General features: G+C 38.0%; 1 protein-coding gene across 2 annotated transcripts; it reads right to left on the reverse strand.

The window, feature by feature from the left end:
- Positions 1–35,421: 35,421 nt before the first annotated feature.
- On the reverse strand, positions 35,422–60,661 carry DSC1 (desmocollin 1). 2 transcript variants are annotated; one of them, XM_038129710.1, is made up of 17 exons: positions 60,360–60,661; positions 57,822–57,906; positions 55,102–55,304; positions 54,508–54,627; positions 53,173–53,328; positions 52,147–52,291; positions 51,712–51,878; positions 49,328–49,462; positions 48,272–48,457; positions 46,733–46,992; positions 46,386–46,528; positions 45,007–45,222; positions 43,242–43,475; positions 40,597–40,718; positions 39,289–39,525; positions 38,633–38,678; positions 38,409–38,546 (listed from the first exon to the last, which is right to left on the reverse strand). In XM_038129710.1, exons 1-16 carry the CDS (start codon positions 60,396–60,398, stop codon positions 38,640–38,642), a joined length of 2,487 nt encoding a protein of 828 aa, XP_037985638.1. In that variant the 5' UTR covers positions 60,399–60,661; the 3' UTR covers positions 38,409–38,546; positions 38,633–38,639. The 2 variants fall into 2 exon arrangements, with proteins under 2 accessions (XP_037985637.1, XP_037985638.1); XM_038129709.1 differs by lacking the exon at positions 38,633–38,678 and having other exon boundaries at positions 35,422–38,546; positions 60,360–60,660.
- Positions 60,662–60,948: the final 287 nt, after the last annotated feature.

A 60,948-nucleotide genomic window follows, 5' to 3' on the forward strand; every position in this document is an offset into this window, starting at 1 on the left:
AATAAGAATTTTCTAACAATCTTGTACCCACCACATCTATGAATTTCTTACATAGCACAAAGAATATTGAAATACATGGCCTTCTGTGGGCTGAATGGTAAAAGAATCTGACAGCACAAATCATAAAACAAAGCTTTATTGAGGCAGTAGGAATGATGAGCATATAGCAGCTCACCCAACTGCTGATAGCAGATACAGGATCATGACTGATGCAACAGTTCTGGTGGACTGCCAAGGACACTTGGGGACAGGGGCATATGGCAGCAACAGCCAATCCTGCAAATGCCTTTTGAGTGCAGCCAAGAGTCGTGCCACTCCTTGGCTCCATCAAAGATGAAGTGATTTGGGAGAATCACATCAATAATCTGTGTGGCATTCTGTCTGCACTACTGATTCTGGCTGAAGACAGGGTGCCTGGATGCTGAGTGTCGCCTTCTATTTAGGAATAGACATTTATGTATATGTTTAATATTCACATGTAAAATTTCACTGAAAATATCAAAAGATTGTATACTGAACTTGGGTTCAGTATATGTAGTTAGAAATCTCTCTATTGCTGCTTTATGTGAAGAGAGTATTGTGTCTCTCTTAGAGAGAAAAAAACAAACAGTCAGCAATTATCATTCAATGAGAGCCTACCTCTAAGGCTTCAAAATACATTTTAAAACTTTTAAACTATGAACATATATTTTAAAATTGCACAAACACTTCTTTTCAGCTGGCTAGATGGAAAACTTGGATATTTGCCTTAGTGATATTTATGTTTTACTCACCATGCATGGGGATAATGTTAACAAAAATAAGTCATAATAGCTAATTTACCTTCTCTCTCTATTATAAATATGACTAGAAGAAAAATAATTTTTCATTTTTTTTTCTTTTATTCTCTTTACTTCTATCAGTTTCCTAAAATTATAAATGAACTGTTTCTAGAAAGTTGTTCCTGTTGTTCAACAAGTTGTTCAACAGAAACAGTTCAACAACTGTTTCTGTTTTTCTGTATCCTTCTTTATATGAGGCAAATCTGTTGATCTGTTGTCATTTAGAAGAGCAAAATTTAAGACAATCATCTAAAAACCTCTCTTCATTCTTCCAGCCCATCTATAATTACTGCCAATTGCATAATTTCAGAAATTGATGGAGCATTTTAAGAAAGGGAAGCAGAAATAGAAAATACCTTCACTGAAGCTCTTGGAACAGAAAGGTTATCTTTGCCTAAAGGGCATATGAGGAAGTGCAACCCTGAGAGCCTGCAGCATGGTCTATTACTTAGATGACATACTATCATTTCCTGAATTAGTCATATTATCATTGTTCTCTAAGGTGAGCAGATGTGTTCTATTACTTGAGTGTGGAGGTAAAAAATATATAATTTTTTTTGCTCAAGACCTGAACAGGCTAAGACTAAGACCTTAAGACTAACTTCATTGTATTAAAGGATTGAGGACATATGGGTGTTCAAGAACAAGTCTAAGATTTAAAGGATGACGCCAAATAAACTCCAAACTCAGACTCCAAATAATTTTTTATGTCACAACATAAATCCCTGCAATGAAGGTAAAGAAGGTAAAGCTATCCCTAAGTTTAGCTTGCCCACTTCTACCAGCTTTTCCAACTACTATACCTTCATCAAACTGCCCTTGATCCTTACTTGAGGAAATTTAGATCATCAGGTTCCCTGTATTTCCTGTAAGTATTTCATTAAACCAGCTACCAGGGAACTGTTGTTGGTGGCTCTAGAAAGCTGGTTTCCATTCCTTGGACTTCAGCTTTAAGACCTAGGCAGTGACACACTAAAGAGAAACACCAGCAACTGCTAACCCAATGAGATCTGGGAGCAGACCTTAGCGGATCAGCTGAAGAGCACTGAGTACAGGAGTAACAGGATCATTCTGACCAATTGCTCCTTTTTACAGCATATCCTATGTTAACTATTATGAAAAAAATAGTTTTAGAAGTGTATAAATTGGCTAGATTTCAAGAGTACGTGACTGTGCTTTTTGCACCTGTTGATGTAGAAAAATATGAGGTGTGGTAAATCGATGAAATATATTGTATTTCAACTAAGATTAAAAAAATAAAAATGTGTTCAGCTGCTTATTTATTGCTAAAGCACTGGGCTAAATTTAGATTAGAAGGCCCATGTTTGATATAAACCCTAATGAAAGGAACAGTTTTTTGGGGTAAGAATTTTTATTAAAACATGGAAAACAGATTTAGGTACGTATCCAGCCTCCAAGTTACAGTAGGAGGATTTGAACAAACAATAGCACTGCACATCTCCTGTATCCTATTATACTGTTCATAGCCTTTTTAACAAGCTGATTTTAATCAGGAGTAAGTAGTAGAAGCTATATTAAACAGAGATATCAATGCCGAGATGCAGAAGCTTTCATATTTTCAAAACAATACCTAAAGCCTTGTTTGTAGTAGTCCATTTCAAGAGAAAATACATATGCAAGTTTGTAGGCTAATTCATTCACAGTTGAATAACTATCTTCAGTAATCAATGCTTTTTCCTTTTTTGAAAATGCAAAATCAGCACATGTAAACCATGGAAACCTGAGAGCAGTCAGGATAATATGCACCCCAGCCTGGCACAGGCACATGCCCTCAGTGACAATGCACGTGAACAATATTAAAATGATTATTCTTCTTTTAGGCCTGAAAAAGCACACACAACCTGGCTTCTGTGGGAGAGTTAAGTAATGTGACATCTGTGTATTTTCAAAGCACTGCCTGTTTTCATTTCCCAGCCACCAGTACACCAGCCACAAAGGCTGTTAAATAGTACAGCAAGAATCTTCTCTTTCAAGAGTCTTGTTATTTAGCTAAAACAAAACAAAACAAAAATCCCTTCCAATTATAGAGATTAAACTCTTATTCTGCTTGTATAGAATTCCCTACTCCAAATCCTGCATAATTGAAATTATCTATCAACAACCTTAGGTCTCACTCAGAACAAAAGTAATTATGAAAGACAATGGAGAACAGGTTCTTCTTTTTGTTTGTCCTCTTTGGTTTTTTGCTGTTTTGGAGAGGAAAGGATGCAAACAGAAAGAACCTTTTCCTGCTTACTCTCTCAGTAGCTAGCAGCCCTGTGACTATAGACAGTATAGCCCTGAATTGGCCAATAATCTGTGATAAAAAGTCCAGTCTAGCGCCTGTGTGCCATATGTACGTGGCTATATGGCTTCTGGTAGACTCAGGGCACAAGTCTGCCAATAAGTGGCTGAGCAGACATATGTTAGATAGCATTACCTGGTAACATCTGCCATAATAATTAAATCCTGCTGAAGTCTGGCAGTGTCTCCTACAACAGATGTTCTTATTCTTTTCCTATAGGAAAGCATTCATGAAGAGTAAAACATTACCTGACTTCTTTTACAGGTTTGCAGGGGGAAGCAGGTTTCCTTAAGGGGAGTCAAGGTCTATAAAAGCTTTCTTTCATAACTCTGTGGCAGACCCTTGTTAGTTGTTGCCCAGAAGACTCCACAGAAGATAGTGAGCATCTGGATTATAAAGAGTTTGTTGCTGGTTAGGGCTGGATCCTGGTAGAGGAAGCTTTAATGAAGCAGAGCAGGGAAACCTCAAAAAAAAAAAATTTTGTGTCTTGCTCTGTGTGTAAAGCACAGCTGTAGCAAAAAGCAAGATTTTATGCCCTTACAGTTAAAAGGCATGTTTACTGGAGAGCAAGCCAAAGAAGGACTTACTTTAAGTGTTTGGAACTCTTAATTAGCAAGATACATGAAAGGAAATACAGTGAATTTTGTCCCTGCTTCTTGTTGTGAGGGGAGGGTCAGTATTCAGAGACAGAGGGAAATGAAGGCTTCTGGCAAAGTGAAAGCTATTGAACTTGATTTCCTAAGAGAAATTTGTAGAAGTATATTCTGCCTCAGCTTCCCAACGGGGCTCTTGGCTGTTCTATTTCTCTTAAGCAATAAACCCTTTAGAAAATGTGTTTTTAAAAATCTATGAACTAGGCCTGCATGCAGTTTTTTTACAAAGACCATTCTATTTATGAAAAAAACTGTATCCAGCTCTTCTAAATAACAGGCTTTTAGCCTTTTATCAAGTAGCACATATTCTTCAGTAGGACAGATACCCTGAATCAGTCTGTCAAGGCTCTTCCTGAGTGCCTCCATCAAGGGTGTTTCTATTACATCCATTCATTCTTCATTCATTCATTCATTCACTTATTTTTTATTTACTTATTGACCAGTTTTTTAAAAATCTTTGTTCAGAAGCTTTTACACGCTAACAAGTGGCAGGACAAATGGCTCAAGTTGTGCCACCAGAAGCTCCGATTGAATATTAAAAAAAATATCTAGTCACCAAAAGGGTTGCTGAGCATTGTAATTGGCTGCCCAGGGAAGTGGTAGAGTTGCCAGCCCTGGAGGGGCAGATAAAAGACATGGAGCTGTGGCACCTGGGGACATGGTTTAGCAGTGGAATTGGCAGTGTTGGGTTTATGGCTGGACTTGATGATCCTAAAGATTTTTCCAACCTAGATGAGTTTCCGACCTAGATGATTTTTGCTCTTTATATTGTTGTACACAATGGTGAGAGAGAAAAAAATCTGTGACTGGTTGATTAATGACTGAATGCTGCAGCAAATTAAAGAGCAATGGTGGTAACCCAGCTGAAGTCCTTCTTCCAGAAAATCCTCAAAGCAGGCACTAGATACTTGCATTTGCTCATATTACAGATCCTAGAACTTGATAGAGAGTAGTCAACAAATGCCTCTAGCTGCCTTTCTTTCTTTCTTTCTTTCTTTCTTTCTTTCTTTCTTTCTTTCTTTCTTTCTTTTTCTTTCTTTCTTTCTTTCCTTCCTTCCTTCCTTCCTTCCTTCCTTCCTTCCTTCCTTCCTTCCTTCCTTCCTTCCTTCCTTCCTTCCTTCCTTCCTTCTTTGGCAAATATAGGATTTTAGAAGCTGGTAGGAATGTTAATAAGCAGAACAGAAGACATTCAATACTAAAAAAAGCTTAATAATTGTTCTCCTTCACTGGTCTTTGAAAATAAGTGATGTGCACTTACTTTTTTTGTAAATTAAAAGGTTCTATACACTGGCCTTAGTTCACATTTTGCTTTATCCCCTGAAGTGATGCTTTCTGTATGATAATTTTCTTTCCCTGGGAATACATTATTTGCCCTGAGTTGCATACTTAATAAGGGACAGACAAGAGCAAAAAAAGAACAGAAATCTTCAGGCCCTTTGAAGGATAAAAGCAGAAGTTCACCTTTTGGAAGATGCCTACTGTGCTAGTTCTTGCTTATCAGTAGCCTGTAGATGTGTTGTCTTCATCATATCTGTGCACACATTTAATTACTTAGGAACAATTCAATGTTTGTTTATGAAAACACCTAACCTCATTTTTTAATACCTTCTGTTTAAATTATTTCTTTTCAATTAAGCCTGAGCCAGTGAGTGTTCCAGCATGTTGGCCTTTAACTGCCTGTTTGAGTGGTAATTAACACATTAGAGTTGCCAGTCAGAAGAAACCACCCCTGTAGGAGCAAGAGTACTGATGTAGGAGCAGCACTTTTCACCCTGAAACAAAAGAAGCAGGGCACTGTTTGTTTGGGTTTTTGTTTTTGGGTTTTTTTAATCAGAATAAGAGCAGAAATAACAGATCTATAATTATTCCCTGAGAGGTGCTAACGACTATATTTCCATGCCCTTTTCTTCATTTCCTTTGGTTAGCTGTTTACAAAGAAATGGTAGTGAAAAATGGCAGCATATGGTGGTGGGCAAGAGAGAAAAAAACAGAAGTAAAGGAATGTACCAAGGCAAAAATAAGTAAAAGTCAAATCTGTGCTGCTGGGTCATTTTCTCTCATCTTTCCTTGCAGTTAATTAACAGCAAAATATGCTTTACGCACATTAATGTGCCCACTGAGTCCCAGAGTAAGTGATTCTGTCTTCATCCATTAAATTACTGAAATAACTTGTGTTTCTTGGCCTTGAATTTTAACCAGAACTTGTGAAACAGGAAGAAAGCAAACAAATAGAATTTCAAATTGAGTGTCAATTTTGGGTCTTCAAACTATGTGACTTGGTGTACATGTGAGTCAACAGCATGATGTTGGAATACACTATTTTGACTGCAGCTGGAAAAGAGATGACTTGCACCCTGTCTTTTAAATTCTGTGAAAGCCCAGATACTTAATACTAAGTTATTCCTAAAAAGTTATTTCACTTGTCCAGCCTGAAAGGGCAATGTTGTAATTTCCCAAATCTGTCACTTCTGTTTGCGTCATCTGCTCTATTTTACTTCCTTTGCAAATAAATTCTCAGTCTTACTACAAGAAAAAATATAACATGTTCTTTTCTTAATTTAATTTAAGGGAGAAAGGAGGAGAACATGGCTTTTAGTCTTGGAGAGATGTCGTTTCTGCTGTTGACACACACGTCAGCAAAAGCAACAGTTTTGTTGCTGGTACAAGAGCTGCTGTGCTTTGACTAGCAGATTACAAACAGTCTTGGCAGAGTCAGTAAACTGTGACAGCAAGAGATTATAGCTACAGTAGAGTACAGTTAGGTAGGATGTAGTGCTAAATGCCTGAGGGATGAGAGAACACGCATTGAAGTTCCCCGCAGAGATTTTGGATCTAGCACATATCCTGTAGTAGGACTAGTGCTGAAAAGGAGCAGTCTCTTCAATGCAGTGCATAGAGTCTGCTCTCTTTTCTCTCTCTCCTCACTTCACCAAAAGGCAAATTTTGGATATTTTCTGCAAAAAGCAAACCTCATTCCATAAGTCTACCCATACTTTCTCTCTGTAAAATAGATTTTCACTTCAGGACTACTTCCTATTTGTGTTGAGCAGTTATGGTCATATTTGTCCAGTGACTCTAAATTTATGAAATGATCTGATATGTATTTGAAACAAAAATAGTACAAAGCAAAGTTTAGTCTATAATAACCTGTTAACCTCACTACTGTCTTACTTCTTTCTTTATTATGTAAACAGGCATATATGTCTGCTATTAGCTGGGCATTTGTTTTCTGTACTTCTGGTTACCTTTTTTTTTAATACTGAGTGTTCAGATAATAATAATAATGGCTTACTCATCAGCTGAAACTCCCATTAATTTTCTTCACATCCTTTACCTCAGCAGTAATTCTCATTTTGAGACTAAACATTAAACTGTGTAAAGCAACATATCTTATATTCAACCATAATTGATAACTGTTGAACTGGGCTGTTGTTTGCCAGTGTTTTGTGGCTGTGGTTTTAACTCCAGGTAACAGTACTTACTGACCTGATATATTCAGGTGTCCAAACCCATACTATTTTCTGAGATATTTTGTTTCTTAACAAGAAATAGAGCTGAATTCTAGTCTCTCAAATATTGAGAATCTCTTTTCTAAAATAGTGAAGGTTTTTGTTTAACAAAGGATCAAAGAGTAGAGGGCTTTCTACCATTCATCTAGTTCTTACATGAAGAAATGTTAAGGACTTACTCCTCAGCTAATGATGAAATAAAGCAGTCCAAAATGTTCTCAGGACAGCTTAGATATTTTCAGAAAGAAATTATTTGCCATCATTTTCTCTATGCACTTTCCACCTAAATGCCTGAAAATAGAAGAAATGGATAGAAAAAACTGGGTCTAATTTGGTGATGTGGAGCAGTGGTGAAGTCTCTGCTGTGCCACAGATTCCCTGTGTCAGCAGAAAGGTACAGCAGCAAAAAAAAAACATACCGTCTTTCAAAGAGATGAAATTGTTGTCATGAAGGAAAAGGGAAGAAAACCAGACAGCTTTAATTCCCATTCACAGATTGTGGACTATCTTATTTATCTTTTGGGCTGTTAATAATTCAGCTAACATATGATAGTCTTCAGCATGGTTGCTGCTGTGCTTTTGGAGCATAACCTATCACACACTGTGTTGGGGTCCTATGCTATCACTTGATTTAAGTACAATGAAAACCAAAAGCATATTTTGAGTTGGTCTGACTGATGTGTCTTCTAATGGTAAGATGGAGACTAAAGGTTAGTTTCACTCTGTGCATCTGACAATCTGACTGACATAGATTACACACAAATTTCCATGGGCACAGCTATTGTGATTAGGCCTATGTATAGGGGTAATACCCTCATTTCAGTCTGTAAGTCTCCATCCAGGCTGATTATGCCATTGTATTTCTTTATTTGTGACATCTAAGGTGTTGTCAAAGACAAACTGGTATGTAACAGCACTCCTTGCTTTCCCCAGGGAGTCCCCTAATAGTCCAAAGCTCTAGAAAGCCTCCTGAATGTTGCTTCATTTTGTGTGTTTTTTTCTTCTCTTTCATAACTGCTCGGTGTCACTAGTTGCTTGCCATGTGGTTTTAAAACTATTCCTGTATTAACTACCATCAAGGAATGTCTCCCTTGGGCTGCTGCATGACACCAGGTGGTCAGTGGACAATGGGACACAAATCCTGAATTACTCCTGGACAATTCAGCTGAGGTGTCACTGCTCCTCATACACACACGCTGCCTTGTAGACTGATGGGCTCAGATCTCTGCTAATTTGGATATCTCTACACTGTAACCCTCTGCAGAGTGCCCCATGTATTGATATAGCCGATAGCTGCCAGGCAGCTCTGAAGAACTGAGCTGCAGTTGCCTTTCTCTAATGAGAAGAGATCTCTGGCAACATTGTGTAAGTCCATAAAGCAAGAAAATAAAAACAAACACCTGACGGACTTCCTACTTTATTTGCTCTACCTTCATTACTGCTGGTGAACTTGAACTGGAATAAGCCTGATTCCTCTGCTGCCTACACCTTCTTACTTGTGTGAAACATATTTTTGCTGGCCTCAGAAAAAAAAAAAACAAAAAAACAAGTAAAACTCTGCTCTTTTAAACCACAACATCAGTACTGCTTTAAATAGTTCTGAATACCTCACTCACATGTTCCTTGTGCTTTTCAGCAGCAACAAAGTGAAAAACAACATACATGCATTGACCTTAGTATTGCTCTTTTGCCAATTTTTTTCTTATTTTCCTTTGAGTTTGGGTGCTACAATCAAATAAAATAATTTAGCCCAATTGGGCAATATTTCTCTATTTTCTGTCTTGTTCAGCAGATTGAATTTAGTGACACTAATCAGTTATGCCAATTATACATGTGAGGTGTGTGTCTTATTTTTGCTACCAGATTTGTTTAACAAGGACCAAAATGTCAGATTGGAAAAACAATTCCTCTTTAAAGGCATTGATGGTTTCAGGTTTTTTGGTGGTTCCTCCTTTCACCTTGCCACCCTAAAAACACCCCTTTTATTTTAAAGGTATGAGTAGGCATAACCAAACTTTAGAGAATTGACCTCTAAAGTAGAATAGGAAAGGCAGGAAAAGCTTCTTTACAGAAAAGACATCTAAGTTCTGTTTTATCTTCACAACAGGCTATATTTATTTTGCACTTTTGGGGGAGTGTCAGTAGAAATGCTTGTCTTTGCTGCAGAATTGTCTAAACCTCTGTAAATAATTTAATTGAGCTGTGAATATTCAGTGATTGAAAACTAATTACTTTGGCTTAATTTGAGTACTGCCTGACTGCTCTGGAGTTGCGGGTAATTTAACAATGTAGATAGTGTGTGAACATGGAATGTTAAACAGTGACTGGGACAGAGTTAAAAATTAAAAAATAACTTGTAGAGTTTACAAGTATGCCATGGGCTGGGCTGTTTGTACCATTCAAGGGCTTTTTGCAGACAGTTTTATGCGCAGTGCTTTCTGAAACATCTATTGGAATATTTTTGTACATCATTAAGTAATTGCTTTCCACTCCCCACAGAATTTTGCAATAATTTTGCTCATAAAGATTAATGATGTAGCACAATGAATCGTATTCACTCGTGAGCTTCAGCTTTCAATTTTAATCATTGGTTAGGTATCATGCAGATATTTTTCCTCTGAGTTTCTTTAAACATTTCCACCAAGAGTCTCATTGTTCCTGGAGGGAATGTGATGGCTGTGCTTTTCCTGAGGAGGCATTTCAGTCATGTTAAATTGCATGGTATGCAGTGCTTCTTCATTTTGTGTTTTTAATACCTGTAAAATGCAGATATCATTGAATATTCTTCCTACAGAGCTTTAAGTCTTGTTTTCTGAGGTCATGACAAATCAACACTCTTATTCTGTTATACGATTACATGCTTCGAGTTTTCAACTGACTTGTAATAGACTCCTAATATGGATGTCTACTGTTAAATTATATAGAGAATTAATATTTAGCTGCCCATAAATTAGTAAAGTTCTTAAGAATGCTGCATTTTAAACTGCATTCTTATTTTTTTAGAAGTGATTAGGCAAAGTTCAGGGAGTGTGTGGAGGCAGTTTTTTTTTTTTTAAATGTGTACTGTGTACTTTCCAGTGGAAAGCAAGGGAAATTAGACCACTAGAAAAATAGAAAAACATGAGTAAAGATGATATACTATGCTTGTACTGTTCATCTGTTATTCTGTGAGCCAGTCATCAATAGTGATGTGGCCAATAGTTTACTAGCATTTTACTAAAATGAGTAAATAAGAGTTCCTATTCATACATCAGTTTATTGTCTAACTTGCTGTTCTATGTTCACAGATCTCAAGGAAGATGTGTAAGAATTGTCAGGAGAATAGGTTTAAGAGTAATCTGTGTTTCATGACAATGAACTGAAAGAATTTCAAGTTTCTTGTCTATTGAGTGCTATGATTTTAGAAATATTTATTCATTTTGGTTTTCTTTTCCTAATTATTTTACATGAGTAAAATGAGAACTTTTAACAAGAAGTTCTCATCTTCAGTAGATTAACTAAGGCCACAAGGGGAACCAGACTGCAGTTCAAAGGCCTTCATAGGTAACATGCATCAACAATGCTAGATCAGTGCATAAAACTTGCAAAATAAAATCTGTGAACATAGTCTGAGCAATTCCTGAAGAGAGACTGAGTGTGCGCTGTTAAGAGGAGGATTCTCTTTATTGGGTATCAAATAACCTCTGAGATGGGTTTCCTGCAAAGCTGAACAGAATTTAGTGCTTCTCTTGGACTCCCTGTGACACTGCAGGGTCAGTTCTTGGGAATGACTATAACAATCCTTAAAAGCTGATGGGAAAATAGTCAGCTAAGCTACAGGTGCAGCAGGAGATATTTCACCTCTTAAAAAATAAAAATCTAAAATCCAAAGCAAACCCAAAGCAATTCCACACAAGAATATGATTGGCTGAGGTGTTATGGTATTTTTTGTTAAGAATCTAACCTGTGTGTATGGAGAGCTTGAAACCTGTCATACTGTCCACACTGGACACTAGAAAATACAATAGGTACAACAGGACAAGGGAAGAGGCAGGTATTCAAAAATTGTTCTTCATGGAGTGTCTCCAGCCTATGACTTCCAACCAAGCTTTTTAGACTAGGGCTAGTTTGTGTGTAGTGAAATAAGCTCAGAGCATTCAACTTACCCACAGGGCAGAGGAGAGATTAATTCACACTCTGAACAGTATCCTGAGGACTAGTGTGTGCCTCCCAAGGAATGGTGATACTTCACTAAGTTATTCAATGAACAGTATGCTAGCTGGATCAAGGATCTAGTACCTGATTTTGTGATATTCTTTTACTGCTCTTATTGTCCCTCTTTTGGCCAAGGAAAGGGTTAAATTTTTGAAGTAGCCTTGAGGGATTGGAGCCATGTGGGAGCAACCAAGATCCTGGTATTATTCAAGAACATCTTACATATTATTGGGGATGGGAGGAGGGGCATCTGTCTTTTCTGGGAAGAAGGGTGTTCCTTTCTGGAACTTGGAAAAATGTGGTGGCTGGAGGTGTCTGCCATTGTTTTCCATGGTCCCAATCTTGGTGAACACTGTGCAAAGTAAAATGTCCTCTCTTTGTACATCAAAAGTTATTACTGTTTTTTTTTTCATTTCATTGCTGTTTTCAGTAAATTGCTCTTATCTCAGGCTGTGATATTTGCCTTTTGTGCTTACAGCTGGAGGGAGAAGGGAAGCTAGTGCTGGCATGATTTCAGTGGGAACAATGCATTGGGGAATGCCATTCTTAAACCACCATAGTTATCTGCCTTTCCAGTATGTCACAATACATGGTACAAATAAAACCAGACCCCTCAAATTTTAAACATATTTACTGAAAAATTCTCTGCACTCCAGAGGATGTGAGCAGCATCTCTTTTTGATTCTTCCCTCTTTCCTTCACCCATGAAATTCTCTGTGATGGTGTTCATAAGGAAAGTCTCTGGCACAAGGTGATCTGAATCTTTTTAGGGAATGCTTGCAAAAGTTTTAATCACACAAAGTTTTCAACTTCGAAGTGAACCTGAGGAGCGCCTTTAAAACAATTTGTACATCTAGTTTTCCCTCCTGGGATTGTATTCAACCCTGAGATTTTTCAGAAGTTATATATATCCAGAGGGTGGGCCGTCCAAACTCTCTAAATGCCACAGACTGCAATTCCTTGACTCCTGAGCATAAAACAATCTAATGGTCCAGATGGTTTTTTTCCTAAAAACATTTGGCAGCCCTTGAGGTACAGAGCCAAGATTAAATACTTTTTTGTACTGTGAGAGTACATAGGAACACAATAACTTTCCTAAGTCTGTCAATATAAGGAGTATTTTCTGGGTTTGCTTTTTAAAATCTATAAATGCTCTTACAATGAAAGCCATTAAAGAAGTACTCCAGAAATTCTGGTTTTCTGGGAAGTTTTTCATCAAGTAACCCACAAATTTAATCCAGATGGGAAGCTGTCAGGCAGCTTTAAAATTCTATTGAAAAGTAGGACATGGACAAAGATTTTGTTCTCCTGTGTCTGAGAAGGTGGAAGGAAGAGGCTAGCCATAAAAAAAAATCTTATATTTCAAATTCTTTTTGAGGCAAGGCATTATTGTTTTCTAGGGCTGTTATTGCTGTTGTTTAACTTCACCAGCAGCAGTGGGAGAAGAGCTACAAAACAGAGATGCACAGAGAATTGTATGCATTCTGTATCAGATGGATAACTGATGGATGAATGTGTGATATGTCTCTTCAGTTATACAGCAGAACTCAGATGTTTTGAGTGACTGAACAGATTTTTATATTCCCAGTGAGCTAAAAGCTGAAAAATAGGATTATCCTTCACTGTGATTTACTTTGCTGTATGAAGAGCAACAAAATCAAATAAGGTCCTAGTAGTAAATGGGAGCACCACAGTGGGTTTGCAGCAGTTGAAACACTTGTCACCATCAGAACAAGTTCAATGATTCACCACAGCTTGAGTCCATATGCTGACTCTAGTCAGTAAACGAAGTGCAGGAGACTTCAGACTTCCTGAAGATTAAAGCTTGTTTCTACCCAGCACCTTGTTCTCTAATTAAGCCAATCTTCTTAAATGTAATGTTGGTAATGGTATATTTTCAAATGGAACAGATGGAGAGAAGTCTAGGCAGCCATTTGTTTAATAGGAGTGGAAACTGTGAAAGTGAGTGTAGCACAGGATTCAGCATTAATAGCATGTGATAAAAAGGAAGAAGTAGCCTGAATTGTGAAACTAACACTTTCATTGAAATCACAGAAAAATTAGGTTATAAGGGACCTTCAGTCAAAGCAGGGGCAGCTTTTAACTTACATCAGGCTACTCATTCCAAGCACAATTCAAAGTAAGTCTTGGCAAGACAGTGAAGAAGAGCCACATACAGATTTTTTTTTTGTTTTGTTTCTCCCATAGTCCTGAGGAATCAGTATATTTTATTCACAAGCTTCTTGAGGGTTTTGATCAACTGCTACTTTAAAATACAGGAGTAAAATTCAGGACATGGCCTCAAACTCATGCTGTGTTTCTGCTCTCATTCTTCCCTGGGTCTTCTTTCCTTGATGTGCTTCTGCATAGCACAGGGGGTAGGTCACAAGAAAAGGTAGCAGTACTCACAAGGGAAACTACAGGTATCTGAAGTTGACCCAAGCTCTTCTGTTCTCTGTGAAGAGAGAGGCTTTTGTAGAGCACCAGAGGTGAAATCCCACTCTGAGTTGTCCTCTGGAGCTCTCTGTCTCTATTGAGCAGAGGACTAATTTCCAAATCTAGGCCACTTTCAAAACTGTGAATGCCTCCCAGGGCACAAGCTGGTGTCAAATCAGAATCCCAAAAGTCCAGGTGACCTCACCATCCAGCAGGTCATATATTCATAGCCAGCTTTTGCATGTTGTCAGTGTCTGTTTGCTTGAGTCTCATCTGGAAGTGCAAAGATTATTCAGGTATTTGTAAGCAATCTGACCTAGTATTGTAAAGACTATACAGTCCCTTTACACATAGTGAGTATTTAATTCAAATCCTGTGAAAGGAGTTATTTTTCTCCTGCAAAATCATCCTTTCTTTATTGGGTTTTGTTGGGTTTTTAGGGTTTTTTGCTTTTTTGATGTTTCAAATTGTTAAAATGCTTCCCTGCTCTATTTACTTTTCAGCATCTGAGTAAGTGATCAGTGGAAAAATTCAATCAACAAATCATTCATATTTGTATTTTTCTTGCTTTAGGAAGGCACTCTCTTAGTCAATTTTGAAAAAGGTACTGCAGTTAGTTCTTGGTTCTTGTACAAACTTCTCCCTCATGTAAGAAGTGATGTCCAAATTTGATGTCCAAATTGGCTGCATAGTGAGAGCTTCACATCTATGGGAAACAGCAAATATTGCATTGGAAAGCCTGAGAAATTTTGTGACTTTCTCTGTGCTTTTGCCACCTCTCTGAAAGGAGGTTCCCAAAGTAATTGGTGTTTGATGGAATGATACAAGGAAACTTTGTTTACTTATACTCCCTCAACCCTTCCTACTCTTCATTTGCCTTGGATAGTTCCCCCTCCCCCCCCCCCATAATGAAAAAACAGTTGTCTTTTTTGACTTCAAGTCATATTTTCCTCATTACTCTTAGACATTTCTATGATGAATCATCTCTTCCCGGGACCTACATCGACTCACTGAGATTCACATGAACTCTTTCCTACTCATGTTGTTTTGTGGACTGTTGATTTGGGAAGCATGTAAAAAGCCTGTGTTTTTTTGTTCTCTACCTTCACAGGCATACAAATAGTCTTGTTTTCCACAATCATCTATGCAATGCGAATTTTTGTATAAGTTTAAATTCCTTTTTTTTCCCCTGCAGCATTACCTTCACACAGAGGGAGACTTTCAAGTTATCAGTAAATCTATTAAGAGTTTTGAATAAAGTTCTTTCAGTTTGAATAGCAAAATGATCACTTGTCAGAATTGATGATCATTTGCTTCAAGCAGAGACAGGCAATGGATAGAATGGGAAATACGCTCACTCTCTTACACATTTGATCTACTCTTCACACTCTTGCAGCAGTTCTAGAGTAGCACTTGAGTAACTACTTTGTTTCTTTCCAGTGAACGAATGAGGGTTCTGTTCACAGTTTCGAATGCAACACCTTTACTTTGCGCAGTTTACTTTTCCACTAAGATTAGAGAGTTGCAGTCACTAAATTTCAAAAAGAGAAAGTGCTTAAAAATCTTTTTCAACAAGTCAACTTCTTTGACTTGTATCTAATGGACTTGGGTGAGAGAAATGTTCCCAAAAGGTTCTTGAGACAGGCAAAAAAGAAAAGAAAATATATTCAGCTTGCTCTAGAGCTTGCTCATAGTGGGGAAACTGTAGGCTTTGAAGGGGACTCTCCCTAAAGGTTCAGTAATGTGGTTTCTGCTGACAGACGAAGTGAATCCAAACCACTTTATATCTCTGAGGGATACTTTCCCACTTAATGGCAAGAAATTATTCGTATTTATGAAAACTACACTCAAGTGTTATATCCTAGTACAAGGGACTGAGTTGGGGCAGAAATTTTCTTCTTAGAACATCAATTAATTTTTTATAGGGTGAGTATATTGTACTTTATACTCTCTGTGCAGTGTATTTCATCCAAGGCAACCCAAAGCTTTTGTTAATGCTTGAACATATTTTAGCAGGAAGAATGCAGATTTTTCTCTCCATTCTTTGAATCAATCAAATGATTGATTGGCCAGAGCCTGGTCAGTCTAGACTACTTTGCAAGTCCACTTATGCTGATGGAGCTTGGTTGGTCAAATTCTATCTCAAACAGTAATTCAAGGTTCAGATTATAGCACTGATTCAGTTTGCTATGATGACTGCCTAGTAATCATTCATAAACTTATGCCAAGGAATAATTTATTAGAAAACCTCATTTTCCTTATCACTGTTTTAGGATTAGAACTAATTTCAAAATCTGACATATGACTATTAGCAATAGATATTATAGAAAAATATCTGGCATATATAGTCACAATTATGCAACAATAAATGCAGTAATACTGCTTGATTAGTTCCAAGTATGTGAAGTAAGTGAAAAAAGCTTTTTTACCTTGGTTTAAGGTAAAATCATCTAAGGCTGTGAGAGTATAAACCTTTTTTCTTAATATTAAGTATTTTAATAGCATACAATGCTAAAACCTTGTTTCTGAACATAAGGCAAATTCAGGAAAAAAAGGATGTTATTTATAGTGTTCTTCAATACACTATTTTTGCTCTCAGTTATTTTTTTCATTTCTCATTTGCCAGTCTGCCATTAATCTGTAAAACTCTGCTCTATATAATTGTTTTCTCCCTTTCAAGACATAGATACAATCAATTGTTTAGGATCTTCTTATAACTCCAGGGGAAAGAAATGTGATACTTTATCCTTCTGAGTGCTATAAATAAATAGCATCAGATTGTGGAAAAGACAACACCAATACTTTCAGGCATAGAAAAAAAAAAAAGAAAAAGCACTTTCATTTTTACCGTATTCCCTAGTCTTTCCTTTTAACCTGATTATGCCTGGAATTGTTATAGGAAGCTAAACTGACTATGTTTGGTTCTCTTCATATGTCTCTCTAAAAGCTGCAAATACTAACAGTGCTATGAAGCATTGCAGCAATTCTGAAAAAGGGTTTTCTTTTTCTCTCTTCATACAGATACCAAAGAATTGTGCAAAGTCTCTTCACAAGCTGTTTTAGGAGATGCTTGCAAAGACCTTTGTCTCAGCTTTCCATAACAGTCCAACACAGCCAGTGAAGGAATGCTGTACACCATTAACAGTATAATTTTTACACTCACATAGTATATGACAACACTGGAGATTAACATTTTGGGGGTGCTTTTTGAGGTTTATTACAATATTTCTTACCACGCAGTATGGGAAGATCTCAAAAGCAGTTTTATTTAGATAAGATCTCTTTTGAAATTCAAAAGTACACTGGCCAGTTTCAAATCAATTATTTATCAACTGTGTTTGTGTGGTTTTATATGTTTTGTAAGTAGAAATACTTCCAGAATCACAGAATCATTAAGGCTGGAAAAGACCTCCAAGATCACTAAGTACAACCTCTCAACACCACTTTATCAACTAGATCATGGCTCTAGGTGCCACATCCAGTCATTTCCTGAACACCTTCTGAGAGGGTGATTCCATTACCTCCCTGGACAATCTGTTCAAATGCCTGACTACCCCTTCTATAAAGAAATTCTTTATGAAATTCTTTATGAATCAGGCTGGACATCAGTCCAGCCTGAACTTCCTCTGACAGACCTTGGGGCTGTGTCTTCTTGTCCCGCACTTACAGTACAGTGTACCCTTTAACAAGGTCTATACTGGAAATCCTTTTACAGAACCAGTATGACTGTGACAAGCTTATTCAAATAATGTTTGATAGCAATGTTTACATTTTGGAGGTATAACTGAAGACCTCAGATAGACTCCTATTATGAAGCCTGGTCACAAGAAAATTTAGAGTAAGATGGAGACACTTTTTTCCCTACAATGGTAATTATAAAAATATAGTATGACAGATTTTGAGAAGATTTTTCACCTTTTCTTCAGAGATGCCTAACAAATGTCATATTTTTGCTGTATCTGTAGGTGTTCCTTTAGTAAAAATAAGGTATCACAGAAAAGGTTATAAAGTTCAGGTATTTCTATACTTTTGAAACTTCTAGTCTACAGGGTTGTCAAATTAGCTTATTATTGACAAAGACAAATCTGCAGTATCAATATTATCAGTTCCACGTTGTTTGCATTAGATTGCTGGGGAATACATGTTTGTTTTAACAAATTTCATAATCACTGAATAATTAAGTAGGATAGGATCTCTGAAAGCCATCTGTTCCAAACCATGTTCAAAGCTGGTCAAATCAGGTCAAGTTGTTTAGAGTGATGTCCAGTTGCATCTTAGGCACCTCTAAGATTACCAGCCTCTCTGGTCATCCTTATGTTCAACCACATTCAAGAGCTGTTTTGTCGGTGGCAGGTTTTTTGGTATGTTTAAAAGAGCAATAATAATAATAAAATAATCAGAATTTCCTATTTTCTAATTTGTTCCCATTTCATCATGTTTTATCTCTGTGCACCTCCAATAAAAGTCTGGAAACCTCATCTATATGCTCTTATTATGTAATTATAATGTCTTTTCTTAGTGCTGCATGAAGGCTTTCATGAAAATTGTCGGTAACAATTATATGCACTGTTCATTGTTCATCAATTTTTTTAATTGACTATCCCTGAAAACAATTATGTGTAGGCAAAAATATATAGTCTGCATAAGTCCCAATTATTCCATTAGCTTATTTATTCACTCTGTTTTGTGAAAAATGAATTTTAAAAGAGTAAGAAATCAGCTAGAATTCATAAAGCTTGCAAAGCTTTATGAAATCTAAATTCATTAGATAATTCATTCCTCAGAAATAATTTAGCTACTTTGACTTATAATGGAGCTTGGAGCAGGGAAAACAGTACCCTCCTAACAAAACTCAGACAGATTGGTTCCTAATTACAATGTTATATGTTCCAGAGTCATGTAGTCTTTTGGGTTTTGTCTGTATTCTTCTCTGAGAAGAGACATCCATATAAAACAGCTGCAGCTCCAAAAGGACTTTAAGTGGTAAATTGATTTGATTGATTCAAATTTGATTACATACTGGAAACACATTTAGTTCAAGTTAAGCACATTAGCACACATCAGCTAGAATAAAATTCCAATTGCTTCTTTGTTATTCATTAATGGAACTTAATGACTTCAACAAAACATTAATGAAGAAAAAATATTGGCTTGCATAATTCATTTGGAAAAATTAATTAATTGTTGTATTAAGGGCAGTCTATTCCATGGAGTAATTACTGAAGCTTTGGTGGGGAATACTTCATGATATTTATTTTGCAAGCTGTTGTTTACTCCTTCCATTTCACTTTGATTTTGTTATGCAGATAGTATAGTTTTCCTGCAGAAGGAAATGAAACACACTTTGTAATGATGCTCCTAACTAAATATTTGTAATTGATAGGGTCACCATAGTTTAACACTCAGGCTGTTGACATGATGTTTACTGGAAAGATGAGAAAATTTGACAGGAGATAATATGCAAAGTCAAGAAAGACCTTTGATAGGGCCAATTCACCTGTTCCAGTGTATAACATAGATAGTCACTTCTGCTCAGCTGAAACTTTCTAACAACTAGCAAATAACTTCTGGGGCCATAATTTCTTCTTGCTGACATCCATTAAGATATACATGAGAATTTCCCATAATTCCTTAATAAAGACAATGAAGGTATTATCTAGAAACTTCTTTTTTTTCTTTTTTTGTTTTCTTTTGGACAATTAGGCAGATAAATAAGGCAGATAGAAGTCCACTGTAATTTCTGCTTTCAAAGGAGTCTTAGTTCTTTACTGAAGCTGATTTCCAATTGATAAAATTAATTTTAATTAAACCATGACATGAAAGTCATTTTAGAGGAAGTAGCAAGTAGCCTTGTTGACAGCAAAAACAAAGTTTACCTGGAGAGATATAGTTCACTGGAGCCAAGTGTCACTTACCTGATAATGGATAGCTGAGAAGAAAAAAAAAATTGTAAAATACCAACAGCTCCTTTAAATGATCTGCAAGGACAGTAGAATTTTTTAGATTTTGTTTTGCTTTTTTTCCTTCCATGAAAAACATATGTTCTTTTATCTGTGTTAGGTGAAAAGAAAATATGTAAGTGAAAATATTGCATGCTTCTAACCAGAATGCCAGAAGAGCCAGTTCACTGAGCACTTGGAAGGCTCTGCAGGCTCTAGATGTAAAGTGGAACCATATGTCATCATATTTATAAAACTGTACAAAATAAAGCAGGGTTTTGTTCTGAAGCTGGGTTCTTGTTGCTGCTTAGAAACTCAGTGGGTTTAATGAACAGTGTTTGGCTATTTAATTTTGGCTGTTTAGTCATTGCTTCAGCAGAGAGGCAAAAGCTGTTTGTTTATATGACTTTTGGCATTTTGATCACAGACTATGCTCCATGTATGATTGGGGTGTTCTCTTTTTCCTTTTTAGGAATTAATTTTAGCAACTTCTGCTGTCTAACCAGCAAAGAAACTGCCTGACCACCAGAGATATGATCCAAAGCTTACTGTAATTTATGTTATCTTCTCCATGCATTTAGTAGGATTTGCATTAAATTTTGCACTTAGCAATATGCATGGAACATGGTAGGATGCAAACAGATGGTGGAGATGTATTAATTCAGGTGGTCAGAGATGGAATTAATTACTAAAATCCTCTAGAAATTTCTTTTTAAGTGGCATTTTTTCAACAAATATTAAGTCCTTTAAATAATACTACTGAGGAATGAAACAAAATACTGCAAGCAATCCTCCTGGGGTTTGGGTAGGAAGAGAAATGGTCAAGAGGAAAACGTTTTCCAGTTACTTTTATGATAACAGAGAAAATAAAGACATAATTTTTCTTCATCATGGGTAAAAAATAAAAAATAAAAAAATAAAAAAAAAAAAAAAAAGAAGGTTTGGGGTAAAAGTCTTAAACCTTCTGTTCACCAGCTTCTGACTGGAGTAAGGCTTTCCAGTGAAGCTGAAAATGACTCACAATACAAAAAGCTCAGCAGCTTCTGTGCCTTTTACTGTTTGGGAAGACTTTACTGTGATGACAGGCTGGATTTTCTGATGGTTTTGTGAACAAAGGACAAAAACAGGAAATAATCAGAAGAAGAAAACTCTCGAGTGCTACGGGGGGTTCGAGTCTTCCATCTCTCTCCTGACAGTCAGTGCCAGGCCAGCAGCAAATGAAAGAGAGAAACAATGGAAAACATGCCTTTGTTTTTTCTATTAATTTTCAGTGCATGAACAGGTAACACGCCACACGATGGCAGCACAGGCTGCAAAATGCAGAGGAGTTGCTGTACACAAAAAAAAAGGGGACAAACAGAGACGATTTAAGGTTGAAGCTCCTGTCTTGCAAATACTTCTGAGAGGTAGGGTATCACTGAACATAACCGGCTGCAAAGTGAGGTTTTCTGTACACAAGTCACGTCTGTAGAGATCACTTTTCCAGCAAAGACTGTCTTTTTGAGATGGTATAGGTATTTCTTCTAGGAATTATAAGGACTTTATGGTCTCTAGTGACCTTTTACTTTCCCACTGCCCCAAATTTTCTGTGCTTTCTTTAAGCAGAAGTAATGCCTTCATCTCAGGAAGCACTGCTGCACTCTGTGACCTGCTCCACCTCCACAAGGTGAAGGTTACAGCCTAGCAGGACAGGGCATTCTTGAAGGTGGAGAGTGGTTCTAGCAGAAATCTTTGCTTTCCACATACATCTGTCTCTGGCACCATTTCAAAGATTTCATGTCTCAAAAGGAAAGGCAATATGAACCTCAGGAAGGAAAATACGCTGTAATTTTGAAAACTGATTGAAGGCAGGCTTGGAAGCTGTGATGAAGAAGGGCTGGGTTTGAAAGCGGAACAAAGAGCCCTTCTCGGCTGCCTTTTTAACTTCCCCTTTGGTTATTTTACTACCTTTCTGTCACAGAAATCCTGGACATCTGACTTTGTGCCCCTTTTTCATCTGTTGGTGATTAGGTGCTATCTAGCAGACAAAAACACACAAATGAAAATACAAAAATCTTAACACTTACAAACAAGAAATTGCCATCTAGAAACAAAACTGGAAACATCGCTTTGTCTTGATGGGGGATTATGACACCTTTTAATTCTATTTCACCCTAACATGATTTTGTGGTTTATTACTGCAGCCTTTAGTCTGCATATCACTTGTCCGCAGCAGCCCAGGATGCAGTTTGGGTTGGAACTGATTATTAGAAGCTCTTGCTTTTCTGCCATCGCATGCTGCCATCCTGAGGCCAGTTCCCGCAGTGCCTGGAGCCGCGCACGCTGCGGGCCAGCTGTGCCGGGATGCACAAGCACTGTGCATCCCTGCCTGCTGAGAGACCACCCCAGATCAAAGTTTGAGTCTATTCAGAATCATTGCAGCTTCAGAGGTAGTTCAGGATAATTTTCTATTTTCATTCCAAGGCGTTAAATTAAATTTAATTAAATGTTTAGTACTCAAGTTTGTTTTGTACTTTTAGTTCATATTTTTCAGTCTGAAACCATGCAATTGCTATTTTTACAACTGAAGGTTAAATTGATGTAATTCTTCACTTGACTAATATAATTATGCCAGGCACAATCATTTATTGCCTTTTCTGGATTCTAGATTATCTGTCTGTATTGTCTTGGCCACAATAACACCTTGCAGCGTTATAGGCTGCGGATGATGTGGCTGGACAGTGCCCAGGCAGAAAAGGAAGTGGATGTACTGGTCCACAATAGACTGAACCTGAGCCAGCAGTGTGCCCTGGTGGCCAAGAAGGCCAATGGCATCCTGGCCTGTATCAGGAATAGTGTGACCAGCAGGAGCAGGGAGGTCATTCTTCCCCTGTACTTGGCACTGGTGAGGCCACGCCTTGAGTGCTGTGTCCAGTTCTGGCCCCTCAGTTTAGGAAGGACATTGAGACGCTTGAGTGCATCCAAAGAAGAGCGACAAGGCTGGTGAGGGGCTTGGAACACAAGTCCTGTGAAGAATCACTGAGGGAGCTGGGGTTGTTTAGCCTGGAGAAAAGGACACTCAGAGGTGATCTTACTGCTCTCTACAACTTCCTGAAAGGTGATTGTAGTCAGGTGGGGGTTGGTCTCTTTCTCCAAGCAACAACTGTCAGAACAAGAGGACACAGTCTCAAGCTGGATCAGGGGAAATATAGATTGTATATTAGGAAGAAGTTTTTCACAGAAAGAGTGATAAAATATTGTAATGGCCTGCCTGTGGAGGTGATGGAGTCACCATCCCTGGGTAAGTTAAAAAAAAAGACTGGAGATGGCACTTGGTACCATGGTTTAGTTAAGGTGTTTAGGGCACAGGTTGGATGATCTTGAAGGTCTCTTCCAACCCAGTCATTCTGTGATTCTGTGATTCTGTGATTCTGTGTGCAAGTGGTGTATAACTCATCAATGGTTATCTTTGGGTCCTAAACACTGTCCTAGAATTTGGGAGGATGAATATGTCACCTTCACAGCTGCGCACTGTTTCTAGTGTATGTTTTGATCATAGGAAAAAGCCCTGAAATGAAACTGGATGTTGCCAAGCTTTGGGATAACAACATGAAGATGAGTGAGGCCAGCCAGGTAAATGGAAGTTGAGAGATGCAGCAGGAACTGGGAATTGTAACCATTAGGATAACAAATGTCATGATGCCAGCTATGTGGGTCGGCGTGGAGAAGGAGGCAGGAGACAAAGACTCAGAAGCAAGAGTGAGCCTGTTGCAAGACTGGCACATGGAGAGACTGTGAGGGCATAAAAGCCCAGGGGTTCCTTGGCTGGGGATCCTCCTCAGAGGCACCAGCTCTGGCTGTTTCTGTGTTACTGCACCATAAATAAATGGCTTTATGGAACAAGACATCTGAGACTTTGCCATGGGAAACCTGGGGTCAAACTGGTGAGGACACCTGATCTGACTGTGAGTGGGATGTGTGATGAGTCAGGTGGGGACCCATTGGGTCATTGGAGCCTCCTGCTGTGAAGGGGCTTCAGTCCCAGCCCTGAAAATCTCTGTCATCAGGAGTGCAAATGCCGGAGAGGCTTGTGAATGGTCAGACTTGAAAATTTCCTTAACAAATAAGCCCCACAAGTTTCTATTACAGTTCACAATGACAGAATGGGTAAAAAAGATTGGGTTCAAAGTGGCATTTACTTCTCTGTTCTACTGTGGGTTCCTCTGTGTCAGGGAAATCATCTGCTTTGGCCCCAGTAGGAAGGATGAGTGTCAAAATGTAAACTGAGTCCTGCTAGAGACTGAACTAGTAGTTAATGTAGTCCTGTATTGTGTTTCTAAAATCAATTGCAGACATTTTAAATGACAAACCATAAAACTAGTTAGTTATTAGTAATAAAATTGTTTGTTTTAAACTAAGGTTGATCTTCTAAAATGAAACTCAGTTCCTTTAACTGTTGTCTCTAAAATCCTCCCCAATGTAGCTGCAGTGTTTCCTTCTTTGTGTAAAACATTAATTCTTTTGAACTATTTGCATAAGATATAGCCTGTCTCCATGTGGCTCACTACAATATTTAATTTTAAATATTTTCCTATTTAGGATCAGTGGATTTTTTTCAGGGTGGAGCTTTACTGACAAGAACAGGATAGAGCTTCTGTAGGAGGATCCAAGTTTCCCAGGTTCTCTTTCAATCAATAACTGCCATCAGGATCTTCAAAAAACATTGAAAAAAAACTCAGATAAGCTTCTTTCCTGACATCTGGCCGCAGAAGAAATGGAAATGTAGCAGTAGAAAGTTGTAGGACAAAAGAAAGAGAACTTCCAAGTTCTCAGTTTCTCAACTTACTGTTTTGGAGTACATTAAGCTGTAAAACTGATTCAGGATCTTTTTCCTGTGATCCTAAGTTAAACCAAGAATACATACAGCCTGTAGCTAAATGCCCTTTCTAAAACTTCTGCAAACAAAAATACATTAAATATGGAATTATAATGTTCTTTTCTGCAGGGGTTTCTTTCAGAAAACTTGAAGTCCTAGATCTAGTGGAAGTCAGTTCTGGAGCTACTAAATCCCCTTTAAGCATGAATTGGTACAAGTATTTCTTATCTTTGTAAGTACATGTGGCTAGATTTGCATTAATTTTCATTGTTTGGTTTTTTTTTCTTTAAAGCAAACTTGTGATATAATTTAATTCTTGCATATAGAAGATTTCTTAGGTAATAAATTGAGAATTGAGCTTGGAGAAAATCAGCTCGTAACACATTAGTGAGAATATTATAATTAAAATATTCATGGCTTGTTGAAACTTGGATAATTATGAAAATCAATGCAGTAGAGACACTCAGTTGTCATATATGAATATTAGGATAAGAGGAGAAGCCCATCTCACCTCAACTGAAATAGAGAGCAAATCTTTTCCTTTGTAGTAACGCGAAATAGAGAAACATGAAGTGTGTGAATAAGTGTTTTACATAAACTATAATTATCATATCAGGAAAAAAAAGTCATGTTTCCCATTGTAAGATGAATGAAAATATTTATACTCCTATGAGTACATGAGAAGAACAGTGTAAAAAGCAGCACCGTATGATAAAATCAAGATGGAATACTGAGGTGCTGCTACATCTGTTGACTGGAGAAGCACCCAACTCTGTTAGGCAGTGTTGTACATCTGATAATGCTGTCCTTTAACTTTCAATCAAAGTTCTTTGATTCACTTCTGTCATGGTTTAACCTCGAGAGGCAGCTAACACAGCTGCTTGCTCACTCCCCTGCAGAAGGGTAGGGGAGAAAATAAGAAGAGCAAAAGTGTGAAAACCCATGGGTTGAGATAAGGGCAGTTTGAGAGGGAAAGCAAAGGCTGTGCACACAGCAAAGCAAAGCAAAATGAGGAATTAAATCACCACTTCCTATTGGCAGGCAGGTGCTCTGCCATCTTCAGGAAAACTGGGCTCTATCACACTGGCCTCTATAAGAGTTACTTGGGAAGACAGATTCTATAACTCCTTATGTCTCTCCTTCTGCCTTCTTCCCCCACTTCTGGTCAGCTGGGGTCAACTGTCGTAACTGTACCCCCTCCCAACTCCTTGTGCTCTCCTACCCTCCCCACTGGTTTGGTGGGGTGAGGAGCAGAAAAGACCTTGATTCAGTGTAAGTGCTGCTCAACAATAACAAAAACACCCCAAAGTTATCAATGCTTATTTCATCCCAAACCCTTACCACAGCACCATTCAAGCTACTATACTCCAGCCAAAACCAATGCAACTTATGTAGAGTGCATACAACTTATTTAGAGTGTACCCACTCTGAAGTGTAGGCTCTTCCTGTTAGTTTTCAGCTTGTACAGGGTAAGCACAGTATACCTCTGACCTATGAGTCTTGCTATTAGCTGGAGTAACTTCAGACACTGCAGTCTTTGGCTACAAAGCTGTTACCAGCCCTCTCACAGGAAGGAAGGATTGAGGCAAAGAAAATTTGCTGCAACACAAAAAGCATAAATACTGTTTCTCCAGCATGTCACACCATTATACATTTTACTCTCAGCCTTCAATTCAGTGGTGTAAGTTCACTTCTCTGTGTTTTTCAAGCAACTGGAAGAGTTTATGCCAATACCTTGGCAACAGAGTTTGTCTTAGCCACTGCTCTTCTAACTGGTTCATGTTCACTGGGAATTGCCCCAAGAGAAGAATGCCACAAATCTGAAAGAGCACAAAACTTAGAGAACTGCCATTTGCATCTTAGATAGTAGTGAAGTTCATGCACTCCATCCTGGTTCTCTTCTCCCATGAAGCCCAGGAGTTACTAGTTAGCACTAAGAGGGATTTTTGCCATAATTTCTTTTGCTTCTCGTCTTCATTTCCTCTGATAGCTACTACACCACAATATTATTTTTATATGAACATCATAGAGGATTTGGGAATGCACTTGTTAGGAACAGGGGAAAAAAAGTGATATAGCAGTTCTGGCTACACCGCACAATACAGATGAATAGGAACAGATCTGCACAGCAAATTGCCTGTTGCTGAGGGGCAATGTCCACACTATAAGACAGAGGAATCCACAATCAGCTACAGCTATTCTCATCCCACAGGCTGTGTGCCCCTGTGTGTTTCACTGCCCAAGGTGAAGGCCAAAAATCAGGACAATGAAAAAGAAAATACAATGGAGAAACAAAGAACTTTGACAAGCAAGAAACAGAGATTATGTTGATGACGTGTACCTAAGCAAGCTAAACTAAAGATCCACCCTTCAGCTTCTGAACTCTTGCTTCCAGGCACTCACCAATCACGTTTGTGGTTTGGTGTTCTGCAACAGGTTATTCACTTTGAAGAGCTTAATCTTACTTAGAGTTTAATCTTCCTTTCATATATGATTTTCTGATGATTGTGTTGGCCCGGTTGCCTCACAGGACATTGTATTGTAATGTTCCTTTCCAGAAGAGTAAATTCAAGACGTCTTTTGGCAAAATTAGCTTTACTGGGTGTCTCATGTGGCAAGAGTCAGATTTAGTTGCTCAATATTTCTCTTCTTCTATTGCATTTATGTTTGATCTTGTTCACAATTGAGTCACTGTTGACGGAAATTTTGCAATCATTGTTCTTTGAGAATTTTTATTATCATAGCAATTTTGTTGGGAGCCAATCAAATCACGTTGGTAAGACATGTTTGGACAGTAAAAGGGAACTGCCTTGTAGCAGCAGAACACTACTCAGTAAGAGTGTTGAATCACATCAAGCAGCAAACCTCACGAAAAAATATATGAATTTCAGCTTGTTTTTTAAAGCAGGTTGCATGACCAAAATATAGGCTAGGAAGCAAGTCAATATAAACTAGATATTTTTACATCTGCCAATGGATACAATGCTTTTAAATGTATTTGGCTTTTCTTTCTTATTGCTCCTCTCACTTTTCCCTTCTCTCCTCATTTCTTTTCTTATTTTAAATCAATTTTATTCATTGAGCAAGTAATAATTTTAGCATTTTGAAAGGTTGCTGGAGTATATGTTTTCCGTGCTCATTTCATCTTATAGCATTTATTTCCTGTGTGTACCTGGAGGGTAAAGGAGTATTTTATATAAATCACAAAGACAAATACAGAGGAAATACCATTTTGAGAAATAGAAAATGTTGATTTCAGAATATGAGCAGATAGTATTATTCCAGTAAATATGAATAATTTCTTTCTCAGTGCATTAAAATGCTAATGATTTTTTATAAGCTTAAAGATGTAGCTGATGCAATACTTCAACTTTTTTTTTAACTTGGGTTGAAAATTGTTTTGAACAACTCATATTCACACAGCCGTTATCTACACTTAATCTAACTAGTTTTGATATGTGCCTTCTGCCTTGATCTTAACTACTTTTAATATTCTCTTCGTTCTTAGTATGATGCTATCAGTTGTCCCAGATTCTGCACCTACTATGTCATCAAAAGTTTTCTGTGCTTCACTAGCAAGATGTTCACCAGTTTCTGCACAGCTACAGACTTACAAGTTGATCCAGCCAAACAAATCCTGTTTTCCTTGTGCGTTTGAGTTTCACAGCCTGAGGTGAACATGACCTTAACTTAAATTATATCAACAAATTTGTCTCTTGATGATTTTAAAATATTTAACCTGTCTCCTTTCTGCTTTTATTGCAATGAACTTGTCTTTCCATGTGGAGTGACCCAGATAAATGTGGTAGCTGTTGCTGAAGGCAACCAGAAAAATATTATATCCTCATGTATCTCTAAATTTAGTGAAATATGATAAGAAGTCCTTGATGAAAGTCATGCAATATGAATTTAGGGACGATTTCTTACAGTGCCAGACAGAAGAGAGGTTTATAGCAGATGCCGGGTCTCACATGCTTTTGATAAACTGCTGGCTTGTACATACTTTGCATTGGGCAAGAGTGCCCCAGTCATCAGAGTAGTTTCTACACTGACATTTCTCCCTAGAGTACTTTGACATAAATGTCCAAGTCACCCCCCCTTACTGCATGCTGGTGCAGTTCTCAGACCAGTTCTGGTAGCAACAAACTGAATTTGTTTAGGAGGAAACTCAACCAAAATCTCTGCCCTGTGTGTACATTAAATACACTCATCACTCCTAATGACAATACAAAGCTTCAACCGGTGAACAGCCCTCACAGGGCCTTTAATCACAGGAAGGGAATGTTCCTGTCAGGGAAACAGGTTAAATCTTGGCTGAGGTCATCTGAAATTGCCCTAATCATCCTACATGTGTAAGTAGAAGCCTTGGCACCAAGCACTTTAACCTACTGATCCAGTGTTGGTGTGACAGATCATTCGGTAATGTGAAATTAATCTGGAATTCCTACAGCCCCTGTAGGATCAGCCTCTGGGGTTCTGGTCATTCAGTCATAGAGTGTGCAGCATGATTCTGGAAAACTCACCTCATGCCATCAGTTTTGAGCACCATCACACAATGGTCCAGCTGTTGGAATTTAAACAATATTTTAAAAGGAAGTGATTGCTCCTTTTAAATCAAGCAGCTCTATGCAAAGGACAAATCATTTACAAATTTTATTTTTACTCCATTTCAGTCCTGTCTTGCAATTATTAAATTATGCAAAAATGCTTCAGTTTTCTTTCAGTAAAAGGTTTGAGCAAGGTTTCAAATTTAGGTCTGTTTTCATTCTAAGATACATTGTACATAGATGCTTATTAGGTCACAGATGTTGAAATTTTTTGCCTGTATTTAGTTGCAATGGTCCATAGAGAGGAAATCTATGCTCTGCATATCCTGTGATGGATGTGATGTGTCTGTTATTGTAATGTCAAAAATGTCAATTAATTATTTGCATTTTTTATCTGAATTCACATACATCATTGTGCATTTATACTCTATCATATATACTCTATCATTTATACTCTACCAATAGCTGAATAATATTCTGTTTCCTGTCTTTTGCAGTTCCTGTTTCTACCATACTCTTGTTCCCATCCTTAATGGAAACAACTTTCAGTCATAACTGTGGTCCTTGTTAACACTAACAGCACAGCATGAAGAGCTTCATGCACAGATGTCAGGAAAGGCAGTTTTCTGTCAGTCAGGTCTGTCAGACTCTGTACTCACAGATTTTTATGTACATAAATTTATGTGGAACTGATGGCAAATGTCCCACACCTGGTTACAAGTCCACAATTGAAAACGTCACTGCAGCTTCTAGGATCAGCTGATTGCACAGGTTATCTCCTGCTTAAATCAAACCTGGTGTTTCAGCTGCAATAACAACAAATCAGAAGTTTATTTTATTCCAATTAACTGCCCAGCAGCTTTCCAGGTTTGTCCTCTCTGTTAAAATGACATCAAAGACACTCTTCACCCCATCTTCGTATTTTCCTTTTTTTTTTTTTTGTATAGATTATTGTGTGCATGTATATGTCCCCAGAAAAATATAGAAAGCATTTAATGGGCTAGAAAATGAGTTCCAAACTTTGTATTTATCAGCAGTAAACTGTCATAGGTGACACTAGCCTCAAATGGTATTAGGAGTTCCAGCTTTTCCATAACTGTATTGGGTTTGAGAAAATATATAGTGCTGCATTCTTGGCAGGTGTGTATTACATTGCTGGCTGCACTCTGCTCTTCCCTGCAAACCCATTTTCAGAAATATTATACAGAGCAGAGCTGGCCTGGTCTCCCAGTCTTGGCACCTCCTTTGATGCCTGCCCATGGCTCAGCAGCAAGGGTTTCTTAGCTGGGCCACAGGCTGGGAAGGGTGTAGAGATGTGCACCCTCACTACAGGGAAAGATGAACAAATTGAGGCAGATATTGCTGCCAGGAACGCTCATTCCTGCCAACAAATCATCCTTCAGTACGCATTTCAGTTGACCTGCCCTCTCACACATTCTTAATTGAAGGGGTGAATACTGCAAAAGTGCTGAGAGCAGATGATGCGGATTTTTTAAACACTCTGTAGGGTACTTAGAAAGAAATGCATACTCCTCCAAAAATGATGGCTCAGAGATCTTCACATTGAGTATTATATCTTAGATGTTTGCATTGACACCCTATCTCAGTACTCATGTATCAGACTAAAAGAAAGCAGAGCAGGTTTTGGAAAAATTACATACTTTTAATGATAATGATGAGGGAAATGAAGTTTCATCTTCTCAGTATTTACACCTGATTTCATCCAAAGACAAGTGAGGCTTACAGTGAATAAAGAGGGCATAGCTATTTCTAACATCTTCCTGCCACCATTTCTCTGGTAAGAGTAAACCATGCTTTTTTCCATTTTTTTCCTGATATTCATTTTACAGACCAGTGTGATCCATGCTATACTGTCACCAGTACGCAAACAAAGGGGACAGGTATTCTAGGAAATAAATTATATAAAATATTACTGTTTAGAAAAAAAAAATTCCTAAAGCTAGAACAAAATTTATCAAAAAATTTTCCCCGATACAATTTCTGTTAGATCAAAACTAATAAAGCTAACACTGCAAAGGTTACAATTGTAGTGCTACCCCACATAATGGTATGATCTTTAAATTTTCCTTTTAATATTGCTATTTCATAATTATTGAAATCAATTATCTGTTAATAAAAGATTATCTGTTGTGTAAATTTTTGCTGGCTGCACTGTGAGTCTGGAGTTCTAGATATCTGGTTAATTTGAGAGAAAACAACTAAAACCTTAGCTTCAGTAACAGACATCCACTGGTCATCAGCAAAGATTTTTTATGTTACTACAGAATTTATCAGTAGCATGAGAAAATCATGTATAATTTGATTACTACCTAAAGGCTACCTGTATTTGCTTTATGTTAGTGCTATATACATAACTTCTTCCCTTTAGTTTTGTTATTGATGTAGTGACTGATTAAACTGTGTACAAAACAAACCCCAAGATATAAATGATCTCAAAACCATGTGTTAGGAAGGCAAGGAAAAGGTGCCAATCGCTTTTGTGTTCTGGAGCACAGGGGGATCGTTAAAACCTCATCATATACTCTTTGATCTGGTCAAATTACAGCCTCCTTAGAGAGGGAGGAAAGAGTTGGGAGTTTATGAGCTTATTTAATTTTTAGCATTTATGTGATAAGTTTGTCATGGTTTGGTTGTAGTTATGGAATGCCTTAATTATAGGTTGATCCAGCAAAGTTACCTGCATTTAAAGAGTTGCATAATGCTTCCTTGTTTGCCCAAGACTTTCAGTCTAATAATTTCAAGTGATAAAGAACATTTGCATTGAAAATCTAAGTTGTTTGGCATTAGGTGGAAGCTGACTTTTTTCTCAACAGCATATTTAACCTTAGCTCAAAAATCTAATGCTTTCTTGGAAAGTGAAAAAAAAAATCATGTGTGCACACACACAACCTTCCTGTTCAAAAGTTACAGGGTCTCTAGTTTTTTTAATAGAAGTTTGACTCTTTCCATGGGGTTATTATCCTTAGTTGTATGTGTGTTTTCAGTTACATGCGTATGGGTATCATGCCTGTCCCACTTGATCAAATTAGGAGTCTCATGTGCAACTTGCAGACAGCCTGTGAGAGTCTGTTGGCTCATATGCAAAGAATGACCTTCCTGAAATGTGCTTTGTCTAAGGATCTTTAAAGTTGACCAAGGCTTTCCTTTCAATTGCCACTGTAACCATAATTTTCTAACTGAAATTAGATACAGAGGTGGGATTCATTTGACCAAGTAGAAACCTTTATCAGGTTGAATGAATCATGATCCAAAACTCCATTATCTAAATCTCTGCTAACTAGAAATTCACTGTATTATTATTACCTCATTTGTAGATTTCTACATTTTTAAAAGGTAAGTTATATAAGTTATATGCCTTTTCTTCACAGACCCTGTACTGGTGTGCAGACAGCCCTCTCAGGTTCAGATTATACAGAAGCTGGACTGCAAAAGAGACGGCAAATTGCAAAAGAGGTGTTTGACATATGAAAAGGAAAAAAAGAAAAAAAGACAAAACACATCCTTTGAGAGGTAAGAAATTATACCAGCATTCACACAGAGACATATCCTGAGGCCAAGGCTGAAAACAAAAACAAAGGGGAAGAGAAAACTAGGATAAGAAAGGGATCTGGAGGCTAGAGCTAAAGAGAAAAAGTCCCAAAATAGTATGAGGAGGCCGGGATCAGAGAACAGAACAAATTGCTTGGGGAGTTGCTTGAAAATAAATAATGTCATTTCTCCATAACATTTGAAGCTAGTACTTTGGAGTTGCAGATTTCTTCAAGGTATTTGCTGATGGAAAGCATTGCACACAGAGTTTTCAACATGCCTCAGCCAAAATAAGACTCTAGGTGTTTGAAAACTGTTCAAAACAATGTACTGCTTCTGTAGATCTCCTTGTTTAACTTTGGTGATCATCAATATTACCTGAGCAACTTTAAATCCAGCAAATCTGATTTTTATACATAACTCCCTTTTTTTGATGTCACAGATTTATCTGAAGATATTCTAGACATTTGAATGAATATTCCCATTGTTCCACTTGAATATATACTGAAGGGTAATAATCAATAAATTTTTCAGTGGAAATCAACAATAATTCATGAGAAAACACACACTGTACCCTAAAAAAAAGATAAATCACGAAAGTTGTAAGGCCAAACAAAAACCATAGCAAACAACGATAGATTTGATGGCAGTCTATTTTCTGTTAGACAAGCTTGGTGCCCTTCTCATCTCAAGTACATTCTTGTTCTAATAAGATAGTCCTTTTAACCTAAAACACTTCTTATATTCATTCAGAAGGCTCTGAACAGGATTAAAAGAGCAAGAACAGCATGTTTTGTAGCAGTCTCCTGATAAAAGAATGCTTAGCCCCCTTACTCTCCCCCTAGGAAAATAAATAAAACCAGGAAAAATGCAAGATCAGTGAGGGACTTTGAATCCCATTTTCATTGTTATGCTTAAGTAGAGCCCCAAATTGAGGTTGACTGAGGTTGAGGTGACTCAGTTTCAGGTCTTTTTTCTTTCCCCTCCCACCAGTTTCTCCACAGTTCAGACACCCCAGCACAGTGGATGTAACCACCCTCCATGTCACGAGTATGGCCAGCACACAAATGCTGAGCTCAGCCCTCTGATGCTCGCTACTCGATGAGGCAGTATGGAGTGTCACGGACCCTCTCCATGCTGCCTGTGTGACCTCACTCCTCCTCCTCCTCCTCCTCCTCTAACAGTCCCACAGCACCAAAAGACACAGGGCTGGAAAGAGGGGCACCCTTTGTATGAACCAAAAAACACCAGTGGCAAAAATATTGACAAGGAGTGAGTATCAAGGCAGTTTCACTGCCCTCAAAGCTAAGGAGGAGCAAGGTGTGCTCTCAAGAGAAGCATCTGTGCCCGCTGACCCTGAGCCACGCAGAGGCACCAGGAGGAAGCAGCAAGTGGGTGACAGCAGCAGGTGACTCTCTGCTTCAAGGGACAGATAGACCCGGCTGTGAGTCTGACCTGCTCTCTAGACAATTTTGCTCCTTGATCACTGAGAACTTATGAGAGAGAATAAAGGAGTAGACAGTGTGGGTGACAAGGTACTGAGTGTCTGCTATGCACCCCCTGACCAGGAAGAACAAGTGCATGAGGCTTTCCACAGACATCCAGAAGCATCCTCCCACCTACAGACTCTGGTCATCACGGGGCATTTTTACCACCCTGATACCTGCTGGAATGACATAAACAGCAGCTTGGCTGCTTGGAAAGCGCAGCTTGGCAGCAGAGGTCCTGGGGCTCCTGGGGGATACCATGAGTCAATGTGCTTTCCCCACAAAGGAGGCCCAATGATATTTTAGGCTGCATGTGGAGTGTTGCCACCCAGTCAAAGTGATCCTTCCCTACTAATCAGCACTGATAAGGCCACACCTGGACTGCTGCGTGTAGCTCTGGGCTCCTCAGTACAAGAAAAACATGGACATACTGAAGACAGTCCAAAGAAGGCACAAAAAACGATGAAGGGACTGGAGCCTCTGTCTGATGAGAAAAGTCTGAGGAATGTGAACTGTTTAGCCTGGAGAGGGTTCAGGGGTGATCTTATTAATTTATACCTGTACCTGAAGTGAAAGTGCACAGGTGGCAGAGCCAGGCCCTTTTCAGAGGTGCCCAGGACACAGGCAGCACCATCTGAAGAGCAGGAAGAACATTTTTACTTTGAAGGTGACTGAGAACTAGAACAGGTTTCCCAGAGAGGCTGTAGCCTCCATCCTTGGAGATACTCAAAATCCACCATAATATCATAACCTCCACTATACTGATGTTCTGCAGCTTTACATGCCAAACATTAAAATTTGGGTTATCTGCTGCTACTGGTTTTCAAATGGTTTTCATGAGGTTTGCAAAGAAGGCATTGTGTATTTTTTACAAATTATCAGCAAGATGACTGAGTAATGCTTTGTACTCTTAATATCCTGAATTTGTCAAGTACAAACTTCAGCGAGACGCCCCACCCTTGGCTCATGCTGCAAGGACAACTACTACTTGCATTACAGCACGATAGTGGCACAAAAGCATTGCATTAAAATTTAAAAATTCAATCCCCTTCAGAAATAGGCATACTGATCTTCATAAACTGGTTCATGCACAAGAAATGAAGAGTTTTTATAGAACATCCTTTTATTTTGCAAAAAATTTATTACTCACTGTTGTACAAAATAAACTTAAAAATATGATGTTAAGATAATTTTGACACAGCTAGGTAGATTGCAGATTACCTAGTTGCAGGGAAGAAATCTTCACAATTTTTAAGGCAATTCAAGACAGTAACAACAAGTGAATTATGCATTTTAAAATATTCAATTTATAAGATTTACACAAATGTTACCTGGTACTTGGTATCTGTAAACTTTAATGCTTTATACAAAATTTCCTTTCACACAATTAGAAGATATAATGAAAATATTTTGCTGTTCTTTTTTCAAAGCATCTCACTTCTAGTCTTGGTTTTACAGAAACACTGGTTCAACTTAGAATTTTAGTTTTTTGAAAGAAACAAAGAAGTAGAAGTGATTCCAGACTTCTAGTTTGTTTATAAATGGGAAAAAAGAAATATTTATCTTTGCTGAAATGTAAAAAAAAAAGAAAAAAAAAAACCAAAAAAACAAAACCAAGGAAGACATTTTTAAGGTAAATTAGACTAGAAAAGTATTATTTTGATTTAAGTAATGTATTATTTTAACTCTAGGATGATAAGTCGACAACCATCTGCTTAAAAGAGCCAACATTGTTTCAATTTAAGCTCATACAAATTTGGTCGATTCTTTTAGAAAAGTATTACTACTGTATTTCATGAGGAAAGAAACCATTCTCGCCAGGGTTTCTCTACACCACCCTCCAAGCAATTTTCAAAAGAGTGCAGTCATTATTTATCCTAGGTCCTTCTGAACCACAGGATTTTTAATATAATTTAAGATACAAACAAACAAAAACACCACCAAACATTAAGAGAGGGAGAGGGAGACATTACTATTACCTTTTAAAGTGTATAGCCAATAACTAAACATAAAATGCAAGACAAAGCAGCAAGAAAATCACTAGGGGACAGATCTTCACCTGACATAAAGTCAGCATAGCTCCACTGGCATCAGCAGAGAAATTCTGACTTGCATCAGTCACAGATCTGACTGTCAGAAAATGTACAGAAAATTTTGTTTATGTTAGTGATAAAGATGAGCGCTGTTCAGAAGAGAAGTGTTAGAACACATTTTTTAAAAAGAAGCAAGTTTGTAACACCTTGCTTCTCATCTAGTATTTTGCTGCTGATGACTGTCATTCTTGCCACGGCAGTGTATTTACTTCAGGATGAATTCATTACCACTTTCAAATGATACAGGAAAATATATTTAACAATGATCTATGAAGTTCTTAACCAGAGCTACTTCTTACCAGAAATATTCTGAAGCCCATTCACAGTGTAAAACATAAAGTTTTAAAAGTACTATTTTATAATGTTGCTAAGTTTCTATACTGTTACGGGTTTTCACTGACCATAATTCTTATGGAATGAACTGCAACCACTGAAGTCAGCAGTGACTGAAATTTAGAGCAGCATGACTTTTGTTTGTTAGCAATTATTCCTATTATAGATCATTAGCTATAGTAAATTTTTTAAAATATCTCTAAGGCGTACGTTTACAGAGCAAATGCCAAAAGCAGACTTATAGCTACAGAGATAAGTAATTGCACAAGTTTCTCATAGGCACTGAGATGTTCTTTTAAGGCACAAGAGAATTCCCAGAGTGCAGAAGACAGATTACTTAACCAGGAGTGCAAATATTAAAAAAACACTTAAAACCTGGGAAGCAGAGGTGGAATACCACCTGCTGCTTATGGCAGCATTCAAGTCCCACTACTGTCATCTGCCAAAGGTATTTCAGACTTTTTTTGTGTGTGTATATATATATATATATAGTGTATATGTATGCTTAATCTAGTACAGTTACAAATGGGATTCAGATGGTTTCTGCCAGAGACGTGTGTAAACGCTGACCTCTACAACTACCCCAAATTACACTCAAAACAGATGGTTTCTCCCACTGTAATTCTGCATCTCGATAAAAATGTTATCTCAAAAACACATTATTAACACTGTTCTCAATCCATTTGAGCCCATCTTCTGACAAGCTCTACTTCCAAAAAGAAACAGTTTAATGAAGTCCATAGCAGGGCAAGTAGAAAAGGTAGTGGTAGGTACACTGGACAAAACTCTTGGCAATGGTCATAATTTCTGCCATGATACTATGTCAAAACTCACAAGAAACTGAGGTACAAACTTGTGTGAAGTAAACATGAGATTATATTGCATTCATTTGAAGTACGATAGTTTCCTCTATTGCATGATTTTTTTTTTTTGATCTCTTATTTCCTTAAAAGAAAAATACATCCTCGCATACAATGCTGATACCCTATGTGGTGATGCCATAAATCCCTTAGGATAGCAAGTTTGATGGGTGGTAACCCATTAGGAGAAAAATATATTTTTGAATATTATTTTACATATATACAATATATATATATATTTCATTTTCAATCAAAATGTAAAGTTTTCTAATATATTCATGAGTATTTTTATGTCCAAAATGAAAAAATATTTCGTATCTCAGCTCATATAAGTTAACAAGGTATTTGATATCCACCAACAATATGGTTTGCTTCATTTCTACAAAAAATAAACGAAAACAAAGAAACAGTGAGTTATAAAGCTTTCCTTCTCCAAAGCCAAATACAATAAAATTTTGAAGCTGGATAATTAATTAAAAGAACACCAACTTTTGCATTGTGAGCAATCTCAAAGAATGCAAAACGTAATCTAAGTAGAAACTAGCATTACTATATTAACTAAAGAAAAAGTATTTTGAATCCCTTTGTTCTGATAGTATGTGTACAGTGTAAGAAAATGTAAATTTAAAGCAAGAGTTATTTACACTCTTACCAGTCTATCTCAATTTTGACAAACCTCTACCCCTCTCAACTCCAAAGTACCTAACATCACAAAAGTATGACAGCCATTTATTTACAGGATTTTTTCAGCACTCTGAAAGGCACATTTATCTTTTGATGCATGTTTCTGCTAATGTCCTAAACTTGGGTTCCAACTGATCTAAGAAGTCAAGTGCCTCTTCTTCATGCTGATCACTGCAGCAGCCTACAGAGCCAGCCAAGGATCCTTTTCCTTCATAGTTATATGAAAGGAGATAATCTTCAGAATGCTTCTGTTCTTCATCCTGTCTGCATAGGTGCACCTTCTAGATAGGAACAGAACAGATCTTATCATTTTCTTAAATTGTTATCCTAAACATATTGCAAAAAAAATAATTTCTTTTTGATTTACCTTTCATTCAATTATTTTTAATCACAGTGTGTCCTCTAATGGATTCCTACATACAAAAAATGCACATGATTGGTCTATATCATTACGACTACAAAATATAAGTATTTAATAAAGAAATAATTTCTACTAATTACATATGTATGAATAAAAGAAGAAGAACCAGTTTAAATAACCTGTCAAGCAACTAAAATTCACTGAAAATTAAAAGACATTTATACATAACTAGTTAGACAAGTAGTGAGAGTTTTTTGATCTCCAAGAAATGGACTACATTTTTAATGCTGTACATTCATTCCTGCTCCATTGCTAAGTATGAGCTTTAAATTAGCACAAAGTAAGCAGTTAGACTAAAAGCAGACATCCTCAGAAAAACTAAAAAAAGCTGCAGTAATTATTCAAAATTAAAAACAGTACACTGCCTATAGCCTTAGCCAAGAGAAGAAAGTAATTTACACTTATGGCTGAAATATGTCAAGGATTACTCCTTGAAAGAGCAGTATTCCAAAGGGGATTCAGAGGAGCAAAGGAGAGGGAAAATGAAATGAAACCAAAACCAGAAAGCCACCTTTCTAGCACATTTACATGTCTTCCTTGAAAAGCCTGTATATACTGACCATAACCTACACTTCAAAGAAAATCATATTCAGAATACTTACTTCGCCTAAACGAGGATGTGTGAAATTATGCCACTCTGAGTAGGAGTATCTACAAGTATCCATCATAGTCTGTCCTCCTCCTTCTTTAACTGATCCCAGTGTCTGATGTCCACCTCCCTTGACTGATTCCAAGGTATGCCCTCTTCCTTTTACCACTTCAAATGTTTGCTGCTCTCCTGTTTTTACTCCATACCCTCCTTGATCACATGTATTTTGTAGAGGAATTATATTGTGATCCTAAACAAACAAAACAAAACAAAAAAGCAGCAGTGAGGACATCTCTTTTTCTCCTAATTTCTTTTTCCTTTTTAATTCAAGAAGAAGAAACAGCAATCAGAAATGGTCACAACTGAAATTTGAGAAGTCTCTTTCTTGGCACTGTGATATTTTGAACAAAAGGCTATCCTTAATGTCTAAAGATCAGTAAATAATCTTGGGAAAGGATACTATGACAAGAGAGAAGAGAGGATATCTACATTTTAATATGATGATATGAAATTATATGATATGATCAAAGAATGAAAGTGTTATCCCAGTGAAATACGTACAATCCACATTCGAGTTTATAATGGCATTACATTATTCTTCACAGGCAAGAAATTTGACTCATGCCACCACAAGGATTTGTTGGTTTTCAACATGAAATATTATTTTTAAACTCATCTCCTCTTCTTGGGGAAGACAGCGTTAGGGAGTGGAGGATGACAGAAAAGAGGTAGTCGAAAGAGCTAAGTTATCCTGCATGAATGCAGTCCCGGACTGAACTATGTCCATGGTAGACTGAAAGAAGCTTAGATGCAAAAAGCAAGAAAAATTTGATGAACACAGACCTGTTCATGAAATCAACTGCATTTGAGGTCATTTTTCAGGGGAAGGGCAAAAATTGCACCTGCAATTTACACAGCTACCTAAATATAAAAATCCTTCTCCAAGGAAAAAAAATGTTTTGTCATTAACATTTTCAACATAGGCAAAATAATTAATTTCAATCTAATGTCAATGTTAAAAATGACTGCAATGTTATTAAAATGTTCACCTGAAGCTAGCAACCAAATGCTTAAAATCTGGAAGAATTACAAGCAGCCTAATGACTACAAGGTATGTTTAAATGTATATAGTACTACCTCCTCTGCCTAAAGTAAGAATTTTCAAATTCTTATTAAATAGCAAAGTACATCTAATGATCCCTTCATTGTTTGCTTATTTCCTTAATCAAATCACTTACTTGCAGGTGGTCCTGTTCTCAAACTGCAATGCCATGGACATCTCAATTGCAAGTTTCTATGTTGAAACAAACAGACAACTTACCATCACTTCTTCTCCTGGAGCTTCTGTGTTTGAAATGATTAAATTGTGATTGGCACAATCATCAGTCACCTGCCTGTGCATTACCCCAGCGCCACAGCAGCCACAAATTGTGATCAGGATTACTATGGAAAAGGAAATAATACTATAAATTTTACCTCACAATGGTATCTACTTATGTTGGATAAATAATTTTAAGGGCCTAAGCCATAGGGCCTAAGGCCATCAAGATTGGTTTAAAAAGAAATTCATTTCTAAATGCCCATACTTAAAGCTTTAAAATTTAAAATTTAGTCCAAACCCAGGTGAAAAATTGTGTCTTATGCCTACAATAAGGTTCTGCAGGAGATATTTTTCATGTCTGAATATGCAAATGTCAAATTATATCATAAGGCACTAATAAGCAAGCTAAATGTCCCAATACCAAAAACTTCTGCTTCACAGGAAAGGTCAGCAGAACCCTGGAGGACTTCCAGGATTATGCCATAGAACAATCTAATTTAATCCCTCTTATTCATTTTATTCCTTTTAATAATACTACTTTTTGTTGTCAGAAACTCACCCAGAAACGACTTTGAATAACAGAATCATAATTAACTAATACCTTTCCTAAACAAATGACTAAACCTTTCATTCAGAGAACCATTCTGTTTTCTGCACTCTTCAAATTGTTAGCATAAAAATAAAGAAGCCCACAAGGAAGAGTTCTGCCTAACTGCCCACTGAGAAATTTGATCTCTGAACATAAAAACTTCTGTGAAAATTGGCCAAGAGCCACTTTCAAGCTAATTTAGCTTCTCTGGCATCAGCTGTCAGAGAGATCTGCACCAATGATTTTGCAGGTTGCCTCCTGATGCTGACAGATGGGAAGAAGACATCCATGACAGCACTGAGCAGAGGATGCACAGGGTAAAGCTATCCACAGGAAAATAAAGGACCTATTTTAAGTGATGCAGTCAAGAGGCAGTCAAAAAGAAGGAGGTGACATTTCACACAGTTCCTCTACTGAATGTTCCCACATCTGAAAATTCCACCTTCAGAATATATCCCAAATTTGGGTAACTGCCCCATTGAGATAAAACACTGATCTAGCCAGCCTTCAAAACATGTCCAGGTCCCAGTGTTCTAGCTACTTAAGTAGGAACAGCTAGCTGAGATTCAACAGGAGCAAGACAGTTTTACTATGACCAGAAAAAAAATGAGTAAGAAAGAAGGAAAAAAAACCCAAAAAACAAATTCTGAAATACTAGCTACTGCAGCATGTCTTCTGTGGTTTTTAAGGATATTGTTAGTCAGAATAACATAACTAATTGTGATAAGAAAAAAAACAACTTTCTTTTGCTTTTCTATACCACCGTCATTGTCTCACTGGTTAACAGCAGTATTACTCTTCTCAGAATCTGTTAGGTTTTGGGCAGCTCCGGTAGCACTACATATATTCAAGGTTTTGGTCTGTTGTGAACTATTCACCCTGTCCTTTAATGTTTCTGCACCTCAGATGGGGCAACCCTGGATGTGTGTGTAGCCTGGGGAAAGAGATGCTGGAGAACAGAGCTGCAGAAAGGGACCTGGGGGTCCTGGTCCTGGCAGCCAGGAGGGCCAAGCATGTCCTGGGGGGCATCAGGCACAGCATCACCAGCCAGGCAAGGGAGGGGACTGTCCTGCTCTGCTGTGCACTGGAGTGGCCTCACCTGTGTGCAGTTTTGGATGCCACAATATAAGGAAGATTTTAAGCTATTAAAGAGTGTCCAAAGGAGGGTCATGAAGATGGTGAAGAGCCTTGAGAGGAAGCTGTATGAGGAGCTGCTGAGGCCATTTGGTCTGTTCAGCCTGGTGAAGAGGAAACTGAGGAGAGACCTCATTGCAGTTACAACTTCCTCAGAGGAAGCTCAGGGGCAGATTGGTCTCTTCACTCTCATCACCAGTGACAGGACTCAAGGAAATGGCATCAAGCTTAGTCTGGGGAGGTTTAAGTTGGATATCCAGAAAAGATTTTTCACCCAGAGGGTGGTTGGGCACTGGAACAGGCTCTGAATGGAAGGGGTCAGAGCACCAAGCCTGAGTTCAGGGAAGTGTTTGGACAATGTTCTCAGGCACATGGTGTAATTCTTGGTGCCGTGAGTGAGGCCAGGATTTGGACACAATGATACTGATGAGTCCCTTTCAAGTCAGTATACTCAATGGTTCCATGTTTCTATGGGGTCTTGTAAAACCCCTTGTGAAATCCAGTGTCTCAGATACCCCATGTTTTAATCCACAACACAACAGAAATCACAAAATACTCTGGGAAAATGATTTCAGCATTCCTAGAAACAGAAATGTTCCTAGAACTCACAAACTTTTTTTGTAGTCTTTTTGTTCAAGTACTAAATGTAGGTCTTTTTGACCTCACTTACATGAGCATACAGAACATCTCACACAAAATATACCTAAACAAATAAAGAGAAATCCACACGCAGTAACTACAGCCCAAGATGACAGCAGGAAGCCTGTGTTACTGATATAAACAGAGCAGGCACATTAAGTCAGTGATGACAGCTATACAACAGCCAAAATAAAAAATGTTTGAATCGAGTTCAAATCCGATTCTCTCAGCTAATTTTATAATAAAGTGAATTGCACTTTGGGTTTTAAGAAAATGTACTTACGCAGCAATAATAATGATCCCAAGATCATTGCAAGGATGGCCCAGAGACCAAGGGTAACATTTCCACCAGAAAGCTGACGAGTTCTGCCGTCGCATTCAGTTGGAGTAACACAATCACAGAGATTAACTCTTACTGTGTTCTCCCCTATCTTTCCTCCATTATCAATCACACTTACAGGAATTTCATAAATTCCATATGGAATATCACTCTTTGGTGAAAGATACCAAGAATTATCTGTAAGAAAAAGACAAAACCAGATCTAGGGTCAATGATGCTTGGAACTCAGTGGTCACAATTGTGTCCATAATTACAAATTTCCCTTCTGTAACAGCTATACTGCTACCAGATGCACAGTAATTAGTTTCTAGTTAGGTTAAATAGGTTGATACAAAACTAGTACTTGAATGGATTTAAATTTTCAGCACCTTTTAAATGTTGGAACTGACAAAGCATACCTTATACAGCCCTCTGAAAACACACGATTTGAAACTCTGAAGTTGATTTAGTTCATTATAGGAAATGACACTACTTGGGCTTACCAGTAAAGATCATCAACTAAACTAACATTTATTAAAAAGGCTTTTGGTAGTGTGATTGGAATAATTAATTACAAACTTAATTTATACCTCTTCTACTCTTTAGTTATATTGCTGTATTCAGGGAGAATGACTATTTCCAGTGGGGGGAAAAAATCCATTTAATCTGCTGCCCTGTTTAGAGGTAATGGTTAATGACCATATTCTTTAAGGGCCAAAAGCAATAATTTGTAAAAAAATGTACAAGACTGACACTGATGTACATAATGGTTGTTTTATGATGAGCCATATGAAACAACATGTATGATCCAAAATGCTGTTTTCAATTTGCCTGATATAAAACTTGAAATTCTTAGATGTCCTTGCTTTCAGACTTTTCTGTCTTTTGCCTTTCTTAGTAAGTATTTGATAGAATGCTACAGAATCATATCCTTTGCAACTAATTCATGTCACCATAGTAGCAAATGTATGTGCTGCTCTTGTTGCCATCATCTGACAACCACCAGGAAACTACCATCAGCTATAACTTTTTATATCAACAAAAGTCAGGAAAAAGTGATTCCTTTGCTAATAAAGTCTTTATCTACTGTTATAAAAATTATAAAAATAAAAAATATATTAAAGGAGATAGTCAGGCTTTCTTTCACCTAGGTCAGCTTTACAGAAAGTGTGCTGGGTAACAGCAGTAGTAACATAAAAACTTCCAGAACTTTTTTTTTTTTTTTGTCAGCCTATAATCAATTTAGGTTAAGTTTCAGTTTCCCAGTCCTCCACTATAATAACAGACTATTTCTCTATGGAATACTAGCCATTTCATTCTTAAATTCCTTATTAATTTTAAATCTATAGTTTGTTTTCCAGGTGTTGATGCAATGCATTACATCAGATTTTAGTCTTTTTCCTAATCTTCTTACTCATAACTTCAGGCAGCAGCTGATCGCTAACCCAAGAATTCTAGGGACAGGTTCTTATTTAGGCTTTAAGAGATGGATCTTTCTTCTTGCCTTTAGGATGCCAACAGTATCATCTTCTCTATGGGTCCCTTCCCACTGGAGGAGAACTAAAGGGACTACTAGAGAACATCAGTGAGCCCCAAAGTATCTCCACTGACTACACCAATTCCAAACAGAGATTCATCCAATCTATTCTTGCAGAACACCCAAGTGAGAGACAGCAAAGCCTCCTGTGGTAGCCTGCAGCTGAGTGAGGAGGAGCAAGTTTTAACATACCATCGTGTGGAGTTAGCTTCCACATGGAAGCCAGTCTGCGGTCAGTTATGCGATACTCAAAGGGTGCGCTGTAAGGAGCCTCATCGCCATCCTGTGCCGTGAGGCAAATCGGTTTTCTGTCTCTGCACATGATATAGTCCGTTTGAGTGAGTCGTGGGAAATTCTTGTTGCCAGGCACGATGCAAACCTGGATTGTTCCAGTGCCTGTTTTACCATCTATGAGATAAAAATAACTAGGTTTAGCACTTCTAACATTGACAAATTAATTTCTGGTCCAAACTTTTACAATTCAATATCATCAACTGCAATAGTTGTGTTTAGAAGTAAGGTGGAAAGCGACGGTTGATTTAGCCAGAGAGAGGAGGAGTTCTCACAGCTCTTTCTTGGCTGCTTCTCTTTGCTTGGCTGGTTGCAGACACATCAGCAGCTCCCACATCTCCATATTCTGCATGGGCAGACTGTATTTTGCTGAGTGTGTGTGTCTCTGTGGGAATACATACTACTCTAACAGGTAGGAGGGGTAAGAGGAAAAAGAGCTCATAAACCAGGAGTAAAGGACACTACGACAAGCAGAGACAAAAGCAGAAAGTGAAGATTTCCAGCCTTCTAACTTTTGGAAGGAGAAAATTAACTACATTTCCCCTAACTTCACCTCTCCTGGGAACAAAAACACTAAGGGAACTTCTTTCTGTTCTCTACCCTTTAAGTCATCATGCATTCATCAGTGGCACATACCATGTCACCAAAGTCAACACCCAAGAAATGAATGAACTCTTCCTTCCTATTACAGTTTTTCCAATACACAAATGGTCAATGCATGTCATATGCATTCCAGTGAAATTACATCAAGTCTATTTTTTAATCCTTTTTCTAGAAATAGTTGATTGCAGATGCCTATATCATGTTTACCGCATACACAATAGAAGTTCTAAACAATTTAAATTTGTATTATTTACATTTGACTTTAAAATGCAAACTTGGACAGAGTTAGAATTTTTCGCTACAAGTTCAATGACTTCTTTTCAAAAAGTCCTCTCTACTTTCTCTGTTGTCTAGCTCACAACTGCCAGGAGCTATCACTTAAAAAAGAATAGTCAAGAAATGAAGAAATATACTCCAGAGAAAAATCTCTCAATTTAAAATTACTAAAGGATTTTAAATGGGGCAGCTAACCTCTCAAAACATTGAGATCATGTCTGATTTATAAAGGCTCTCCCTGCTAAATAATATTCCCCAAGCATCTGACAGAGCTAGCACAAAGACAAGACAATGGACTACATGGGTCACTGGTCTGAACCACTACAGTTGTGCCCACACTACATTTGCACATAAACATCTGTTACACACTACAGAGAACTCCAACAACACTTAGTACTCACTTCTGTCTATTGCAAGGACTGTGACATTGCATTGACCTCGTCTCATTTCTCCTAGGTCGCGGTCCAAGACCCTAACAGTTCTGACTTCACCCGATCTGTCATCTATGTTGATCCAATTACACTGGCCAGGTGGTATCCGGTATCTGTGAAGAATAATTTGTCTTGTTAAGGATCCCAAACATAGCACACATGTATGTACACACATATATTTAGATACATGTATTCATATACACTGACAGGTGTGCAGGTGCACACACGTACATACAGCCTCAACAACTATTTCCCCCTTCCCGTATCCCACCCATGCTGTATTCAAAAAACACCTGGTAAATAAAGCTGTTTCATACCTTATGCCCTCACTATTTCCAGTTTCTGGATCTTCTGCTACATATCTCCCAATAGCCGTCCCAACGTCTTCGCATTCTTTAACGTCTAAGCGCAACAGACAGGGTTTAAACACGGGTCCCTCGTCCACATCCAGGACATGCACGGTAACAGAGCTGGTGCTCTGGGAAAGCTGTTGGGAATGGGGAGCCAGCAGGTAGGGTGCCTCATTGTTGACTGCAATCACCAGGATCCTTTGCTTGGCAGTTTCATAGTCCAGTCCCTGTAACAAAGGTGAGGCACTGTTTTTTCCTTTCAAACCAATACAAAACCTAACATTCTTTTCACCACGCAATTATTACAGCTGAAGCTGTACCACATTTATTTACAAAAGAAGCCAGCTGTCCTCAAATAAGCCATCAAGACAGAGTAAAAGGACATGTTTTGGTTTTTTTTTAAATGTAAAATTTTGAGTTAGTCAAAGAAAAGGGCCTGAAAAATACCCAAGCAAGCAATACCACTGCAAAATTTTGGATAAATATTCTGAAAATTAGTTACTAAAAGAACAGAAAGAAATTAAATGTAGTGGGGGATTTTCTTCTTCCAATTTAGTTAGTCATTATTTTAGCTTACATATATTTCCTCTTCACCAATGGTCAACTATACTTCTTTCTAGAAGCCACAAATCCACCTGAGAATTTATGGAGTTGACAGAAGTAGCTACCATTTATTCTTCAGACATGTTCTCCAAAGTCATTTTATACCTTTAATAGAGCTGATATTATCCTAAAGTCATGATATTCTCCAGTCTACTACAGCATTACAATAAATGTACAAATTTTTTACTAAGTTCACAAAGCAGGGACAGAGCTTTAGAAAAAATTCTAATCATTACTAGGAACAAAAAACCCATAATAAATAATATTAATTTAAAAAATTACTAGCATCTCTACCTCTACAATTTACATGTTCAAGTTTTCATACTAATCTTTTCTGCTCCTTAGAAATTACCTCTTATGGCAGTTATAAAAGATAATGAAAAAGAGGCAAAGGGATATGCTGAAGGACCTGCAAAGGGACCATACTGAAGATGCAATGGGCCTTTTACCTCACTTCTGTAAAATACTTATAACAAATAACTAAGCTGACACAAATTCTTTATGTATATGGACTTCCTCACACGCCAGGAAAGCAAACCTGAAAAAATAAATAAATAAGTACCCTGCAAAATAAAACCTGCAGAGTTTTATGCTGAACTAGGAAGTCTACTTAACTCCCAGAGAGAAAAAGTCTGAAGAAGGTGCTCAACCTTTCCCTGCTTTGCCATTCTCTCATTTCTGTTAAAAACCATGAAGCATTCCACAATTACATCCCTAACTCTAAACTTCAACTGTAGAACCAGGCCAAAGCACCAAGCTCTTCTGAAATGCAAAACCAAATTCTTTGAATACTGAACACACAAAACTGAGGAACAGTCTGGAAGGTGAGCTTTGTGTGTTATGTTTTAAAACCAAAACTTTAAAATCCATAAATTTTCCCCTAGCCCTTCAATTTTTACTTACCTTAACAACACACAGTATTCCTTCGTTTGTGTTTTTGTCTGTTGTAATTTCAAAGGCCTGATCATCATTTCCTCTTATAATTTCATATACTGCTCCTGAGCCAGGTGAACCAGGTTCATCAAGATCAACAACAGAGACTCTCAGTATTTCTACATTCACTCTGTTTTCTTCCACTCGTGTTTCATACTTGGAGTACCCAAAAAAAAAATTAATTTAAATCAGAGAATACTGTTCCACAAGGCAAGACTGAGGAATACCGTATTTAAATAAGACTACTTCAACCTAAGGAGTCAATTTACTAGGCTGATGTAATTATTCATTTTGTTTTCAAACATTACCATATTTTCCCCATTCCTCCCTTATACCCTGAGTCAAAACAATAAACCTTTCCTGACAGCACAATTGAAATCTCAGCTTCTTCATACACTCAAACTATCACTGACATAATTAATTCTGGAATTTTTCTTCCAGGAAAGGTAAATTAGCACAGTTTCCCTCAGTTACATCAGCTATAGATTGTAATTTGCATTTAACATGATCAAGCTGAGAATTAGAAAAGGCATTGGGGTAAATTTAAAAAAATATATAAATAAACCAACAATAACTTGCAAAAAAACGAAAAAGGATTAAAGAGATCTCTACTCTGATGGCAAAAGATAAAAGGATTTTTTTGTATTTTTGTGTTATTCTGTACAAACTGAAGAAGAGCAGATAAGAGTGATTCTCAATTAATATTACTGATGATATTCTACAGTAGTGAACAGAAAGGGTAAATTACATGTATTCCTCATGAATAATGAATTTTTTTTCATATATTTCATATTACTAAATCTCCTATGGTATTTGAGATGCATACCCAGTTTTTGAGACATACTCTTTACCTTGAATCATACTCATGGCTGGAATAAGCAAAGACATTTATATTGGCATTAACTGTTCCAGGACATTAGACTTCATATTTGAGGGACTGTCCATCAGGAACTTAGAAAGGGGATGAAAATACTTAAATACTTTTTTTTTAACCTTTATACAGACATTTTACTTATGCAGACTTACTTGTAACTGTTTAAAGGATGGTGCATTGTCATTAGTATCCTCGATTTTGATGACAACTGTTCCTGTAGTGCACAAACCAAAAGGCTGACCTGCCATATCTCTCACTTCAACTAACAAAGTGTAACTGGGTACAAGCTAAAAAGAAGAAAAAAAACATACAGGAGTTTGTCATACTCACTTTTTTAACTGCATAGTTACACACAGGAGAAGAACTAAATATTTTGTTCCTGTTCCATAACTCTGCTCTAAATTCAGTGCTTCCCAACAAAATGAGACAATTGGCTTTGGGGCTTTTTGCCCTATAACTCAAAAGGAAAAGGAGCAAAATAATTTTCAGTGACTAAGCAGTACTGAGTTCAGCCAGCATCTGTTAATAACATGCATGCTATATCCTGTATCAAATAAAGCTTCTCACAATGTCAGCATTGTTTTCCAGAACCTGAAGTTTTGGAAGATACAGATGACACACTTTCATCTGCTATTTGTCTCCCCCTTGGAGCAACAGTGTATTCTCTCAGGTTGTCAACAGGTGAAGTGTTTAAATGCATGTCTTATTTCACTGAGGATGAAGAGAACTGTGCTGCAACCAGCCTCTGTCTGGGCAATACAGGTTAAGGCAATGCCTGCCATTTGGCAGGGTCTGGCACTGAAGGAGTCAGCATCCTTATCAGTTCCAAGGGCCTCCCCAATAAGATGCAGCCCACTTAAATCCCTAACTTGAACCAGAACAGCAGAAAGCTTTTTTTTTTTTTTTTTTTTATGTGAACAACCAAGGAAAGGGGGACCAGGGTTAAAAAAGGTGTGGGCAGAGGGGAGGGAACACACAACAGTACAGATGGATTAGGCACAAAAAGAGAAAGTTTGTAAATCAAGACATTAACTCTAGTTCTGAATGTCTGGAAGTAGCACTGGGTTTCTCTGGTGCAAGAATGAAATCTCCTGTTCTACTTCATAAGTTTATCTTTAAAAGATAGGCAGTGGACTAGTTTTTCAATCCCTCCTTCCTTCAAGTAATCACTGTGACAGCTTCCTCAGTAGTCACAGTGATGCTCACAATCACTGCAATTTTCTCCTGCAAAAAAAGCTAAGCACTGTAACTGCAAGCATGAAGTTTTGCAATATGATGTTTTACGTGAATTTGCAGCCATGAAACAACACAAGTATGCCATAAAATAACTCCTTTCATCTTCAGAAAAGTTGTTCCTTTTGCAATGTCTCCTAAAATGACTGTCCTATTCTAGAATTATTATTTTGAATTACACGCACATGTCTTTTTTTCCTAGTGTAAACTATCTCACATGACATTCTATCAAAAAAAACCCAACTTTATCTTATTTTCTTGAAAGCTAGTTGATAAAAATAAATGGGTGGCACATTAATTTTAAGAAGTGGTATATTACTGTTTAGGTTTCAACTATTAGAGATATTTCAGGTTAATATAGGATGACTGACTACTTCCAGAGAAACCGGTTCATCTTCTCTATGAAGAAGCAAGAAGCACCACAAATCAAGCTTAATTAGAAGGAAACAGTGGCTCATGGGATTCCTGAACACAGAAAGTGTTCAGTAAAAAAGTGAAAAATCCCTAAGTTGAACAGCTGAGCAGTAGGAAGTTCTCTGACAAGGTTAGCTAGAATATAGTAATCTATGCAGAAACTCTCTGGACCAATTACAGGTTTCTGAAAACCTTCAGAAGAAGCATTAGAGACATAACCAAAAAATGAAAAAGAAGCTATGTCTGTTGATCCCCATACCAGCATTTCGTAGAATCATAGAAAGGCTAGGGTTGGAAGGGATTATAGAGATCATCTAGTTGCAAACTGCCCATGCCACGGAATTCCCCCTCCATGAATTTCCAGCCCCTACATCAGTTTGCTCAGGGCATGGTACAACCTGGCCCTGAACATTTCCAGGACTGGGGCATCCACAACCTCTCTGAGCAACCTGCTCCAGTGCCTCACTACCTCTGAGTAAAGAATTTCTTCCCAACATCTAACCTAAGTATCTCCTCTTTTAGTATAAAACCATTTCCCATTTGCCCGTGAAAAAAAAAAAAAAAAAAGTCACTCTCCTTTTTAATAATCCCCCTTTAAGAACTAAAAGGCTATAATGAATCTTCTCTTCCCTAGGCTGAACAACTCCAACTCTCTCAGCCTTCTCTCAGCCTCTCTCAGCAGTTTTCACAGAAGAGGTGCTCCAACTTTTGGATTTGAACTTCGTATCTCTCCTCTGGACCTGCTCTAACAGGACCATGTCCTTTCTGCACTGAGGAGCCCAGAGCTGGATGCAGCCCTGCAGGTGGGGTCTCACAAAGGTAGAGCAGAGCAGTGTTAAGCTATCTGTGTGCACTAAATGACAGCTGAGAATGCTTCAGCAAAGATCACCTCTCTGTCCAGCTGTGGCAGTAATACAGAGATGACCCCGGTGTCACCATGTAAAGAAAACGCTGGGGTTATCGGTGGGGTTTGTGACACAATGCGGTATTTCAGCGTGGTATGCAGAGTATAAGGCTCATCTCTGTCCTCTGCAATCACTTTCCCAACAACAACACCTGTGAACACAATATAGCAATTTTTAGTTCCAGAAAAATCTGCAAATAGTAAAAAAAATTATTTGAAAAGTTATTTCTGTTTTAAACATGTGAAAAGATCTACTTGAATATTTACTGCTGCTCTTTGCAAATTCAGTCTTTTCTGTAATTAACACTCCCCAGGAAATCCCACTGAAATTTCTTAAAAGGCAGGATCACACCTAGTCATACTGGTAGGTAACAAAGCCGAGTATGGTAAGTGTGTTCAATGATTTAAAACAATTCTTACCAGGTCTGGAATTTTCAGGGACACAAAATTCAAAAAGGTCTTGTGTAAAATATGGAGCATTATCATTGTCATCCTCTATCCTGATTGTATGCACAAGTGGTACTTCTGGTGAATAACCATCTGGAGTCGTTGCAAAGCAAATGATCTGTAAGAAAAATTCAGTGCTTAAGCAACATGCAGAACTTTTAGTTCAATGGAGGAGTCTATAAAACAAAATTAAACACAGTGTGCAGAGCACATCCTTCCCCAGACCAGGCTCTTCAGGCACATGGAAGGGGATGTTACTGCTATCTTAGAGTGAAAGCAGAACAAAACCTCTGAATGCTCTCCAATCTTCCTCCCTTCCATTCCTCACACACTGTAAGTACTTTAATCACTTTCTCCCTGACCTCTCCTCCAACTCTATCACTTTTTTAAGTTTCCTGAACACTTCTTTTTTCAGGTGTTCAAAAGACACCTCAGCTATGAAAGTGTAGATGTATACATTGTTAATTAGAACAAAATAAGAATGAGAGCAAAACTATTTGTCCCATTATAACATAACCTAATAAAATGCAGCAATAGGTACTGAAAATTACATTTTAGAAGCTGTTTCTACTAATTCCCTTCTTACAGTTCTCAGCCAGTAGAGAGAGCAGTGTACCTTTTTAATAGAACTGAACAGCTTGAGAGACTCAGAAAACCATAGTCGTCTAGAGTTTACCATATTTCTGTTTTCTGCAGATCTTTTTGACCTTCCCTAAAAAATTCTTCCAAGTAAGTGATGCAAATCTAATAGCTCACTATATTTATGCTGTAATTAGAGATTAAGCAGTGAAAAGCAAAACTACTCTCAAGATCTAGATGGCCAGCTATTTATTTATTTGCTACTGATTTTATCTCTTCAACACCAATGATATTACTCAGAATAGACAGGTGATTCCAGATTTTGTTTGCTACCATTTCCCCTGCAACCCAACTATCAAATATATGCATGAGAGATTTAAAATAATATATATATTATATTTACACAACATAGGCCTGTACCTGAAAACTTGGATACTGTTCACGGTCTACCGCACGAGTAGCAAAGATATTTCCAGTTTCTCTTTCTATGTAAAACAAACCCTTTGGATCTTGATCAATTCCTGGTCCACTTGCAGAATAATAAATTGTGTAGTTCTGAGCTGTGTCTGACTGGACCTATAAGAAGACATTTTTAAGCCCAAGGAAGAAAAGCAACAACATCTCAATACATTTCCCCCTTTTCAGGATCGTATTTAGCACAAAAACAAAAAAAACAAACTTGATTTACTGTTCACAGAACAGTAGGAGAACAGCCTGACATGTGACTGCCTTCCTTTATAATGTGTGGACATGAGAAGGGGAGTTAATTCAAACTCATAAATATTTAGAATTATCAAAATAAAGAGATGACAGTATAAGGGGAAAAAAAATTGAAATCCAATCTCTCTAGAATATTTCACACACAAGGAATATTCAGATACAGATGGCTTATTTCTGAACCTGTTCAAGGGACTTTAGTTTTAGTGCATTCACTGAGAATGTGGTTTGCACCTAAAGAAGAAAAACTGAAGGAAGGGAAGAAGGAATAAAGACCACATAGAGTACAGTTCAGAGATATGCCAATGCAGATAGCATCTGCATCTCATTACAAGCACCAAGGAGGCAACATTAGACTTATCTATTTATAAACAATCTTCTCCCAAAATACTTTCCTTATTTACTGAATGCCAGAAGTTAGGAGGGTAAGATTAGTAGAAGAATGATTGCTCTGCACAGACTCTGTTATTACACTTGTCTCTACACATCTGCTACCAGCCACTCTGTAATCTAGTGAAGGCTAGATGGATCTACGATAACTTTAGTTCTTGCATTTCTCTTTCACGCCTACTTGTTTTCTCCCACTAACTACTTTTCTGAATAACATAGGCCATACTCAGTCTTCAAGGCTGAAGGTACACACCTCGAGCTCCAGAAAGGATGTAGACAAGCAGGTAAAATTTACCCGAGTCTGTGTTTACAAAATCCTTTTCTAAGCAATGTTTAGTGGAGGGTTGTTTGCTGTTGCTTTTCTTTTTAATTAAACACACTGATTTCCAGGCCAAAGAGCTCTCTTTGATAGTATGTCTCCCTTCTTTTCTCAACTTTTGCACAATGCCATTTCACTCCAACAACTAAGATCACAAGTTATTTCAGGTACAAGATCACGATATACACAATGAACAGGACGAAACAAGACAGAGGAATAACAGCAGGAATGTCATTGGTAGATAATACAAGACAGTTCATTTTCTTTATCATAAAAGTCACATAAATAACTAGCATGGGTCATAAAATTAAGGTTTATATAATATGTACCTGCTGTATTTGCAGTGGGAAAGGTCCCAGTGAGTTCTCTATCATGACAGATGGAATAGGGCCCCACCTTCTTTTGGTTCTCTTGAGAACTGTATCCCTAGCATGCCTGGTACTTGGTGTCTGGGTCGAGAAGATAGAAAGAGAGATGAGAATACAGCCATACATTCTTAACTGCATATATTTTTGCTTAACTGCCATCCTGCATTTCCATCTTTTTCCCCCCATTCCAGTCTTCCTACTGACAATTTGTTTTTCCAAGGTCTTCATTTCTGATTATATCTGTGATAATATTCCAAGCTTTTTCATTTCTTGTAATACTTTGCATGAATAAGATCTGTTTTAATTCCTCAAACATGGCTTTTAGGATTCTTGACATTCCTGATTATGCTACTTGCAAGCATCTCCCATTGAGAAAGGAAATCTGCTGACTAAAGCAACACAGTAATCAACAATTGCTAAATAAAAATACACACTACACCAGTATTTTGCCTGATTATTTGAATTCTAAAATTCAACTACAGATACTTAATATAAGACTGTACTCTGCAAAAAAGTATTTCAAGTAAGTAAGATATCTTGAAATTAAAACCTAACCTTTTTTTCTTTTTCCACCAAGTCAACATGTATTTTCTTTTGAACTTGCTCTTGAATGTCCTTAAGTAATATGGTAAAAGTCTTTTTCTCGGCAGACAAAGAAAGAGCAGATGTTGTATACACAGAACCATCCTCTAGAACCTTGAAGTTCCCATCACTGGAACTGATAAACTCTGCAGACTGAAGGCATTCTTTCAAATCAACTGTAAAAAAATATTCAAACAATAACTCAAACAGAAAAAAACAATACCCCTCATAACACAAAAAAAAACCCTAGCCCTAAGTAAAAATTGTATTTACTGACAGATAGAGTCTTCAAAAGCTTGTCATTCAGTATTTAAGCAACATCAATACTGATTTTAAAACTCACTTGTGCACTCAGATTTGATGAATTTTTCATTAATTTCCACTCTTGCGTTCACTAGTGCTTCCTAAATGACATGGGTGCTACATGGATATTGCTCAAAAAAACACTATTACACTGGTAAAATTATTGAAGCATCAGAGATGAAATTATGTACATTTAAATACAAAAAACATTGCAGACATGCCCATTATTGGAGCAGTAGCTATTACATTTGCCTCGTGATCCATGCCCTACAATATCGGTGAAGACGATTAATTAATGCAAATGCCCAATGGAGAGGTTACATCTTGGAAGTTTTGCCCTCAGGAGGAAAGCACCGACTGGTACTATGTGATTTAATACTCTTGGGAGGACAAAGGCCTTTAAATTATGAGGCAGACAGATGGGAGAGATAAAGACTAACTCTAGAACAAACAATTAGCAATTTTTTAATATGCATGTGATAGAATCCCATATAGGTAATTTCAGCATACTTCCCAGGTATTTTTCATTGTATTTGCTGTCACTTGTGGCTGAAATAGATTTTTTGCACTTCAATAAACTCGGTTCACCACTTTAGTACTACAGCTGGAGGAAAAAGCAAAATCAGGCCTAAAAAAGGATGATTTGGCACCCTGAAAAGGATGAAAGTCAGAGACTCAAACTCCAAACAAATGATCATTGCAGAGCACAAGAGGTGTCATGGTCTCAAAACCAAAACTTTTCAATAGTCTTTCAGTGGTATCACAGTGGGTGGGACACGGCTGTATGAAAGATGATTGCAAAATTCATGAAGATTCATAATTTCATCCTGTATATGTAAATGACATTTTCAATAAACTAAATTTCATTCCACTTTCAAAACTGCAAAAACAGATGGGAAACATAATTTAAAATACAATGTAATTTCTTCTTCCTCTTAAGTCTGTCCTTTAAATGCACAAATGAAGATTTCCTAGACTTTCTATGGTACTGCAGCAGTGACTCCTATCCTTTTTCATCTGTATAGTGCAAGCAGAGCATTGAAAATATCACTGCCTCACTTAAATGTGCCTTATACTGCTGCCTATTACAGCACTGCATTTTCAAAAATATTGGAAATATTGTTTCTGATGGTTATATGAGTCAACCCTATGGTCCATTAGCTATAGTTTTGTGGATTTTTTTTTCTTTAAAACCTCTGGTATAAGATATAAGGAACCCTTATGATAAGCAGGAAAATCCTGACTAATTTCACTGTCAAGGTACGGTCCTTTTATCGATGCAAAATATTCCTCCATAAATGCTTAAGTATTGTCTTTTGAGCTATAATGGTTCTGTTAAACGTTTTGGGGGAAAAAAATTTAGAGTTCTGTGTTACGTAAGTTTTTTGAAGCACTGCAATAACATGAAGTTTTATTTTATATAAATGAAGTTTATTTACACAGAGAAATCTTAAAGTCTACGAAAACTCACACAGCTGTAGCAGCTTTCTTTGTTTTAAAATTTAAAAGTAAGATCAAGGAATTTTCACTATAAAACTAGATTTTCTGAGCAATTGTGATGAACTACCAATTCACTTTATTTGTTCTTTCTACAGAAATATGGATTTGGACTGCAGACTTGGAGCACATTTCTTTGTTGACACAGGACTCACAAAGGGCACCTCTGAATTCTCAAATTCAGTCTCAGGCAGCACAGAATCCTTCAGCACCTCCTATGCCACACCTTTCAAAGCTGCCTTTGAAAGACAGGTCTGAAAAAAAATAGGACTGGGATGTTTTCTGGCCTCTTCTATTCCTCCCAGTCACGTGCAAGCTGCCCTGAACTGAGGCAGACTGTCCAGTCAGATAGGAGCACTCTCCCAACAGAATGTGCATGCAGGACACCTCTGCAACACATCCCCGCCTGTGCTCTGAATGCCCCAGCACTGCTGGCAGTCACATCCATGTTTCACACAGAAGCAGCCTCTTGGTGCCTGGTTAAGCAGGTTTTGTCTTCTTTTTTTATCATTTCCTTTGTCCAAATGACTTATTCTCTTCTTCATATGACCGTGGGTTAAGGGTGCAGTTTGGAATACCAAGCATTTCTTTAAATAGTAAGCCTTAGACTCCAAATTTTGAAAATATTAAATTCTGCCATTTTAGTTTTAAATTAAACCCTGTAATCTAACAATAGCTCTTTATGCAAAAGTCGAAGGGATGCATGGAGCTGGTGTTCAAATCCGTAACAAACACAGGGCGTATCCTTCATAAAGAGCTGATCCAGCTGTTTAGCTGGCTCTCCAGTCATCCATTCATTCCATTAAAAATAAAGCCTCCTCCACTGTTAACAGCATCTCCAGCAAAGGTACAATGCTGTGTTGTTAAGCTGGGAATTTCATAGTTTCTCTCACCTCTGCCAACTAACGTGTCAGCCTCTAGTTCAGAAGGAACATGAAAGATTACTTTCTTGCAAGCTTCACAGCACAAACTCAGCACCTAGAAAACAAATGAAGAAATCAGGAAAAAACCCCGCATAATTACATGGTATTTTGAGCTAGACACCGATGCTGACTTTGGTTGGTTTGTTTGTTTGTTATGACAAGCAAGTGAAACAGCACAGAAAGAACTCCTCCCTAAAAATTCAGGTACTGTGCAGCACAGTATACAAAGTTTCAAACTGGAAACAAGATCTGACTACTGCTCCTGTATTTGTCCATGGGTCCTGTTTTGTTTCTTTTTCTAAAATCACTGCACCACCGGCATTAAGGGCAAGAGTTCCCTTTGACTAGAGGATTTTGCCTACACTCCTACTTCAGTAGAGATATGATAAAATACATCTTCGCTGTGCGCTCCCTCCAACAGCATTCCTGGCCAATTTAGATCCCAGGTCTCTAAGTATCAGGGTTTTAATGCATCCACCCTCAGTTTGGTAGAATTGTGGCGATGCTGAACATTAAAGGGACAAGTGTCTCATTAAAACCACATGACGACACTTGCACTTATGTGTCACTTTGCATCTTAAAAGTGCATTCTCAACAAACTAATTAAACGTAGCTTCAGCAATTAGATATGACATAAATAAAATGTCGTGTATGACAGCAGTCCACTCCCATATAACCAGTTACAAAATAGGGTCCTCCTAAAAATTCAAATGAGTAGTAGATAACCAGACCTTTTTCAAAAAAGAATCACATAGAGGTACAAAGATTTTCCTCAGCACAGAGCAAGTGAATCCTGATCTCAAATTATATGAGTGTGTTTTTGCCGAGTTTCTATGTCTATGTTTAAAATTGTAATCTAAAAAAATCACACAGACAATTAAACAAAGACACAGAAAAATGTAAACCAATCTATCCACCCTTTTATGTTCATTTACTCTTTCAGGATGAAAGTCTAGCAAAAAAGGAAAAGCATTTTTATTTTTCACATACCTTTAGGATTAAAGGTATAAAGAAGTAAATAGCTAATGGAAATCCTGAAAATTACTTCTGATGCTTATTAAGAAAATATTTAAATAAAAATACTTTCAACTCTGAAAGACATTAGGAACCTTTAGAAAAAAAAATGCTGTGCCTGCTCCATAAAAGCTCTTCATACAGTTCCTTATAGATATATATACACAGATATAAAAATTGTATATATACAAATAATTTAAACACCCCTGCTTTTGTATTAGTAGGCTTTCCTTATTAATAGACACTTAATAAAACACTCTCTCCTGAAAGACATCGCACTAATTTTTTAAGTTATTGAAATCACAACATCTTTTTACACAGTTCTGAAATATTTTATGAGTTGATGTGACATCTAATTTTTAAATACTAATGCCAAGACCAGTCAGCACAAAAAGACTACTGAGGAGTTAAACAAAAGTAAGTGGTAGTTATTCATGGACATCAAGACATAAGGAAACATCATGTAAAAAAAAAGTTGTGATGTCCTTTCACTTTACACAAAGAAGACACCTCAGGATTTTCTTCCTTTGAGTACTGTTTTTTTCTGCTTCACAGAAGAATTTTTTTCCTTTTTTAAACTAGATGTATGAGTAAAGGTGCTTGCATTTCTTTTTATTTTAGTTTAATATCCTTGCAAAGGCAGGCACACAGTGTCTGAAATAGTAACATTATCATTAAAATGTACATATATAATTAATATTAAAATAAGAAGTACAGTTCTTCAACACTACCAACTATTTTTCTTTCACAGACTCAACCGACCATCTGCCCTCTCTTTATAAATGCAATGTTAACAGAGAGAAAAGGGGCTAGGAAACAAAAGACAAATCACTTTTATTCATCTACTATAAATTTAAGAAAATAAAAATGTGAGAGAGACCTATCCTGCCCTGCCCGTCAAAGGCCTTTCTGAAGCTGACAATTATGTACAAATACAATAAACGGAATGTAAAGGAAATCGCTGAAAAATGTTTCACACACAAGTAACTCTTTCAGAGGAGCTCAACACGTTCCACACTGTGGCACAATCCTTCCCACGGAAAAAAAGAGAACCAGACAGGGAGAGGCAGAGTGGGAGATTTAAATAAAATGAACTGCGGTATTTTTTTTTTCCTACGAATATCCAGCAGCAGCATCAGCGACCCGAGCGTGCGCCCGTCGCGAAACCTCACGGGAGGCTCCAAAAACCACCCGACCACTCGTCCCAACGCGAGCTGCGCATCCCGCTGGATTCCTGCCCGCTCCGAAGCACCCCCAGGTGCGCCCCGCGACCGCGGAGGAGAAACCCGACTTGGAGTCCAGAGTCAGGCAGAGATCACCCGCTCGGATGTCTCCCCTGTGCGCTGCGCACCCGCGGTGCAGCAGAACAGCGCGGAGGAAAGGCGCGGCCAGGTGCGCGAGCGGCCGGCGCGCTCCGCTGCGCTCCCGCCGGCGCCCACCCACTCATCCCACTCATCCCAGCGATCCCTCTCGCTCCCTCCCTCCCTCACTCACCAGGAGGCCGAGGACGAGGCGGGGGGCTGCGGGGGCCATGGTGCGCGGGGCTGGGCGGGAAGGGGGGAGCCGCCGCCGTCGGTGCTGCCACGGCGGGCGAAGGGAGCGAGTGCGAAGTGGCGGCGGAGGTGGCGGCGCGACTCCGCGGGAGCCCGGCTCTGCTGTCCCCTCCCGTCTGCCACAGGAGCCGGCCGCTGGGGAGGGTGGGACCGCGCGCGGCAGCGGCGACTTTAATTACTGCCTTTTTTTTTTTTCCGCCTTTTGGGTAATGCCCGTCCCGGGCACGGCGCTGGAACACCCCGCCCGCTCGCCGCCCACCTCCGCGGCGAGGCGCTGCCCGTCCCCTCCCCTCGCTACCCCGCCCCGCCGCGGCGCCGGCTGCGCGCAGAGCCGTGCGGAGCCGCGCCCGGGACAGCTCTGCCCCCGCCCCGGCGTGCCGCTCCCGGGCGCGGCACCCTCGCCTCCCCTCCCTTCTCCCTACCCTTGCCTTGCCTTCCCTTTCCCTGCGGGCCGCGCTCCGCGGGGCGCAGGTTCCGCACGGGCGGGTCCCGTCCCGTCGGGGCGGTGCCGGCCGCCGTGGCGGGACAAA

The sequence above is a fragment of the Motacilla alba genome, chromosome 2 (assembly GCF_015832195.1).
Source record: "Motacilla alba alba isolate MOTALB_02 chromosome 2, Motacilla_alba_V1.0_pri, whole genome shotgun sequence".
Lineage (NCBI taxonomy): Eukaryota > Metazoa > Chordata > Aves > Passeriformes > Motacillidae > Motacilla > Motacilla alba.

What these genes read in the sequence shown, in the direction of transcription:
- DSC1 (XM_038129709.1), bottom strand. Translation starts at nt 60,398, where the DNA reads ATGGCCCCCGCAGCCCCCCGCCTCGTCCTCGGCCTCCTG. An exon ending in GAAGCTAACTCCACACGATG is followed by an intron (nt 43,476 to 45,006) that starts GTATGTTAAAAC and finishes TTTTTCTTACAG; the next exon opens with ATAATTCTTGGTATCTTTCA. An exon ending in GGGATCATTATTATTGCTGC is followed by an intron (nt 40,719 to 43,241) that starts GTAAGTACATTT and finishes CCTTTTCCATAG; the next exon opens with TAATCCTGATCACAATTTGT.